This window comes from Notamacropus eugenii, chromosome 6 (genome assembly GCF_028372415.1).
Source record: "Notamacropus eugenii isolate mMacEug1 chromosome 6, mMacEug1.pri_v2, whole genome shotgun sequence".
In the NCBI taxonomy this organism is placed as follows: domain Eukaryota; kingdom Metazoa; phylum Chordata; class Mammalia; order Diprotodontia; family Macropodidae; genus Notamacropus; species Notamacropus eugenii.
In genome coordinates this window covers 98,917,847-98,989,935 of record NC_092877.1, presented here as the reverse complement: position 1 = coordinate 98,989,935, position 72,089 = coordinate 98,917,847, and positions in this window count along the sequence as shown.

The window sequence follows — 72,089 nt, the reverse complement described above, 5'->3', positions numbered from 1 at the left end:
CTGGGACATTGAGAAGTCAAGTTACTTTCCCAGAGTCCCCCAGCTAGCATGTGTCAGAGACAGAACCTGAACTCAGGTCCTCCTGGCTTTAAGTTTTGTTCTCATCTCCAAAAATAATAACAAAGTTAGCATTAAGTTACTGCAACTCTTCTGAGTAAATACAGAAAATTTATTCAGATGATAACTGATAGTATAGTAAATAAAACCGATTCTGTAAATAGATTAATCCATATGGGAAAAAAGCAATTATATACACAAATATCTAAAGGTTAGATAAACTTGAACTTAAGATTCCTCCATGAGTTGAATTTCTGGGAACCAAGATGGTGAAGTAAACTGTAAATCTTCCTTCCTGATTAACCTTGAAAAAATCAGAGAATATTTTCCTAGGAAAAATCCTGGAATAGTAGAGTCAGCAGAAGTCTTTTAGCTCCAGAGGCTAGGGAGACAACCATAAAGTCCCTGTTGTTGTGTCTGAAGGGGATCAGCGCAGGACCAGAAGCATCCAAGCAAGCACCACCTGACTAGACCAGCAGGGGATCCTGATCCCAAGTGGGGGGTGGGGGGTGGAGTCAGAAAGTGCCAATATCAGGACCCCAGGTGTGCCTTACCACACTTAGGGAAATTGGACAGACACTAACTCAGATGGGATTAGTTCAGCACTAGGGGAGGAGGAGAGCTCCAGTGATCAAACTACCCCTCCCCCACATCTCACACTGTGAGTTTCTGTGGAACCCCAGGGAAACTCAGACTTCACTTGGACTCAGGCTTGGCACGTACCAGCCAGTTCAATACCAGATAAGCTGCAACATTATGTAGCTTCTAATTGAAAGAACCAGAGACCAAAGAACAGAAAACCAGTAAACAAGACCCTAGCATACAACACAAGAAATATGGGACAGAGTCCCCTATGCCCCAGAAGCAGAGATCCACTTTAAAAATCAGGAAAAAGGCAATCACCATGAGCAAGAAGCAAATTAAAAAACCAAAGACTATAGACAGGGAAGAACAAAATACAAATTCAGAAGAGGACATCATTGACTGTACTCATATCTGAAACCTCACAAAGGAATATGAACTGGTCTCAAGCCTAAAGAGCTTTCTTGGAAAAGCTCAAGAAGGATTTTAAAAACCATATTAAAGAGGTAGAAGAAAAATTGACCAATTATTTTGAAAATACTTTCACTTTTCATTCATTGTTACTTTCATTCATGCAATACATTATTCATTGCAGACAGCCCTCCCTCACTCAAAACAAAGTCAAGTATAAGTCATGTCATCATTTCTCTGATGACATGGTCTTCTTTGGCAATGAAGAACAAAAAACACATTATTCATTTAAAAACATACAAAAATATATTAAAAAGTAAAATTGGCCAAATGAATAAGGAGATATAAAACCTAAATGGAGAAAATAACTCTTAAAAAGGAGGTATAAAAGCTAACTGAAAAAACAATTTGTTAAAAATTAGAATTGGGAAAGTAGAAACTAATGACTCTATAAGACACGAAGAATTGGTGAAACAAATTCTAAACAATGAAAACATAGAATAAAATGTAAAATACCTCATTGGAAAAACAACTGACCTGAAAAACTGATCCAGGAGAGAAAATCTAACAATTGTTGGTCTACTAGAAATTCATGATGAAAAAAAGAGCCTAGACAGTATCTTCCAAGAAATCTTTCAGGAAAACTGCCCTGAAGTCCTAGATCCAGAGGGCAAAATAGTCTTCAAAAGAATCCACCCATCACCACCTGAAATAGATCCCTAATTGAAAATGCCAAGGAATACTGTTGCAAAATTCCAGAAGTATAAGGTCAAGGAGAAAATGCTGCAAGTAGCCAGAAAGAAACAATTCAAATATGGAGGCACTCCAGTGAGAATAACACTGGACCTTGCATCTTCTACATTAAAAGATTGGAGGGATTGGGATATGATACTCTGTAGGGCAAAGGAGCTTGGACTACAACCAAGAATCAGCTACCCAGCAAAATTGAGCATAATCTTTCAGGCAAGGACATTAAATGAAATAAGGAATTTTCAGACCTTCCTGATGAAAAGGCCAGAGCTCAATAGAAAATTTTATCTTCAAATTTTATGCCTCAAGAGAGGCATAAAAAGGTAAAGGGTGAAAAAAAGGAAAAAAACACTTGATATTCAATATGGGCAAACTGTTTACGTCACTAAATGAGAGTATGATACTTGTTAATCTTGAGACTTGTATATTTATTACAACATTTTGAAGAGATATACACATATAGAAGGTGTGGGTATAAATTAACTGATGTGATAAAAAAACTAATTGAGGGGTGTGAAGGGAGAAAAGAAAAGGAGAAAGCAGAAAAGAGTTAATTACATTACATGAAGAGGCACAAAAACATAGTAGAGGGAAACAAGAAAGGGAGATGAGCACTGTTTGAGCTTTACTCTCATTTGATTTGGTTCAAGGAGGGAATAGCATTCTCAGTTAAGTACAGAAATCTAACTTGCACTACAGACAGTAGGGTAGGAAAGGAAAGGGGAAAGGAAAGGAGGTGCGGTGGTTAGAAGGAAAGAAAGAAGTATGAAGGGAAAAGGGAAAGAAAAGGGAGGGGGCTGATAGCAAGGAGGAAAGACTGAGGGAAGCAGCAGTCAAAAGTAATAATACTCTTTGGAGGAGGGGAAGGGAGAATGGAAAAATAAAACCATAAACAGGGGAAAAATAGAATGGTGAGAAATATACAGCTCTCCCCTAAAAAGGAAGTGGATAGCAGAATGGAATAAAAAATATAACCCTACAATATGCTGTTTACAAGAAACACATTTGAAACAGGATGATGCACACATGATAAAGGTAAACGACTGGAGCAGAATATATTATGCTTCAGTCAAAGTCAAAAAACAGGGGTAGCAAGTCTAATCTCAGACAAAGCAAAAACAAAATCAGATCTAATCAAAACAGAGAAGAAAGGAAACAATATACTGCTAAAGGTACTATATACAATGACATAATTTCATTACTAAACATATATGCACCAAGTGGCATAGGATCCAAATTCTTAAAGAAGAAGTTATGGTAGTTACAGGAAGAAACAGAGTGCAAAACTATACAAGTGGAGGACCTCAACCTTCCTCACTCTGAACTTAATAAATCTAACCTCAAAATAAATAAGAAAGAAGTTAAGAAGGTGAATAGAATTCTGGAAAAGGTAAATATGACAGAATTCTGGAGAAAACTGAATGGGAACAGAAGGAAATACAATTTTATCTTAGCAGTACATGGCCCAAACACAAAAACTGATCATATACTAGGGCATAAAAAACTCACAATCCAGTGCAGAAAAGCAAAAATACTCAGTGCATCCTTTTCAAATCATGATGCAATGAAAAGTATATGTAACAAAGTGTCATGAAAAGATAGAACAAAAATCAATTAGAAACTAAATAATCTAATCCTAAGGAATCAGTGGGTCAAACAGCAAATCATAGAAACAATAAAAAACTTCAAGAGAATGATAATTATGAGACAATATACCAATATTTGTGTGATGCAAAAAAGATAACTCTTGGGTAAAGTTTTATATCTCTGAATGTTTACATGAATAAAATAGAGAAAGAGGAAATCAATGAATTGGGCATGCAACTGAAAAAGCTAGAAAAAGAATAAACTGTAAATCCACAACTGAATACCAAAATAGAAATATTGAAAACCAAAGAAGAGATGAATAAAATTGAATTGATTTTGAAAACTATTGAACTAATAAATAAAACTAAGAGCTGGTTTTATGAAAAAACAGTAAAATTCATAAACCTTTGGTCAATTTGATTTAAAAAAAAAGAAAGTAAACCAAATCACCAGTATCAAAAATGAAATGTGTGAATTCACCTTCAACGAAGAGGAAATTAAAACAATAATTACAATTATTTTGCCCAGTTGTATGCCCATAAAATTGACAATCTTAGTGAAATGGATGAATACTTACAAATATATTAATTGCCCAGATTAACAGAAGAGGAAATAAAATACTTAAATAACCCCTTCTCAGGAAAAGAAATTGAGCCATCAATTAACTCCCTAGGAAACAATCTCCAGAGCCAGATAGATTTTCCAGGGACTTCTATCAATTATTCAAAGACCAGTTAATTCCTATATTATATAGATTATTTGGGAAAATTGGTAAAGGAGGAATTCTACCAAATTCTTTTTATGATACAAATTTGGTGCTGATACCTAACCCAGGAAGAGCCAAAACAGAGAAAGAAAATTATAGACCAATTTCCCTAATGAATATAGATGCAAAAATTTTAAATAATAAATTTGCAAAAATATTATAGCAATTTATCGCGAGAATAAAACACTTTGATCAGGTAGGATTTATGCTAGGAATGCAGGCCTGGTTCAATATTAGGAAAACTATCAGCATTATCGATCATATCAACAACAAAACTAACAGAAAACATATGATTATCCCAATAGATGCAGAAGAAGCTTCTGACAAAACATAATAGCCAATCTTATTGAAAACACTGTAGTGTATAGGAATAAATAGAACCTTCCTTAAAATAATAAGTAGCATCTACCTAAAACCATCAGCAAGCATTATATGCAATCACGATAAGCTCGATGCATTTCCAATAAGATCAGAGGTGAAACAAGGATTTCCAGTATCACCACTGTTATTCAATATGGTATTAGAAATGTTAGCTTTAGCAATAAGAGAAGAAAAAGAAATTGAAGGAATTAAAATAGGCAAGGAAGAAACTAAGTTATCACTCTTTGCAGATGATATGATGATATACTTAGAGAATCAAATAAAAAAACTACTTAAATAATAAACAACTTTGGCAAAGTAGCAGGATGCAAAATAAACCCACATAAATCATCTGTATGTATTTCTATATATTACTAATAAAGCCCAACCGCAAGAGGTAGAAAGAGAAATCCCATTTAAAATTACTGTAGAAACTGTAAAATATTTGAAAGTCCACCTATGAAAACAAACCCATGGACTATATGAACATAATTACAAAACACTTTTTGACAAATAAAGTCAGAACCGAATAATTGGAAAAACATCAGTTGCTTGTGGGTAGGCTGAGCTAATATAATAAAAATGACAATTCTACCTAAATTAATTTACCTATTCAATGCTATACCAATCAAACTATGAAAAAACTATTTTATATATCTAGAAAAAATAATATCAAAATTCATCTGGAAGAACAAAAGGTCCAGAATATCAAAGGAATTAATGAAAAGAAATGCTAGGGAAGGTGACCTAGCCATATCAGATATTAAATTGAATTATAAATTAGCAATCATCAAAACTACCTGGTACTGGCTAATAGAGAGGTTATGTAAGTGGCAAGCTGTGGTATAGAAATGAAAGGGAATAATATTTTGCTATAAGAAAAGACAAACAGGCAGATTTCAGAAATGCCTGGATGGACTTACATGAACTGACCCTAAATAAAGTGAGCAGAACTAGGAGAACATTATACACAGTAAGAGCCACAGTGTGTGAGGCCTGTTTTTGACAGACTTAGTCATCCACAGCAAGGCAAGGAATTAAAACGTTTCCAAAGGACTCATGATGCAAAATACCATCCACATCCAGAGAAAGGGCTATGGAGTAGGAATACAGTAGACTATTTTCTTTTTTGTTATGCTTGGTTTTGTTTAGTTTTACTCATGCTTTCTCCCATTTATTTTAATTCTTCTATGCAGCATGACTAATGTGAAAATGTGTTTAATAAAAATGTATGAGTATAGCCCACATAAGATTGCATGCTGTGCAGTGATGTGCTGTGAGGGAGGAAAGAAGAAGGGGAAGAAAATTTAAAATTTATGGAAGTGAATGTTTAAAATTGAAAACAAATAAATTAATTAAACAAAGATTCCTCCTTGATGATGAGAATAAAGTGAGATCAAAATATCTTAAGGAACATCCTTAAATGAAGCCAGGATCTGAGGCTCTGTTTCAAAGAACCACGTTCTAATGGCTGTTCCTGGTCTGTCTTTCCTTGACAGTTCTGGGGATGCTTTATGGAGGCTTTTGCTTAGACTTGCAATACCTGCTTCTAACGGAATATAAGTTCCCCAAGAACAGGAAATGTTTGGTTTATGGTTTTCATCCCTAGTTCTTAACACAATTCATTCAATCAGCCAATAACTAAGTATTTATCAGGTGCCTACTATGTGCCAGGGACTGTGTTAGCTACTGGACACCAAAGTTCAAAGTATAAAATAATTCATTAAATAATACAGATTCTTAAATTATTGTTGAGTGCAGAAAGAAAAAAAAAAGAGCTTCCCTTACTAGTCCATGAAGAAATGTTTTTAGTGGACATAAGGAGGAAAATTCTGCAATAAAAGGAAAACTGAGAAAGGTAAGTCTTCAGTTAGCTACCCAATGTGTGGTCTTAAGCTGTGGAATAGGACCTCTTTCCTATCCCAAGTTCCCTTTCATCTGAGTTTTAGTATTGGTTCATCTTAGGAAATAGCTTTAGTGACTAGAAAGAATGATTTCTCTTCCCTTTCTCTGGAGGCATAAAACAAAATAGATACAGACATAAACATAACTAGGGCAAGATGATCAGGGCTTTCAACCAGGGCAAAAAATTTAGAGATCCTTGATAGAACCATGTCACGGTATGCTTTCTCGCCCCAGTGGCCACCTCCTGCCTCTCCAGCATGATCTAATCTTTTAGCACCCTAGAAATCTCATGTGTTACCAGGTATGTATGCTTTCTTCTCCTGTCAGCCATATCCTAAGTAAGTTTCTCCCATCTCCCAAACACCTACTCTTCCCACCTCCACCCCCACCTCTATTTCCTTTACTTCTTTCTTTGCCTCGGTGCAAAAATTACTAGTTACAGTTTTAATGATGAAAAGGCCCCAGGCAGAATTTAATAATACACATCTGATCAGTCTCTGCTGAGGTACTCTTTGCCACAGTTACTACAGAATAATGATGAAGTATTATCTGATAGAATATTTTCACAAATATAATTCAGATTCACTTCTTCTTCTTTCCTCAGTTTTTCCCACCCCTATTCTTCCAAGATGAACATATCTTTCACCAGACATTTTGGGAAGTATTTTTTTTATTATAGAGCATGAATTACATGGCTACAGAAGGAGGTCTGCTATGCTTAAAGATATTATATTTTTTAAATAGTTCACTAAATTATTTTTATAAAAGTCCTTCACTTTCACTATTAGTAGACCTTTTTACTAATTCTGAAGATATTTCTATAACATTTGTTCACCCAATTCTCCAGCACACTCATGATGCCTGTTTCATCTTCTGTGTTTATTGGGAGGATAACAAATATTTTACCACTGTATTCAGCACCCTTATGAATGTCCAATAATAAGTTCATCTTGCACAATGAAAAGTGAGCATGCCCTTGTTACTGCAGCTATGAAAAATTAGCTCATTTATTAAAATGTTTATGAGGTACATAAAGAAGTCTAGATTTCTTAATTGCAAACAGAGTTAACATGACACGGTGTTAATTGCATGAAATGGTCATTTTACTTGTAATTGCTACACACATTCTTACAAATGACATCTGAGTTAGCTTTTGTGCCCAGAATAACAGAACAAATGTAAGGATTTCTTCATCAAGTGGCAGGAAATTTTAGACATATTAAGGAAAAAAAATATCCTACTGAGTCTTGTGAGCCTTTCAGGGGTATTGAGAAGAAATTGCAAAAACAAAGTGATGATCTTAAAATTGTGGATTGAGTAGTCATTTGTAGATGTTAAAGTTAGAAAGTCAAAGGAAGAGCGTTTTCAATCGAATGTTATATTTCCATATATAATATATCAGTCAGCCACCCATTTGTGTACTGATATCAGACTGAAAGCATCCTTCATTGGAAGAAATTTTGCTGTGGATACTCTAAAAGGAAGTCTCTCATGATCAACAGTAATTTTCCTCCAAAACTGATTAGGGAAAGAAGATAAATGTATTATTCACTTGAAAGCATATAATATTTTAAAAGAAAATTACTTCAAAAAGAATAAGATTTTTGGAAAATGTGTGTGTCTGATTTTTGCAGAAGTGTAAAGGGAATCAGTAAAGGTGATGATGGAAAGTGTAGTTTTTTCACCTACCTGGAAAGAACTAAATAAAACCCCAGAGCTCCACAGTTTCATATCTTCCACTATCCTTTGAAATTCAACTTCCTATCATTCTTCAGTCACTTCTTCCAGTTGAAAAAACCACACTTCCCACCAATCCCCCTCAACGATAATGGACTACAGTAGTATTCAGCATCAACTGCAAAATGAAAATTCCTAAAATATATTTATATATGGTGACCTTATAGGTCACTCTATATTTTCCATTCCTCTTACCTGTTTGATAATGATGTACTGTATGGTACGTATAAAATAAAAGTCTATTCAAATATATTTGTTTCTGAAGCTTATTCCCTTTCCAAGATTTTTAATCAAGGATGCTCTTCAAATAAAAACCTAGCTCATCATCTGTCCCCTTGATATGGGATCCCAGAATGATTTAACCAATGTGTGATTATAAGCTGTGTCTTACTCAGTTATATGTTTTTCCTATGAGGAATTCAAGGATATAAATGCCAAGCACTGCTGCAAATTAAGTTAAAGAAGGGTTTGTTTTTCTTTATGAGAAAGAAACATATTTTTATAAAAGGCTTATGTGGTTGATAATACACCGCATATTTCCCATTTTCCGAAGTTGTCATCCTGTGTTCTCCAAGTAGATACAAGGTAACCTTGAGGTGGGAGGCAGTAGCAACTTGGTGAGTTAGGTCTCATGTATGAGACACACATTTGTAGGACATTAAATTTGAGTTGATCATTATAATACTGACAGTATTCACACTGGAGAGGAATGGAAGCTGGTCTCGCAAAAACTATTTAGATGAGAGAGTATGTGATGACATTTGGGTTATCCATAACTCTAATACAATTTGTTTTTCATTGACAACATCCTAAAGGATCTGTCGGATCTATTTGTTGTAGATTACCTGAAAGACACATTGAATTTTTTTAAGCCTTAAAGAGGAATGTGTCTCCCACATAAAGAAAGTGAAAACCTCATTGTTTTCAAACCAGGATTTGTACTGCAGAACTAGAAAATATGTGTTCTAAAACCCAATTAATTTTTGGAAAATTTATTTTAGTGCTAAGATGCCTAAACAAATGTATGGAATATATAAAGGTCAATGGGAATTGTCTAGTATCCTAGAATCAATGTGCTTTCAGGATTCCTAGGAACTACCAACATCTCCAGGAAATTTCTACCATTTAATTTCTCCCATTTAAGAAGCAATACAACTTCTAGAAAAGGAATCTAGAACAAGAAGGGGTCTTCTAGATCTTGAAAATAACCTTGATGGTGATACCATTGTCAGGGCATCCCAACCACAAGAGTCTATGTGAAGATGGATTTATCAGATGTGTCTCTAAGTATATTCCTCTTACAATGAATTGCAAAGAGAAACCCAGATTCTTTGTGACTAAATTTATTTTATTATAGACAGCTATCTTCCTCTGGCTGTGGACAGGGAGTTGTTGTCACTATTATGCTTTCCTTCAAGGCTCAGTGCAAGTGCTTCCTCCTCCATGAAGCCTTCCCTAGTTTCCCTCTAACTTGTTAATATTGCCTTCCATCCCAATTTTCTTTCTATTATACTTATTTAGGGAGTTGGTATATCTTCCCATAAGAACATAAGCTATTTGGTGGTAGGTACTATTTTGATTTTATCTGTATATCCCTGTGACCTCATACAGTTCCTTGAACAAGGTCGACACTTAATAAGCATTTGTTTAGATGAATGCAATTTGGAACACCCGCCCCACAAGGCTCTATGTTAGGCACTGGGCCAGTTCCATAAAGATAAGTTTGGTTACAGAAGTGAGGTTAATGAGTCTTCAATTACTGTTAGACAATCTCTCCTGCTGATAAAGCTTATCTGGCGATCAAAATGAGAAACAGCAATAAAGCAAAGCGCTCAACTAAGTTGTTGAAACAATGAAGTAAGAAACAGAAAATCCATTTCATCAATACATAATTGAAATATCTGACATCGCATTGACAAGTCCAGGATTTGGCTACATGTGTTCCCTCCTGGGTAGCAAAGATGAAACATTACAACTAGCTTCCTCTATCCTCGCAGGATTATGTCAGTTGGGAAAAAATGCCCTGGTTGATCTGCAGGAATCCTGTACTTCTGTGCAGCTCCTTCTTTATCGTTCAGTGGATACCCTGTACCTGGAGTGTTTTCTACCTCAATGCACACACACAGACACAGATACACACACATACATGCACACACACACACATGCACACACGCACGCACACACATGCACATGCACAGGTCTTCCATATCACATTGATCCCCTAAGGCAAATATTTTCCTTCTCATCCTAAGCCATGGTGCTGTGTAACTCTATCACTCCAGTAGCATAGTACTGTATATAGTATAATCAAAATAATGTGACAACTTCCTTCTGGAATAAAAATGTGCTCTCCCTATAAATGGCATCTTTCATGGGCAGATAACTCATGTTGACAGCTTGCAAATGGCTTGAATTCCTCAGGCATTTTCTCTGCTGGACTCCTCCTCCACATCCAGTTGAAGATACAGGCCAAGGGAGGATTCTGCCAAGTTAATCATGCAATTTGATCAGCCTTGGAAAGGTGGCGAGATGGGAGGGGGCCAGTCAGGGAGGTTTTCTAACATCTTTCTAAACTTCAGTGGCAATGATACAACTTAATTTGGAATGTATAATGGCACATGACCCCAGGCATTAGCACTCAGCATTGATCTTTGGGGACTAGAAAGTCTGTGTCAAAGACTAATATTGCCTGTGATCCAGAAGTGACCTCTCCTTCCTCTGAATGCCCTCGGTAGATCTTTGTACTTTTCTAATGAATGAATGAATGAATGCAAACGCATTTAAAAATAGAAAAAGAATAAATGGATGAATGAAAACACATTGAGCAACTTACTATGAACAAAGCACTAAGCACTGAGAATGCAAATAGAAAAGCAAGATAATTGTGGCTACAAAAAGTGCACATGCTAATAGAGGGAAACAACACAGCTTAGAGAGTTGAGCTATAGACAAAATGGACCTGTGGTCCAAACAGGGAGCAATCCGGTTTGGGTGGAGCACTGAAGAGAGATAAGCTTGATGTACCAACATATCTTATTTAGTAGCATTTTGATTGATAAAATATTATACAGTTCTGACATGTAATAATTTCATGGTGTCAAGAACTTTGATGTCCAAAATTTTCTTACCTGTATCTTCAGTAGCTGTAACTGCTAAAGAGGTGGAAAGTGGCAGCTTGGGAGGAGGCAGTTGTCCAGTGGAGTCCCTTCAGAGACTGATCCCCTTGACAATGGCAAAAGAATCCAGCAAGAAGCAGAGGCAGTGATGCAAGGAGTGTCACTACCCAAATGTCTTTTCAATGTACAGTCCTGACTTGCATCTACAGATATTCAAGAAGGAGAAGAACAGTGGTGTGATGTTGTGAGTTTCTTCCATTGTGCCCTCCCCCATCACATTCTGGGATGCCTTGATGGTTGGGCTAAGCTTGATGCCTGCTTCTTGTGCTCTGTTGATTATTGGCACTGGTAGCAGGGTAATGACAGGATAGGCACACCGCCACAATGGCATATATAGAGTGTTTTATGTTTTACAACTCTGAAAGACTTTAGAATTCTGCTCAGTGCAATGACAAACTGTACTTCTGAAGAACTGAAGATCAAACATGCTATCTACTTCTTGCCAGAAAGGTAATAGATTTAAAATGAAAAATGAAGGTTCGTTTTTTTCCAGACAAGACCATTTTGAGAATTTCTTTTGCTGGACTATGTATATTTGTTAGGAGGGTTTTATGTTTCTTTCTTTTGGTTCAGTGGGGGCAAGTAGGAATGAAAGAAAACAAATGCTTGTAAAAAAATTAAAACTATTTTTTTCAAATTAAAATCTCTGTTTTATACTTTAGTTATTAATATTTTATATCTTATCCACCCCCTCAGTTGTAGGAAGCTGTGTGATGGCAGATACCAGATATTATTGATCTTTTATTTCCCACAGAATCCAGCATGTTAACTTGTAGATAGGAATTCAATACATTTTCAATTGAATGAATGCAAGCATGAAATTCTAATAAGGCAACAAAGAGTAAACCATCCAGATTTGAGAGAAATATATACATATATATATATATATATATACACACACATCATATATAAATATGTGTTATATATACTATATATATGTATGTATACACAGATAGTCATTTCACACTCTCTGACTCTAGTGGCATCAGAGGATAAATCGAGATTTTTAAATTTCTTTCCTCAGAAATCATGCATTTTCCCTTTTCTTGAACATGATTTAAGAGAAGCAGTTTAAGAGGAGCCTATTTGTACACTGACAACCCCTTTAATCTGCCTACTTAATAAAATGTAACAAATATCAGAAACAATCAGCCTTGCAGTTAATTGCTAATTGTGGCAATTCAGAGTACTTCTCAGGGACAGATCTCCTGGGGAGCTTTGAAAAAGTTGCCCTTTGAAAAGTTCCAGGCTAGGAGAGTCTAAATTGTTTCTCAATCATCTGAATAAAAGTGATGATGCACTTTCCAAAAATAACATACTTCTGAACAACTATACAATTTTGCAACCTACACAAATCTGCCTTTTTAAAAAAGTGACTTCCTAACTCTCCCTCTGGTGAAAGTAAAAAAGTGTTTAGCACAGTACTTGGCACATAGGTTCTTAATAATTTTTTATTAATTAATTAAAAGCAAAACAAAACCCACTCTCAGGTTTTAATGACAGGACACAAGACCTCATCTAGTTCAGAGGAATTCATCCTTGCACAAGATGTGTGTAGAAGAAGAAAACCATGATTCTCCAACAATTTGGTTCTGTGCTAAATAAGTAAAAACAGCAATGAAAAGGTAAAAGGTGTTAATTAAAAGGATACCACTTTTGCTTTAATTGTCGCTTTTTATATTCTAACACTTGCAGTTCACTCCTTTTATAGAAAGAGACATATTTAGAAGATACAGGAGAGTTTGGTTGGGGGCCAAATGCCTTCAACTGTATTTGGATATAATGTAATGCTCTAATATAACTATTAAGGGGGAAAAAGCCAGGCTAATTTTTGAAACAAGGAAACAGCACACATATCAAATGCACACATACCAAAAATTTGCTATAAATTACATCAGTTATCAAATCAACAAGCATAATGGAATTATAACTAAGTGGAAAGATAACGAGCAGTGTGTCCTCTCAAAATCAAATAAAGTAGTTATTAGACGTGGCTTCACTTGTGCCCAGAGGTAGCAAGAAAAATCACTTCATGGAATATTTGATTATCTCAACTTGGAGTAAGGAAGGAAAGGGGAAGAAAATACGCATTTATATAGCACTTACTACATGTTAGACACTATGCTAAGTACCTTTTACCAATATTATGTCATTTGATCTTCACAACAACACTAGGAGGTTGTGTTGATCTCCATTTTACAATTGAGGAAACTGAGGCAAAGAGAGATCAAGAGACTTTCCCAGAGTGACACAGCTAGTGAAGCTTCTGAGGTCAGAGTTAAACCCAGATCTTTGTAACTCCAATCCCAGGGCTCTACCCACTGCACTACCAGTTTCCATGGTGAGCAAAAACAAAGAAAGACAGAACCAGCGATGACATTCTTGATCTACTCTGCTCTGATCAGAACATAATCCAGAATATTATGTTCAATTCTTAGATCCATGTTTTAGGAAAGATACTGGAAAATTAGAGGGCCTTCATGAAAGGCAGCCTGGTGTAGTGGATAGAGTACTGGACTTTTAGTCTGGAAGACCTGAGTTGAAATCCTGCCACAGATGAGTTGTGTGACTATGAGCAAGTCATTTAGTTTTCTCAGTTCCAGTGTCCTTCTCTGTAAAATAACACCTACCTCATAGGGATGTTTTAAGGATCAAATAGGATAATGCATGTAAAATACTTTGCAAACCATAAAGGATTATGAAAACCTCTGTTATTATTATTTTCTCATCCTTACTTGCTCAATGTCATCTAGATAGAAATGGTCCTAGGAAGAATCAATATTCTGTTGTTATCTTTTTATATTTAGTGTCCTATGGACTACTACTGCACAGGTAGCTAAAATAAATGTTTTTCACAGTTGAATAAAAGTATTCAAATATAAGCTCTTCCTCTGAGGATTCACTGAAAATAGACTTGGTACTGTCTGTAATGGTAATTTAAATGGAGAGATCGTTCCCATTCATTAATAGGCCCATGTGACCTGCTTAAATCACAAGGTGGCCTATGTCACATGTGGTGGGAGGAGCTTGCTGAATGAGTGGAGCAGGAAGGGTGGAAAAGAAAGAGGTGGAGTAATATCAGAGATGAGAGGAAATTGGTCAGAGCAGTCAGAACTGAAGGATGCAGGCAAGCAGGTAGCAAGTAGGGTGAGTGGGAGAGCTTGTTTGTGATTTTGTTTAATGGAGCTGGTTTATGGGAAGCCTAGCAGGGGGAAAGGCTTGGGGATGGTGTTGTTCTCTGCATTGTTATTATGTATAAATTATCGTGGATTTGGCTTTCTGGTGTCTGAACAAATATTTTGGTTCTGTCTTCCATGTGGAGAGTCTGTTGTATTTCATGATTCAGAATTGTGCTGTAGGCACTGTGAATATCCAATTCATGACAGAAGCAAACAGGAAAAGAGGATTTTGATTTTTTTTCCTGTTAATTATCTATACTTTAAAAATTTTCTGGGGGTGGAGCCAAGATGGCAGAGTAGAAAGACGCACATACACATAGCTCCAAACCCACAACCCATAGAACGGCTACAGGGAAGTAACTCAAGGCGAATTCTGCACCCAGAGGCCACAGAACATTGGAGCGAGGGAGATTTCTGTTCTGGAGAGACCTGCAAACCTCTCGCGGGGGGTCCTTCGCGCTGCGGACTGGGTGCCGGGACTGAGAGCTGAGTGCAGTCCTGCTGCGGCCGCGGCACCGAGAGGAAAAGATCCGAGTGGGCTTCAGGGACGGGATCTCCAGCGGCCACACGGGTCCCTCCACCCACAGAGGGACCTGCAAACCTCTCGCAAAAGGTCTGTCACACTGCAGACGCGGAGCCCAGCCCAGACCTGCCCCGGCCGCGGTACCAAGAGATACTGATCTGAGCAGGCTTCAGGGACGGGATCTCCAGCGGCTGCACAAGTCCCTCCACCCACAGGTGACAGGGGTCGGTGAGAGAGTCTCTTTGGCGGGTTGAGAGGGAAGTGGGGTTCCCCCATAACTCAGGCCCTTCCCCGGGAGGTAGAAGCTGAGAGGCGGCTGCAGACCGAGGCTCCCCAAGGGGGCAGGAGCCTGAATCCATTGTGGAAGGTCTGTGCATAAACCTCCTGAGGGAACTGAGCCTGAGAAGCAGCCCTGCCCCAACCTGACCACCTGAACTTAATCTCACACTAAATAGCAGCCCTGCCCCTGCCAAAAGCCCTAAGGCAGGAAGCAGCATTTGAATCTCAGACCCCAAATGCTGGCTGGGAGGATCAGGAGGTGAGGTGGGTGTGAGGAGAATATTCAGAGGTCAAGTCACTGGCTGGGAAAATGCCCAGAAAAGGGAAAAGAAATAAGACTATAGAAGGTTACTTCCCTGGTGAACAGGCATTTCCTCCCTTCCTTTCTGATGAGGAAGAACAATGCTTACCATCAGGCAAAGACACAGAAATCAAGGCTTCTATGCCCTAGACCACCCAATGGGCTCAGGCCATGGAAGAGCTCAAAAAGAATTTTGAAAATCAAGTTAGAGAGGTAGAGGAAAAGCTGGGAAGAGAAATGAGAGAGATGAAAGAAAAGCATGAAAAGCAGATCAGCTCCCTGCTAAAGGAGAACCAAAAAAATGTTGAAGAAATTAACACCTTGAAAACTAGCCTAACTCAATTGGCAAAAGAGGTTCAAAAAGCCAATGAGGAGAAGAATGCTTTCAAAAGCAGAATTAGCCAAATGGAAAAGGAGATTCAAGAGCTCACTGAAGAAAATAGTTCTTTCAAAATTAGAATGGCACAGATGGAGGCTAAGGACTTTATGCAAAATCAAGAAATCACAGAACAAAGAGAGAAGAATGGAAAAATGGAAGATAATGTGAAATATCTCATTGGAAAAACAACAGACCTGGAAAATAGATCCAGGAGAGACAATTTAAAAATTATGGGACTACCTGAAAGCCATGATCAAAAGGAGAGCCTAGACATCATCTTTCATGAAATTATCAAGGAAAACTGCCCTGAGATTCTAGAACCAGAGGGCAAAATAAATATTCAAGGAATCCACAGAACACCGCCTGAAAGAGATCCAAAAAGAGAAACTCCTAGGAACATTGTGGCCAAATTCCAGAGTTCCCAGGTCAAGGAGAAAATATTGCAAGCAGCTAGAAAGAAACAATTCAAGTATTGTGGAAATACAATCAGGATAACACAAGATCTAGCAGCCTCTACATTAAGGGATCGAAGGGCATGGAATAGGATATTCCAGAAGTCAAAGGAACTAGGACTAAAACCAAGAATCACCTACCCAGCAAAACTGAGTATAATACTTCAGGGGAAAAATTGGTCTTTCAATGAAATAGAGGATTTTCAAGTATTCTTGATGAAAAGACCAGAGCTGAAAAGAAAATTTGACTTTCAAACACAAGAATGAAGAGAACCATGAAAAGGTGAACAGCAAAGAGAAGTCATAAGGGACTTACTAAAGTTGAACTGTTTACATTCCTACATGGAAAGACAATATTTGTAACTCTTGAAACATTTCAGTATCTGGGTACTGGGTGGGATTACACACACACACACATGCACACACACACACATACATAGAGACAGAGTGCACAGAGTGAATTGAAGAGGATGGGATCATATCTTAAAAAAAATGAAATCAAGCAGTGAGAGAGAAATATATGGGGAGGAGAAAGGGAGAAATTGAATGGGGCAAATTATCTCTCATAAAAGAGGCAAGCAAAAAACTCATTAGTGGAGGGATAAAGAGGGGATGTGAGAGAAAAACATGAAGTCTACTCTCATCACATTCCACTAAAGGAAAGAATAAAATGCACACTCATTTTGGTAGGAAAACCTATCTCACAATACAGAAAAGTGGGGCATAAGGGGACAAGCAGGGTGGGGGGGGGATGATAGAAGGGAGGGCATGGGGAGGAGAGTGCAATTCGAGGTCGACACTCATGGGGAGGGATAGGATCAAAAGAGAATAGAAGTAATGGGGGACAGGATAGGATGGAGGGAAATATAGCTAGTCCTATACAACACAACTATTATGGAAGTCATTTGCAAAACTACACAGATTTGGCCTATATTGAATTGCTTGCTTTCCAAAGGGAAGGGGTGGAGAGGGAGGGAGGTAAGGAAGTTGGAACTCAAAGTGTTAGGATCAACTGTCGAGTAATGTTCTTGCCACTAGGAAATAAGAAATACAGGTAAAGGGGTATAGAAAGCTATCTGGCCCTACAGGACAAAAGAGAAGACGGAGACAAGGGCAGACAGGGATGATAGAAGAGAGAGCAGATTGGTCATAGGGGCAATTAGAATGCTTGGTGTTTGGGGGGGGGAGGGGAGAAAAGGGGAGAAAATTTGTAACCCAAAATTTTGTGAAAATGAATGTTAAAAGTTAAATAAATAAATTTAATTAAAAAAATAAAAAAAAATTTTCCATCCCACGTAATTAGAGAAAGAAGGAAGAAAGGAGGAGGAGGAGGAAGGAAGAGATGAACAGGAACAAAAATAACAAAAACCAAGATAGTGAAAGAAGACTAGAGATTATTCCACAAGGATCAACAGAAAGTACTAAGATTGTGTAATCTCTGAAGTTAGGGTAGAGAAACATGATAGTTGTTTTTAAACACTTTATGGCCCATTGCTTGGGAAAAGAATTAGGCTTCTTCACCTTGGCCTAAAGGACATCACTAGAAGCGTGAGTAGATTTTGCAGAGGCTGTTTTAAGCTTAATGTAAAGAAACTCTTACTAACAATTAGAGATATCCAAAATTATGGTTGTATGAATTACTGTGGAGATTTTAGAAGAGCTTTCTGGTCTATATGAATTAGACTCAGTCAGCATTAAGGTCCCTTCCAACTCTGAATTTCTTAAATTCAATGAGATTCCTTTGAATATAACTGAAGCCATGTACCAACATGTTGCTGAAGATGAAGAAGACTACTTTGATTGAGAACTTGACAGCATCTTTCAGACTAAGCCCACGTATTATTGGATGTTCAGTGACTTTACTTGCAGAAGTAGGATCACTTTAAAAAAATATCTTAGCAAGTATATCATGACTTGTAACAGTTTTGACTCTCTGGACTATAAGTCAATCTAACCCCTATAAAGATGCTCTCCTTTCTCACATCCAACCCCTATTTTCTGCTTTCCTTTATGCATTATCTGCCCACATTTGAATATATGCTCCTTGAGGATTATCTGTTTTTTGGCCTTACATATTTATTTATTTTAAGAATTTCTTTATTTTTCAGTTCTTAACATTCACTTCCTCAAGAATTTGAATTCGACATTTTCCCCCTATTTCCCCAACCCCCACCTCAGGACAGCATGCACCTCATCCACCCCTTCCTCCAGTCTGTCTTCCCTTCTATTACCCACTCTTCTTCCATCCCCTTTCCCCTCTATTTTCCTGTAGAGCAAAATAGATTTTTATACTCCATTGCCTGTATAACATAATTTCTAGTTGCATGCTAAAAGAATTTTTAACATTCTTTCTTAATGCTTTGAGTTCTATATTCTCCCCCTCCCTCCCCAACCACACTCATTGAGAAAACAAGCAATTCAATATAGTTTATACATGTGTAACAATGCAAAGCACTTCCATAAGAGTTATGTTGTAAAAGATTAACCAGATTTCCCTCTTTCCTATCCTGCCCTTCATTTATTCCATTCTCTCCCTTGACATGTCCTCCCACAATAGTGTTTGCTTCTGATTATCCCTTTCCCCAATTTGCTGTCCTTTCTATTATCTTCCCTCTCCTATTCTCTTCCCTCTTGCCTTCCTTCAGGATAAAATAGATTTCCATATCCAATTGATGGTGTATTACTCTCTCCTTAAGCCAAATCTCATGAGAGTAAGGCTCAGTTATTTCCTTTCATCTCCCCTCTCTCCCCCTCCATTGTAAAATCTCTTTTTCCCCCTTTTATATGAGATGATTTACTGCATTCTACCTCTCCCTTTCTCTTACTCCTACTTAAATTCCATTCAACAGTAAATTTCGATTTTGTTAGGTATTGTCCCTTCATATTCAGCTCACTCTGTGCCCTCTGTCTATGTACATATATATATATATATATATATATATATATATACACACACCTATCTATACACACACCCATACAACCATGTATGTATATACCTACACATATATAATATACACATGCATACATACCCATACACACCTACATATATATATATATACATATATACACACACCCAAAAAACTATGTACATGTACATACCTACACATATATAATATACACATGAGTACATGCCCATATACCTCTCTCTCTCTCTCTCTCTCTCTCTCTCCTTATACATATACATATATATATATATATATATTTCCTTTACTTTCATGAGTTACATGGTCTCATGTAGTTACATGGAGGTCTCGTGAGTTACAAATAACATCTTTCCATGTAGGAATGCAAAAAGTTCAACTTCAAGGAGTTCTTTAAGGCTTCTTTTTCCAGTTTACCATTTCATGTTTGTCTTGATTCTTGTATTTGAAAGTCAAGTTTTCTATTCAGCTCTGGTCTTGTCAACAAGAAGGCTTAAAAGTCCTCTATTTCATTGAAATTCTATTTTTCCCCTGAATTATTATACTTAGTTTTGTTGGGTAGGTAATTCTTGGTTTTAATCCTAGCTCCCTTTGACCTCTGGAATATTGTATTTCAAACCCTCTGATCCCTTAGTGTAGAAGCTTGCTAAATTCTGTGTTATCCTGATTGTAATTCCACAGTTCTTGAATTGTTTCTTTCTGGCTGCTTGTAATATTTTCTCCTTGACCTGGGAACTCTGGAATTTGGCTACAATATTTCTAGGAATTTTCCTTTTGGGATCTCTTTCAGGAGGGTATCAGTGGATTCTTTCTATTTCAATTTTCCCCCTGGATCTAGAATATCAGGGCAACTTTCCTTGATAATTTCTTGAAATATGATGCCTAGGCTCTTTTTTTTTTTTTATCATGGCTTTCAGGTAGTTCAATAATTTTTAAATTATCTCTCCTAGATCCATTTTCCAGGTCAGTTGTTTTTTCCAGTGAGATACTTCACATTGTCTTCTTTTTTTATTGTTTTGGTTTTGTTTTAAAATTTCTTGATTCCTTATAAAGTCATTAGTTTCCATTTGCTCCATTCTAATCTTTAAGAAATTATTTTCTTCAGTAGCTTTTGGACCTCCTTTTCCATCTGGCCAACTCTGCTTTGTAAGGCTTTCTTCTCCTCATTGGCTTTTTGGACCTTTTTGCCATTTGGGTCAGTCCAATTTTAAAGCTCTTATTTTCTTCAGCATTTTTGGTGTTTCCTTCAGAAAGCTGTTGATTTATTTTTCATGGTTTTCTTGCATCACTCTCATTTCTCTTCCCAATTTTTCCTCTACTTCTCTTACTTGATTTTCAAAATCCTTTTTGAACTCTTCCATGGTCTGAGACCAATTCATATCTTTCTTAGAGGCTTTGTATGCAGGAGATTTGACTTTGTTGTATTCTGGCTGTATCTTTTGATCTTCCTTGTCATCAACGATATAAGAAAATACCTCTTCACTGAGAAAGTAAGGCTATATAGTCTGTTTCTTTTTTTCCTGTTTACTCCTTTTCCAAACTAATTGATTGATTTTTAAGTTTGATTGGAGGGCTCCAGAATAAACCTCTACTTCAGCAGTGGCTGCAGCTGCCTTAGAGCTGGGTTTGGGGTTGGACCTGTGACTGGGCCTGGGGTCAGGACTAGACCACACTGCCCTCTCAACCAGGTGAGAGACCCTTCTCACTGACCTTTGAAGCTGTCTTCATCATTTGTGGGTTGAGAAGTCAGGAATCCACAGCAGCTGTCAGTGATTCAGTTTCACTCATCCACTCATCCACTCAGTCCATGCCAGCATGGCCAAACTGCATTGCACTCCCAGGATGTTGTCATAGACTCTTCCTGCCAACTTTCCCGATTGTCTTGAGCTGGAAATTTTCTTCAGTCTGTTATTTTGTGGTTTCTGCTGCTCTAGAATTTGTTTAGAGTTATTTTTTACAGATTTATTGAGGGGTTTGGTGGTAGAGCTGTAGCCGGTCTCTGCTTCTACTCTGTCATCTTGGCTCCAATTATCCAATTAGATTTCTTATAAATCAATCTCTTTCTCTCTAGAACCACCCCCCCAACAACCCTCCCATATTTCTTTTAAAGTATTATTCAAAGTCAATAACACTACACAATCATTTAATCAGAATATTCACAAAAAAGAAATATGTCAAATATGTGGAAATATTCATTAAGAGAGAAAGGTAAAATATGAAAGGTAGATTATAACAAAAACAACCTGGTGGATGAGAAAGAGTACTGGACTTCAGTTCAAATCCCACTTTGGATACTTGCTTGCTGCCTAAGCTCACTAGTTAGGTAAGTCACTGAGCTTCCATGGGGCTCAGTGTCCTCAATTATAAAACAAGGGGGTTGAACTACATGGCCTCTGAGGACCCTTTCTACTTTAGGTCTACGATCCTATGAAATAGGAAGTGAACAAAGTACTCTAGAAAAATTTGAAGAAGACAAAATGCCTTCACCAAGGAAAATAGGAAAGGTTCTACAAAGGAAGTGGCATCTGAGATGACACTTAGAGGCTTCTGAAAGTCTGAGGTAAGGAGGCAGTGAATCATCATAATCCTCATCATCGTCATAATAGCCACATTTATATAGCACTTCAAGGTATGCAAAGCATTTTATGTAAGTTATCTCATTACATAATACTCCACTTTGGCAGGACTACTATGGATTTTTGTATCCCTATTACCTAGCCTGACATCTTAAACATTCCAAGAACTCAGGAAGTAGCATGTTCCCATCAGTGTGACATTGACACAGCCAATGGCTCAGATAGTTTAATTGAATCATTTTCACTTTTAGGACCTTTTCCAGAAATATAAATACAAGGTCTGCCTGTACTTTCTGAGGGAGTCAAAGTCTATCCAGCATGACCATAAACCAGACCTGCACAACTTGTAATATTCTGGCAACTGATAGGTTAAACTATAGAAAGAGTAACAATGATTTGTTGTTGCAAGTCACGTGACAAACAGTAGAATGTACAGTGGCAACCCTACATAGGTCACTAGAAATCCTTTGGCTAATTGCTTGTAGATTGGAGCCATATGTTGTGTAGGCCTGCCATAAACAGATTGGGAAGTGGAGGGAATGGTGGGGCAGGAAGAAGTAAAGAGAATGAGGTGTGGAGAGCAGAAAACTCAGAATAAAGTAGAAAGTGGAAAACATTCAGGGAAGATAATTATAACATCAACTCCCAGAATCTCAGAGTAAGAAATGACTCCAAAGACCTGCTAGATCACTTTGTATTATGTTATGTTTCACAGAAGGGTTGTTGACATAAGTTCCCTCACGTCATCCCTAGGGAAAGGGGGTCCATCCAATTTGTGTTCTAAGGTAGTATTTGGAAAAATACTATGGAACACTGGATAGAGGGCTGACCTTAGAACCAGGAAAAACAGAGACAGTTAGCTCCTCCTCAGACAAATACTAGTCATGTAATCTTGAGCAAATCATTTGCCATCTCAGTATCTTATATCTCAGTATCCTGGGCAACTCTTTACTACTATTCATTGCAAATGCTAACCTGCTTTGGTGGGTGTAGCTTCACCATCAGGAATTCAGTATGCCAAAGAAATAACAGGTTCTGGATCTGATTCCAAAAAACAAAAACCAAAATAAAAAAAATTACCATAATTGCCATCAGATGGGAACATACTGTTTCCTGAAGTAGCCCATTCTGCTGTGGCACAACAGTAATTGTGCAGATATTTTTTTTTCTTAACAAGCTGAAATCCACCTCTCTACAACATCTACACACTGATATTTTGGTATGCCTTCTGACCTCCAATAAAACCAGCCTAATCCCTATTCAGCATGGCAGTCCTTCAAATACTCAGGGATAAGATTGCCCCTAAATGCTCTCCTCTTCAAATGAAACATATTTCATTTTTCCAATAGACTCTCTTATGATATGGTCTCCAGTCCCTTCACCATTTTGATTGCTCTCAATTGGTCACACTCTAGCTTGTCAATTGTCTTCCTAAAATACACTACCTAGAATGGAACAGTGTTCCCTCCAAATGATACAAGGTAAGAACAACTCTCACCAAAGTCTAAGATTTTGGTAGCATTTTTGACTAACACATTGGCTATGTGACAGTGGGGCAAGTCCCTTAACTTCACAGTCCCCTATACAATTAAGACTAGTAGCTACAGAGAAGATGCCAAACTATACTTGTAGAGTTAATTTCCTCTTTTGTAAGTTATCTGTATCAGTACAATTACAGGTCCAGTTCTTATCCTTATTTTTTGACTGTCATGTGACACTTAATTCGTATTAAAATTATCATCCATTAGATCCTCTGACCTTTTTCAAACAATTGTTGCCTCAGTACATATCATCCATCCAATATTTGTGCTATTGGTTTTTTAAAACCCAAGTGTAGGGCTCAGTTAAATTTTATATTACATTTAGTCCAACAGTCCAACTTATTGAGGCTTGAGTACAGGAATCTTGACTCCAGGTTCCAATGTATTAGCTATTCCTCATGATTTTTCATCTCCAAAGTGTGACATTTATACTTTCATGCAAGTCATTAATAAAACATTGAACAGCACAAGGATGAGGATAAGTACCTAGAATATTTCATTAGAGCAGGAGTTCTTAATTTTGTTTCATGGTTACCTCTGACAATCTGGTGAAGTCTTTGAAACCCTTCTAGGAATGAGTTTAAGTATAAAAAAAAAATAATCCTGTAAAATTTTATAAGAAACCAATTATATCAAAATGCACTCTTGCATTAAAAAATGTATGGACCCAAATTTAAGCAAACTTACAAGTAAGATTTTCCTGTGAGTTGATATTAAAATATTAATGAATATTCTTAAGATATGGTCATTCATCCAATTCTAAATCAAGTTAGCAAGAATTTATCAAAATTTTTTGGTTACATTTTAGTTCCAGGCTTTCCCTCTTTCCCCCTCAATCCCACACTAGAGAAGGACAACATTTGACACAGACATATATTATATACATATGTATATGCATATATAGTATTTGTATGTATATATATGCATATGTATATGTATGTATATGTGCATATATATGTATATATATGTACACACATGTGTTTGTGAAACTATACAATACATCATTTCATACATGAGTTCTTTCTCTGGAGGTGGATAGCTTCTTCCTTCATAGGTTCTTTGTAGTTGTTTAGAAATATTCACATAATTCAGAATAACTTAGTCATTCTCATTTACTCTTTGCATAACATTATTATTGTGTGTTCATCCTTTGTTGCTAAAGAAGACCATGCCATCATAGAAATGGTGACATGACTTGCACTTGACTTTGTTCTGAGTGAGGGAGGGCTGTGCAGGTCACCAGCCTCATTTCTCCTCCAGAGCCATCTAAATTTAGTGACCAGATATTCATCAGAGTGACTGGAGATGACCCAAGATGAGGCAATGGGGGTTAAGTGACTTGCCCAAGGTCACACAGCTAGTGAGTGTCAAGTGTCTGAGGTGAGATTTGAACTCAGGTCCTCCTGACTCCTGCACTGGTGCTCTATCTACTGCACCACCTAGCTGCCCCAAAGGTTTCATGTACCATTAAGAAAAAGGTATACCCCAATCAGTTCTCTCCAGTTCTCTATCATATCTAGCTTATCTAAGATTACATTACTCTCCTTGACTTCTTTCTTATTTATTTTTTGGTTAGGTTTATCTCATTCTAAGAGGAAAAGGTTGAAATTCCCCCCCCCCATTATAGATCTGCTATTTCTTAATTAATTAATTTAGTCTTTCCTTTACAATTTAAATGTTATAGCATTTGGTGCATATGTATATATATATTTAGTATTGACATTATCTCATTATCTATGATAACTTTTAATATATTGTAGTTTCTCTTCTTATCCCTCTTAATTAAATCTATTTTAGCTTTAACTCTGTCTGAAAATAGGATTGCTACCCCTTTTTTATTTGCATCAGCTGAAGCAAATAAATTCTACTCCAGCCCTTTATTTTTTACAGTATGTGTATTTCTCATTTTTAAATGTGTTTTCTGTAAACAACATATTGTCGGTTTCTAGTTTATGATCCATTCTGCCTGCCATTTCCATCTCATGGGTGAGTTCATCCCATTCACATTCAACATTATACTTAATAATGGTATATTTCTCTGCATTTTTTCCTCATTGTTTATAATTAAATTTTTTTCATTTTTACTCTACCCCTCCTGGAAAATCTAATTTACTTCTGACCACTGCCTCCTGAATCCATATATCATTTTAAAATTCCTTCCTAATCTTATCTGCTTGCCCTCCTATGTATTAATCCACACACCCTTCTAAGCATCCCTCCCTTATCCTATCCCCTTGCCCTCCTATTTCATTATACTTTAAGAAGACTTTTGTATCCTACTAAATGTATATCTTATTCCATCTTTGACCCAGTTCTGATAAGAATAAGGTTCTAGAACTACCTTCCCACCACCCTACATTCCCCACTACTGTAACAGTTTTTCCATTTATATTTCTCATTAAGGGAGACAGGAAGGGCTTTTTGTAAAAGAGGAAGGAAGGGAAGTTAGGAAGTAAAGATGAGGAGTGAAATAAATTTCCCCATTGGCATGGGGGACAGACAGTGGAAACGTAGTCAGGTGATGGAGGGTCTTGTTTAAGGAACAACAAGGAGGTCAGCATCACTAGAACAGAGTATGTGGAGGAGAATAAGATGCAAAAAGACAAGGAAAAAAGGAATGGGCTAATGTTATGAAAGGCTTTAAAAACCAAACAGAGGATTTTATTTTTGATCTTGAAATTAATATAGAGCCACTGAAGTTTATTGAATGGGATCAGAGATAGTGGGAAGAGTGACATGGTCAGACTTGTGCTTTAGGAAGATCAATTTGATGGCTAAGTGGAGGATAAAAATGGAATGGGGAGATAATTGAGGCAGAGAAACCAATAAGTAAAGTTTTGTAATAGTCTAGGCATGAGATGATGAGGGCCTTAACCAGGATGGTGGCATTATCAGAGGAGGGAAGAGGGTGAATACAAGAAGGATAACAAAGGTAGAAAGAATAAGATTTTATTCACCTGATGGATATGGAGATTGAGAGTGTGTTGAGGATAACATCTAAGTTGTAGAACTGTGTGACTAGAAAGTACACTAGGAGAAAACTTAGGAAGAGGGGAGGGCTTGGAGGAAAATATAATGAGTTCAAGTTTAAGATGTCTACATGACATCTAGTTCAAGATGTCCAATAGGAAGATGGAGATGCAAGACTGGAGATCAGTAAGGAGGTTAGGACTCAATAAATACATGTGAGAATCATTAGCACATTAGATAATCAATATGAGAATCATCAGCACAGAGATGATAAATGAATCTATGAGAGGTGATGACATCACCAATGGATATTGTATAAAAGGGGAGAGAAGGTGAGAGTAAGGCTGAGGGTTGGCAAAATAAGACCAGGATAATGTGGCTAAAGGACTTTAAAGAACAGGACTAGTGAGCTGATTCATCAAGGGGAGGGAGAATAATGTACCCAGCGCAGAAGGGGATATTTAACTGTACTATTAAATAGTATTGTGGCCTAAATAGCCTAGATGGCTCAGTAGATAGAGTTCTGGAATCAGGAAAACCTACCTGAGTTCAAATCCAGCCTCAGGCCCTTAATAGCTATGATCGTAGAGAAGTCACTTAACTTCTCTTTGCCTCAATTTTCTGAATTGTAAAATGTTGATATGCTTCTGGTTACTCCCTTGCTTTCCTTTTCTTCTGTTGTGCTTTTGTTTTTAGTCATGCACAACTGTTTCAAATTCTGACCATACTGACCACACATCCCTTAACCTTTTGCTTGTTTACCAAGAGTGGTGCTACAAAAACCTACATTATTCAAGAATTCAACCCCTTTTGTCCTCTCTGTCCCATACCCTTCATCTTGAGATCAAATCAAGTTTTGTATTGTGTGAGCTGTATGCTAGTTGTATGGAGAGTACAATGACCTGTAGGCCACTAAGAAATCAGGACTACAATTTGTGGTGGTATTCCCTTATTTTCTGCAATTGCAAGTTGATTAAAATCCCCTATATTGTGCAAGGGGATAGCATATACTTTGAAAAAATGTTTGGGAATTTAATTATATAACAAAATGCAACTATGAATCCTTGTTTTTCTTTTAAAATGGTACCTCTGCTATTTTTCAGAGGCTTTAAAAACTAGATATAAAACCAAAGGGGAAGAACCTCTGCACATTTGACTTGTAAAAGTTTTAATTTGCCAGATAAATTGGTTTCACAATGATTCATCTTTCTTCTAGTACATTCAGAGGAATCAAAATCCCATCTCTAAAAATGAAAGAATGACCCTGCATATTTTATATTTTTTTCCAGGAGAATGTGCTCTGATTTTATGTTTCTGATTCCAGGCTTTGTTAAAACACATGCTGCCACCATGAGGAAAATATGTCCAATTGAAGGGGCTAAGTATGATGATACACTCATTCTTATCATTGCAAAACTGGTCTTGAGTTCATTTTTAATATCAATCTGTACAAAATATCTATGGAGCAAATACTATGTGCCGTGCAATGTAATAGGGTTTTTAAAGAACCCCAAACATGCAGTCAGGCACTGTGATTTCTCAATGAATTCAGTAATTACGATTGCTGCTAAGATTAAGTTCAAAACATAAATTTAAAATAGAGGTAGGGGGGCAGATGGGTGGGTTTTGGAGAGAAATAAGTCTTTCTTCAAAACTCAAATGTGTTATTCCCATGAATACTTCACTGTCAACATTAACAAATATTTATTAATAACCCATTTTTCATGTCATGTTTGGCCTTGCTCTCTCTCAAGAGAAGGGGAAGTAACTTTAAAATAACTGTGTACAGAAAATGAAATATGCTCATGTCTCATTGCTATGTTATACTAAGGCACTTTAGAATCTAAAACCAAAGTCCTTTTGAAAGATTTATAATTGAATAGTATAACATGGAGAAAAGAGTGGTGCTTTTGAGATTTGCAGACCATTAACAATAATATAGAAGAATGTTCCAAATCAGATTGCATGCCATCTTGGGGAGGAGGAAGGGAAGGGAGGTGGAGAAAATTTAACACTTATGGAAGTGAATGTTGAAAATTAAAAATAAATTAATTAAAAGTGTCAAAAAAAGAGATACCTAATAATGGCAGAAATGTGAATCAAAATAACCTTGAGGCTTCACCTCACATCCAGTAAATTGACAAAAATGACAAGAGATAACAACAGTGAATCTTAGAGGAATTATAGAGATACAGGCAAAATAATGCATTGTTGGTGGAATAAGAATTGGGATAGCCATTCTGGAAAGCAGCCTGGAATTATACAAGGAAATGGACTAAATACTGTTTGACCCAGAGATATCATTACTAGGCATATACCCCAATGAACCAAAAGATAAATAGAAAGGCCCCATAGATACCAAAATATTTATAGCAGCACTTTTTTTGGATGCAAAGAATTAGAAACAAAAGAGATGCCCGTCAATAGAGGGATGGCAAGCAAACTGTGATATATAAAATTATAATGAAATATTACCATGCTGTAAGAAATAGCAAAGATGATCAATACAGAGAATCATGGAAAGGCATACAAATTGATGCAAAAGGAAGTAAGCAGAGCCAAGAAAACAATATACACAATGACTGCAACAATGTAAATGGGAAGAATATCAAAATAAAACAATAAAAAGTGAATGCTATAAAATTATAATGACCAAGCTTGGCCCCAAAGAGGAGATATAAGGTGTCACTTGCTCTGTTCCTTTGCAGAAATGGGCAGCAATGGATGTGGGATACTGCATATAACATCAATTTTTTGGACAGTTTTGTGGAATGTTTTTTCTTTCTTCTTTTCTTCTTTCTCTATTATAATACATCTCTATATGCAGCATATATCTCTCTGGGAGGGAGAGAAGGAAGAAGTGAGGGAGTAAGAGGAGGAATAGAGTGGCAAATACAAGATACATAAAAACAAAAGATATCAATAAAACGTATTTTTATGGCAAGCTGGAAAGCAAGATGGAAAACATTTTAATACTGCCCCTAAGACTTACTAGTTGGGTAACCATGGTTAAGTCACTCGAACTCGTTACCCTTAGGTTGTATATTAAAATTAAAAATAACAATATAAATTGAATAAATAAGTTGAAAAGAATACCTATAGAATCGTTATGAGGTTCAAATGAAATTACATGTGTGCAATGCTTTCTGACCTTTAAATCCCTTTTTAAGGGGCAGTGTTAATTATAGAGTCCAAGACAGACCTTCCATATGATGAATTCTACTCTACAATATCCAGTTATAGAAGAAGCCCAAATGTGCCTCATTTAACTTTATGTGACATTCTGTGAAGAAATAACCCTTCTCATGCTATTGATGTGAATTTCCTGTTATTATGAGTGTGTATATCAGGGATTTAGGCTAGATTCATTATTTCATTAATGCAAGGAACTCTCAGATGAGGAAATCCTCTTATCAATGCAGATCATCACTTTCTCTACTAATTGTAGTTGTCTATGGCACTGAGAGCTTAAGTAACTTTCCCAGGGACACACAGTCAGTATGTGTTAGACTTGACCCAGGTCTTCTTAGTTTTATATCAGCTCTTTATCTACCATGCCATGCTACCTCTGTATGGATAGTACATTTTAGAACATATTAGATAATAAATGATGGTTAATTGAATACAAAATGTCATGGCTCTTTGGATTCAAGATAAGGAAATATAATTTCAATCCAAGGATTCTGGGACTCTGGCTCCTACTCTAGCTCCACATGACAGTTTTCTCATGTAACGAAATAGTTAACAATTTGAAGATTTTTTGCTCATCTGAGGTACTGCTGTAGAAGAAGAATCAAGGGCAGCCCTTAGTTGCTCCTGTACTTTTTCACTTCCATATTCTGATATTCTGTCATTCTTATGATAGCAACAGGTATTAAAACTGAAATCAGAATTTAGAAAAAAGGGCAGTCCTTCACTCTGTCCATGAGGCTAAATTCTACTTTAAAAGAAATAACACAGAGGGAGCAGAGCCAAGATGGCAGAGTTACAGCATGGACTTGCTAGCACTCCTCCCCCAAATCCAGCCAAATACCTGTTAAAAAAAATGACTCTAAACAAATTCTGGAGCTGCAGAAACCACAAAATGATGTAATGAAGCAAATCTCCAGTCCAAGAGAGCCTAGAAGGTTGTGGGAACGGAGCAAGTTCAGTGTGGTCCATGACAGCACAGATGGCACCTGACCAGTTGGGGGGACTAAATCTCAAACACCTGTTGTGGTTTCCAGACTTCACAACCCCAAAATGCTGAGGGTAAGTTGGAAGGTCAGTAGAAAAAAAAACAGTGGGACCTGTGTGAGAGAGGAGAGTGGTCAGGTCCCAGCCCCAAGATGGTGGAGAGAGTAGAGGAGTCCACAGAGGAGGAGCCTGCAGCAGCAGTCCCAGGGATTTGGGAAGCAGCAGCAGCAGCAGTGACTGTCTGTGAAACTCTAGGCCTACTGAGTGTTGGGGGAATCCAGCAGCTGACAGTACATGCCCCACCCCAACTAGAAGCAGAAAACTACTTTGACAAAGACTTCAGAATGCAATTAAATAGTTGGAAAAATGAGTAAAAACCAGAAAAAGAGTCAGACTATAGAAAATTACTTTGGTGACAAGGAAGACCTAACAGAAGACAGCAAAGTCAAAACTCCAACATACAAAGCCACCAAGAAAAGTATGAATTGGTCTCAGACCATGGAAGAGCTAAAAAAGGATTTTGAAAATTAAGAGAAGCAAAAATTGGGAAGAGAAATGAGAGTGGTGCAAGAAAATCATGAAAACCAAATCAACTGCTTGCTAAAAGAGACACAAAAAATGCTGAAGAAAACAACACATTAAAAAATAGACTAGCCCAAATGGCAAAAGAGATCCAAAAAGCCAATGAGAAGAAGAATTCCCTAAAAAGCAGAATAGGCCAGATGGAAAAGTAGGTCCAAAAGCTCACTGAAGAAAATAATTCCTTAAAGATTAGAATGGAGAAGATGGAAGCTAATGATTTTATGAAAAATCAAAAAAGTGAAAGGAATAAAAAAATGAAAAAAAAATAGCAGACAATATGAAATACCTTAGTGGAAAAACAACTGAAGTGGAAAATAGATCCAGGATAGATTTAAAAGTTATGGGACTACCTGAAAGATATGATAATAAAAAAAGCCTAGACATCATCTTTCAAGAAATAATCAAGGAAAACTGCACTGATATTCTAGAACCAGAGGGTAAAATAGATATTAAAAGAAACTGTTGATCATCTCCTGAAAGAGATCCCAAAAGGAAAAACCCTACGAATATTGAAGCCGAATTCCAGAGTTCCCAGGTCAAGGAGAAAATATTCCAAACAGCCAGAAAGAAGCAATTTGAGTATTGTGGAAACACAATCAGGATAACACAAGATCTAGCAGCTTCTACATTTAGGGATCAGAGGGCCTTGGAATATGAAATTCCAGAGGTCAAAGGAGCTAGGATTAAAGGCAAGAATCACCTATCCATCAAAACTGAGTATAATACTTCAGGGGAAAAAGTAATCATTCAATGGAATAAAGGACTTTCAAGCATTCTTGCTGAAATGATCAGAGCTAAATAGAAAATTTGACTTTCAAACACAAGAATCAAGAGAAGCATGAAAAGGTAAACAGGAAAGAGAAATCACAAGGGACTTTCTAAAATTGAACTGTTTACATTCCTACATGGAAAGATAATATTTGCAACTCTTGAGACTTTTCTCAACATTAGGGTAGTTTGAGGGATTATATACCTATAGACAGAAGGCACAGCTCCACACAAGTTGAATAGGTAGGGATGATATCCAAAAACGTAAAAATTCAGAGATGAGAGAGGAATATACTGGGAGAAGAAAGGGAGAAATAGAATACAGCAAATTATCTCACATAAAAGAGGGAAGACAAAGCTTTTTCAATGGAGGGGAAGAGGAGGGACATGAGAGGGAAAGAGTGAACCTTATTCTCATCGCATTTGGCTTCAGGAGGGAATAACATGTACACTCAATTTGGCATGAAAATTTATCTTACACTACAGGAATGTAGGGGTGAAAGGGATAAGTGGGGGCAGAGGGATTGTAGAAGGGAGAATAAATGGAAGGAGGGGGTAATTAGAAGTAAACAGTTTTGAGGAGGGCTAGGGTCAAAAGAGAAAACAGAAAAAAATGGGGTCAGGATAGGATGGAGGAAAATATAGTTAGTCTTTCACAATATGTTTGTTATGAAAGTGTATTGCAAATCTATATTGAATTGCTTGCCTTCTCAGTGGGAATGGGTGGGGAGAAGAAGGGAGAGAAAATGGAACACAAAGTTTTAAAAGCAAATGTTAAAAATTGTTTTTACATGTAACTGGGAAATAAGATATACATCCAATGGGGTATAGAAATTTATCTTGCCCTACAAGAAAATAGAGGGAATGGGGGTAAGGGAAGGCAGGGATGAGATAGAAGGGAGGACAGATTGGGGGAAGAAGTAATCAAAATGCATGCTGTCTTGAGGTGGGCAGACAGGAGAGATGTGCAGAAAATTTGGAACTCAAAATCTTGTAGAAGTGTCTGTTGAAAACTAAAAATAAATAAATTTTTAAAAAAATAAATAATTCAGCATTATTGCATCTGGAGCTGTCAGAGTTTAGGTATATACTAAATGTACGTGATAAATTAACTTTAAAAAGCATTTAAATATATTTCATTTAATGATCTTTGAGTCACTTTAAAAATAATAGCACCATAAAAATGGGGCACTGGATGTAAAAAAATGTAAATGGTAAATAGTTTCATGCAGTCCTTTTTGATGTATAATTTGAAGATATTTCATGATATAAATTTTAATTCTCTAATTATGCATACACATATATGATAATAAAATTGTTATTTTCCATGTCCCAACTTTCGTTGTTTCAGTTTGACAAGGGTACAATAAATAAGGTGGGGTTGTTTTTAAGTTTTATATTTTAAATTTGGAAATCCAGATGTTACAAACTATCACATTACTTGTCTGGACTATATGCAGTCTTAAATATTAAAAAAAAAACAACCTGAGTTTAAATTGTGAGTTCTATTATTGGTCTGTCATGAATAATTAAAGCAAAACAAATAATAGTGCCTAGATAGTCAAAGTCTTGTTGAATTTTAAGTTACTGAATTTCAGAGCCAGTGGGGAGCTCACAGCAATTTAATCCTACTTATACCAGAAAAAAATAAATTCCTCACTTTTATATCAATAAATGGTCATCCATTTTTTCCTTGAAGAACTCCAAGGCAAAGAAGCCCATCCTATTCATGTGCTTAGGGCAAGGAACAGAGTGTTAGAACTGAAGTCAGAAAGATGAGCTTATCCAATCTCAGACACGCTGAGTAGCTATGTGACCTTGGGAAGTAATTTATGGCTGCCTCATCTATGAGCTTCTTCCATCTATAAAATGAGGATAATAATGGCACTTAACCTCCCAAGATAATTGTGAAAATAAAGTGAGATAGCATTTTTAAATGCTTTGCAAATCTTAAAGTGCTATATAAATTCTTGTAGCTGTTGCTGTTCATGTTGTTGTTGTTATAGTAAGAGGATTTTGGAACTGAGAAACTAGAGAACCCCTGAGTCCTTCACTCTGAGATCCCTTGACCTTTTGATGAAAGAATAAATGTATGCTAACAAGTAGTTTAGTCATCAGAAATTAAGACAGTCATAAGTAGTTTTTGACACTAATAAAGCCCCCAACACATCTCATTTTATTGCTTAGAATAGCCAAGTTATTCACAGTTGACAGTCTTACAATATTGCTATTGTTCTCCTGGTTCTACTCATTTCATTTCCCATCAGTTCATGTAAGTCTCTCCTGGCTTTTCTGAGAACATTTGGCTCATTGTTTCTTTTATCACATTAGTATTCCATCATAATCATATACCACAAATTGTCCAACCATTCCCCAACTAATGAGTGTCCTCTCAATTTCCAATTCTTTTTTAAATTAATTTGTTTTCAGTTTTCAACAATCACAGAAATTTTAAATTTTCTCCCCGTCCCTCTCCAAGACAGCATGCAGTCTTACATGGATTCCACAAAAACATTCTTGTTAAACACATTTTCATATTAGTCATGTTGCATAGAAGAATTAAAATGAATGGGAGACATTATGAGAAAAACCAAATAAAAACATAACAAAACAGAAAATAGTCGGCTTCTTTTTGCATTTCAAATCTATATTTCTTTCTCTGGATTTGGACGACATTTTGGATCAAGAGTCTTTTGGAAATGTTTTAGGTCCTAGCATTGCTGTGAAGGGCTAAGTCTATTAGGAGCAGTCCTCGCACACTGTGACTGTTACTGTATATAATGTTCTCCTGGTTCTACTTATTTCACTCTGCATCAGTTCATATAAGTCTTTCCAGATTTTTCAGAAGTCTACCTGTTCATTATTTCTAATAGCACAACAGTATTACATTACATTCATATACCACAACGTGTTCAGTCATTCCCCAATTGATGGGCATCCCCTCGATTTCAAGTTCTTGGCCACCACAAAAACAGCTGCTCTAAATATTTTTGTACATTTGGGTCCTTCTCTCATTTTTGTGATCTCTTTGAGATACAGCCCTAAAAGTGATATGGCTGGCTCAAAGGGTATGCACATTTTTAGAACCCTTGGGCATAGTTCCAAATTGCTCTCCAGAATAATTGGATTAGCTCACAGATCCACCAATAATGAAATAATGTTCCAACTCTCCCACCTCTTCTCCAACATTCATCATCTTCTTGTTTTGTCATGTTAGCCAATCTGTTAGGTGTGATGTGGTACTTCAGAGTTATTTTGATTTGCATCTCTCTAATCAAAAGTGATTTAGAAATTTTTTTTCATATGACTATATATAGCTTTAATTTCTTCCTCTAAAAACTGCCTGTTCATATGCTTCGACCATTTATCAATTGGGGAATGACTTGTGTTATTGTAAATTTGTCTCAGTTCTCTACATGTTTTAGAAATGAGGTCTTTATTACAGGCACTACTTGCAAAAATTCTTTCCCAGTTTTCTGCTTTCCTTTCAAATCTTGGTTGCATTGGCTTTGTTTGTGCAAAAGCTTTTCAATTTAATGTAATCAAAATTATCCATTTTGCATTTCATAATGTTCTCTATCTCATTTGGTCAAAAATTTCTCTGTTCTACATAAATCTGACTAACTAGTCCTTGTTCCTCTAATTTGTTTATAGTATTAGCCTTTATGCCTGGATCAGTATACAGTGTCAGGCATTTGTCTATCCAGTTTCTGCCACACTGTTTTCCAGTTTTCCCAGGAGTTTTTGTCAAGCAGTGAATTCTTATCCCAGAAATTCAAGTCCCTGGGTTTCTCAAACAGTAGACTGTTATAATATTTGACTACTGTGTTTTGTGTACTAACCTATTCCACTGATCTACCCATCTATTTCTCAGCCAGTACCAACTGGTTTTGATGATTGTTGTTTTATAACACAATTTAAGATCTGATATGGCTACGCCACCTTCCCTAGAATTTCTTTTTCTTAATTCGCTTGATGTTCTGGACCTTTTATTCTTTTAGCTAAATTTTGATATTATTATAGATCTATAAAATAGTCTTTTGGTCGTTTGATTAGTATGGCACTGAATAAGTAAATTAATTTAGGTAAAATTATATTTTTATTATATTAGCTTAGCCTGCCCAGGAGCAACTAATGTTTTTCCAATTATTTGGATCCGACTTTATTTGTGTAAAAAGTGTTTTGTCATTGTGTTCATATAGTCCTCAGGTTTGTTTTGGCAGGTAGATTTCCAAATATTGTGTAGTGTCTACTGTAACTTTAAATGGAATTTCTCTTTCTATCACTTGCTATTGGGCTTTATTAGTAATATATAGATATACAGATGATTTATGTGGGTTTATTTTATATCCTGCTACTTTGCTAAGGGGCAGCTAGGTGCAGTGGATAGAGCACCAGTGCAGGAGTCAGGAGGACCTGAGTTCAAATCTCACCTCAGACACTTGACACTCACTAGCTGTGTGACCTTAGGCAAGTCACTTAACCCCAATTGTCTCATCCTGGGTCATCTCCAGCCATCCTGATGAATATCTGGTCACTGGATTCAGATGGCTCTGGAAGAGAAGTGAGGCTGGTGACCTGCACAGCCCTCCCTCACTCAAAACAAAGTCAAGTGCAAGTCATGTCATTATTTCTCCGATGGCATGGTCCTCTTTGGCAATGAAGGACAAGCACACACACACTTTGCCAAGGATGGTTATTATTTCAAGTATTTTTTTTACTTTATTCTCTAAGTATGTTATCGTATTGTCTCCAAAGTATGATCAGTTTCTTCTTTGCCTCTTTTAATTCCTTCAGTTTCTTTTTCTTCTCTTCTTGCTAAAGCTAACATTTCTAGCACCATATTGAACAACAGTGGTGATAATGGACATTCTTGTTTCACCTCTCCCTCCCCCCCATCTTATTGATAACTTGTTCAATTTCTTTTTCTGAGATGGGGTTACTTAACTATTTTACTTCCTTTTATGTTAATCTGGGCAATTTATATTTTTGTAAATATTCATCCATTTCATTTAGATTGTCTCATTTATGGGCATTCAGTTGGGTAAAGTAATTTCTAACTATTGTTTTAATTTCCTCTTCATTGGAGGTGAATTTACCCTTTTTCATTTTTAATACTGGTAATTTGGTTTTCTTCTTTCTTTTTTTTAATGAAATTGACCAAATATTTTATCAGTTTTACTGTTTTTTTCCATAAAACCAGCTCTTAGTTTTATTTATTAGTTCAATAGTTTTCTTTATATCAGTTTTATTAATCTCATCTTTGATTTTCATTATTTCTAATTTGGTATTCAATTGGGGATTTTCAATTTGTTCTTTCTCTAGCTCTTTTCAGTTGCATGCCCAATTCATTCATCTCCTCTTTCTCTATTTTATTCATGTAAGCATTCAAAGATATAACACTTCCCTTAAGAATTACTTTTGCTGCATCCCATAAGTTTTGGTAGATTGTCTCATTATTGTCATTCTCTTGAATGAAGTTATTGATTGTTTCTATGATTTGCTGTTTGATTCACTCATTCTTTAGGAATCAATTATTAATTTCCAATTAATTTTTGGTCTATCTATCCATGACCTTTTCTTATATATAATTTTTATTGGATCATGATCTGAAAGTATGTGTTGACTATCCTTGCCTTTCTGTACTAGATTATAAGGTTTTTATGACTTAGTATACATATATGTGCCATTTTTGTGTATGTGCCATGTAGCACCGAGAAAAAAGGAATACTCCTTTCTATCCCAATTCAGTTTTCTCCAGAGGTCTGTTATTATATATCTTATCAATAATTCTATTCACCTCCTTAATTTATTTCTTGTTTATTTAGAGGTTAGATTTCTCAAGTTCAGAGAGGGGGAAGTTGAGGCCCCCACTAGTATAGTTTTGCTGTCTGTTTCTTCCTGTTACTCCCTTAACTTCTCCTCTAAGAATTTGGGTATATACCACTTGGTGCATATATGATTAGTGATGATATTATTTCATTGTGTATGGTACCTTTTAGCAGGATATAGTCTCCTTCCTTATTCCTTTTGACTAGATCTATTTTTTGTTTTGCTTTGTCTGTGATTAGGATTGGAACCTCTGCTCTTTTTTATACCAGCTGAAGCATAACATATTCTGCTCCAACCTTTTACATTTACCCTGTGTGTATCCCCATGTTTCAAATGTGTTTCTTGTAAACAACTTATTGTAGGATTAGGATTTTTAATTCATTCTGCTATCCACCTCCATTTTATGGGAGTTCATCCCATTCACATTCACAATTATGATAAGTATCTGTGTCTTTCTCTCCAAACTATTCCCCCCATTTATGCTTTTATTTCTCCTTTCTCCCTTCCTCTCCTCAAAAGAGTTTTACTTTTGACTACTGCCTCCCTCAGTATCCTCTTCCTTCTATCAGTCCCTCTGTCTTCTTTCCCTTTTTTTAATTACTTCTTCCCTCCCTTCTAACCACCCCCATGCTTTTCTTTCCCTTTTCCTCTCCTAATGATTGCAGGGCAAGTTAGATTTCTATACTTAACTAAGTATGTTGTTCCTTCATTGAACCAAATTCAGTAAGAGTAAAGCTCAAACAATGCTCATGTTCCTCCCTTCTTGCTATAATAAGTTTTTGTGCCTCTTCCTGTGGTGTAATTTACCTTTTTCTGCCTCCTCCTTTCCTCTTCTCCCATTAAAATTCCTCTACACGCTAATTTAGATTTTTGTCATCACATCAGTTAATTTATACCCACTCCCTCTATGTATATCCCTTTTAAATGTCATAATAAATATACAATTCGCAAGGTTAACAAGTATCATCCTCTCATATACAGATGCAAACAGTTTGCCCACGGTGAATAGTAAGTTTCTTTTTTTTTTCCATTTACCTCTTTATGCATCTCTTGAGTCTTGTATTTGAAGACCAAATTTTTTATTGAGCTCTGATATTTTCATCAGGAAGGTATGGAAAACCCTTATATCATTAAATGTTCATCTCCCTGCCTAAAAGATTATGCTCAGTTTTGCTGGGTAATTGATTCTTGGTTGTAGTCCAAGCTCTTTAGCCCTACAGAATATCATATTTTAATCCCTCCATTCTTTTAATGTATAAGCTTCAAGGTCCTGTGTGATCCTAACTGGAGTTCCTCTATATTTGAATTGTTTCTTTCAGGCTGTTTGCAGTATTTTCTACTTGACCTAATAATTCTGGAATTTGGCAACAATATTTCTTGACATTTTCAATTTGGTATCTCTTTCTAGAGATGATTGGTGGATTGTTTCAATGACTATTTTGCCCTCTGGATCTAGGAACTTAGGGCAGTTTTCTTGAATGATTTCTTGGAAGATAGTGTCTAGGCTCTTTTTTTCATCATGGCTTTCTAGTAGACAAATAATTCTTAGATTTTCTCTCCTGGATCCATTTTCCAGGTCCAATATGTTGTTTGCAAGAAACACATTAGATTTTTCTCTCCTGGATCCATTTCCCAGGTCCCAATGTGATGTTTTATGTTTTCTTCTGTTTTTTCATTCTTTAGATTTTGTTTGACTTATTCTTGATATCTCATAGAGTCATTAGCTTCTACTTGTCCAATTCTAATTTTTCACAAATTGTTTTCTTCAGTTAGCTTTTGTGCATTCTTTTCCATCTGTCCAATTTTTCCACTTAGGTTTTGTACCTCCTTATTCATTTGGCAAGTTTTACCTTTTAAGGAGCTATTCTCTTCAGTGAATTCTTTTTTTTATCTTGTCAATTTAATTTTTAAAATCATTGGTCAATTTTTCTTCTACCTCTTTAATTTGGCTTTTAAAATCCCTCTTGTTCTCTTCCAAACATGCTTTTGGAATTGAGATCAGTTTATATTCCCTCTTGAGGTTTCAGATGTGGGTATATTGTCAGTGCTATCCTCTTCTGAAATTGTATTTTGAATTTTCCTTTCCTCATAATAAGATTCTGTGTTCTTTGCTTTTCTGATTTGTTTCTTGCTCATGGTGATTGCCTTTTTCCTTGTTTTTAAAGTGGATCTTTGCTTCTGGGGTACATGAGGACTCTGTCCCACATTTCTTGTGCTGGGAGTTTGAGGTCCATTTACTGGATTTGTGTGTTGTGGCCTTTGGTTCTTTCAACTAGAAGCTATATAATGCTTCAGCTTGCCTGGTGCTTAGCTGTCTGGTGTGTGACAAGGCTTTGTGATGTCTTTCTGAGTTTTTCTGGTTTCCACTGAAGCTCATGGTGTGAGGTGTGGGGGAAGGGGTGGTCTAGCCACAGTGGGTCTCCTCCTCTCCTCAGCCTAAACCAGAGCACAGGCAGGCTCAGCAGCTGATGAACCCCTTTCTAGAATATCAGGAGAGTTTTCTGTGATAATTACTTGAAAGATGATACCTAGAATCTTATTTCGATCCTGGCTTTCCAGAATTCTAATTATTTTTTAATTATCTTTCCTAGATCTGTTTTCCAGGTCAGTTTTTTAAATAAGATATTTCACATTGTTTTCTATTTTTTTCATTCTTTTGGTGTTGTTTTCTTATTTCTTGATTTCTCATAGAGTCATTAGACGTTCCACTTGCTCAACTCTAATTCTTAAGAAACAATTTTCCTCAGTGACATTTTATACCTCCTTTTTCATTTGGCCAATTTTATTTTTAATGAGTTCTTTTCTTCAGGGAATGTTTGTATCTCTTTTTCTATTTGGCCAACTCTGCTTTTCAATGCATTCATCTCTTCATTTCATTTGTGTACCTCTTTTACCATTTGGCCTATTCTAGTCTTTAATGTGTTATTTTCTTCTGTATATTTTTTTCCTTCTTTACCAAGCTGTTGATTCTTTTTTTTCATGATTTTCTTGCATTACTCTCATTTCTATTCCCAATCTTTCCTCTATCTCTCTTACTTGATTTTTACAATCCTTTTTGAGCTCTTTCATGGCCTGAGATCAATTCATTTTTTTCTTGGAGGCTTTGGATGTAGGAATTCTGACTTTGCTCTCTTCTTCTGAATGTGTGTTTTGATCTTCCTTATCACCACAATAACTTTCCATGATCAGAATTTTTATTCTGTTCTTTGTTTGTTTTCCCTGCCTATTTCTTCATTTTTAGCTCCTTGCTAAAATAGGATTCTGCTTCTAAGGTGGAGGGTGCACTGTCCCAAATTTCAGAGGTTTAGTGTATCTGTTTTCAGAGACACTTCTAAGGACTGTAAGATTTCAGTTGTTCCAAGGTGGTATGACCTAAGGAAAGGTGTATTTGCTACTCTCCAGGACTGTGCTCTGCTCTGTAAATGACAACAAGTACTCTTTTCTGCCCTGAAACTGTAATGAGGATCCCTACTCCACTGTGGCCACAAACTCTGATGTGTTAAGGCTCCTCTTTGCCCTAGGTTTGCTACCCAGGACTGCAACCTGGATCTGTGTATGGGCAAAGCAACAGAGACCTGCCCCCAGTGCCAGCAAAGAGACTCTTGTAATCTCCTTCTGACCAGTTGTATGACACCTTTACCACAAGTGGGCTGAGAACTCCAGAAGCAGCCACTGCCTCTGCTGACTCATTCACTCCCAAAGCCTGCTCTTCGTTCACTGGGGCCTGGCCTGTATTGGTGTAGCCTGCATTAGGCTGTGCTTCACTCTCCCCTAGGTACAATAGGCATTTCCTGAGAAACTTCTAAATTGTCTTGGGTTGGAAATTTATTTCATCCCATCCTTTTTTAGGTTGTGTCAATCCAGAATTTGCATTAGGGCATTATTTTTAATAATGCTCTATATTTAATAATAACCCCTTTGGAGGGGTTGGGGGGAGAGCTCAGGTTAGTCTCTGAATTGTCTCTGCCATCTTGTCTCTACCCTATACGTGTCTCTTATCTATGCATTAGACTCCAAGCACCTACAGGATGAGAATCACCTTCTTCATCTTTGTATCCCCCTTCACTGTCCAACCTTAGAGTAGGCATTTAAGTTCTTCTGAAATTAATGCATCAGTAAAAAGTATGTGCAAAAACACAAATGCAATATTTTTGCTGCCACAGATATTTTAATTATTTTATACACAGTATTTATAAATATTGAAATACACTGTAGAATATATCCTTAGATGCTTTTTTGAGAAATTGATGTACACTGCCTGGCCCCTAGTCAACCACTGTTGGCTAACCTAATTGTTAGGTTGAGTTATACTGAAGAAAGAATTTCTAGAATCTTCTAACTTCCACAGACAAAAGTTTCAACTCTAAGTTCATGTTTTCATTAGATAGAAAATTCAAAAAGGCTGAAGAAAAGTAGAAGCAAGGTCTATTTAAAGATACTAAATTTAACTTATCTGAAAGGAGGCTAAAAGGCTTAGGAAAGCTATCAATGTTCCAGATATTAAAAAGAAACTCTATTCCCCTAAATTAGAATGCTTAAAAGTATGAAGAGTTTAACTGGAAATCATTTCACCTATCAATCAAAGCATGTCTTTTAGCAAGCAGCATTCAAATCTATATGTAACAGATAGTGAGATATTTCTCCTTTCCCCCTCCCTCATTGAGAGAATTAGAAGAATTAATGGAACCTATAGAAGAATGATGAAGAGTGTTGGCTGAAGACTTGCAGAAAATAAATGGAGAGGAAAAAAACAAAGGAGCCAAAGAGAAGAAGATATATGTAGGATAGGTCTTCATCTTGCATAGGGGAGATGGCAGTAACAGATTAAAAACTACTAGAAACTTGTCCTCACTTTAAATTAGAAATTACACAAATTACATGGCCAGGACAAGCTGGAGGAATGGCAGAGATAGAGACAGACACAAAAAGGCAGAGAGATACAGAAAGAAAATATAATATTTTATATTTATTTAAATTTATAATTTATGTAAATTTAAATTTATAATATAAAGACAGAGACAGAAAGAGACTGAGAGACAGAAACAAACTATCACATATTTCCATCTTGATCATTAAGTTGTCACAAAGCAAAGACAAAGCAAGATGTGTTGGAAGCTACCACCAACAGAACCATGTAACTATCATGGGGCTAGCAGGACTTCAGTGGCACAAATGACTACCCCATGTTGGTGGTAGTCCTGTGGAGAGGCTGTCCACAATCCTATCACCCTGGTACTAAAACTCGCAAAAGCTGCCTCCTCTTCCAATACCAATTAGCAACTCTTCTTAACAAATAGTCATTCAACCAATTAGGAATCTACTGAAATGAATTAATATCTAGTCTATATATATATATATATATATATATATATATATATACATGTATGTATGTATGTATGTATGTACATATATATGTCCAACTTATCCATATGTGACATATTTTGCTATACTCATAAGTATATGGTTTATGTGTGTTGCCTGTGTGGGTTATGTGCATCCACATGGCTATGCCTAAATATGGCTCACAGGAAGGTGTCAATAGATATTTCTACGGTATTGTCCCACCTCTCTGCAAGAGAGCTTTAATTCCTTCCAGAAGGGATGCAGGAGATTGACCCCACAAGGTTGACCACTGTTTTTCTCAGAGGGTACAAGACTTGAATTGTATCTAATACTAAGTTGGATACAATATCCTCTTCAAATATTGTTTGTCTAAGGAAAATGATTTTAGGTTCAAAATATTCTCCTGATTGCTATTTCATAACAGGGTTCTCCAAGCTAAATATTCAAAAGCTTAACTCCCTTCCCACAAAATTTCAACTACAGAAAGACACATATAATAGACACATATAGATACATATATATGTGTATGTGAATATTTTATTCAATCAAATAACAAAAAGAAATCAGAGATGTTAAACAGAGACTAGACATACAAGACAACACAAAGTGAAAGTGAATAAGTGAGATAGCTCAAACCAGAGAGACACAGAGAGAAATAGACAGAGGGAGAGACAAGCAGAGGGAAAGAATGAAAGAGACAAAGAAATTCTCTGATTTCTCTAGTATGGTGAGTGTGTGATACGGGCATCATATGGCCATAATTGAGCCATCAGCTCTTCTACATGTCATCTTACCTGTTTTTCTCTCCCTTCAAGTATTTCTCCCTAAAGACAATCTGGAACTATGTAAACTCACTGGAAGCTGGAAGTCAAAAGAACAAAGATCTTTCACCTCTCCTAAGCTCTTTTAAGGAGGAAAATTCTATGCAAATGAGTTTGAGCCCTGATTTACATAAATATATTATGCTACTGCGTTTCCTTCATGTATCAGTAATTTTATGTCATTATAAACAGAAATGTGGTTAATCTGGCACAGTATTTTCTAGATGAAGTTAATATGACTTTTAGTGGTCACTGCTTCCCTTTCTAAATCCTGAAAAACTATTCACTTAATAATTTATTCTAAAATTTTGTCATGAATTAAAGTCAAGTTCTCTGGTCTGCAGTTTTCAGACTCTACCCTCATTTCTTTAAAAAAAAATTCTCTTTTTGCTCTTTCCAGTCATGAGATGTCTTTCCTTTTCCCCAAGATTTTTCCAAGATGACTGACACAGCTTAGTAAGTACATCTACTAGTGCTCCTAGGATTCTAAGATGTAGTACTTCAGGGCCAGATGCCATGAACTGACGTGAGAGCAGGTAACTAGAGACATCTATTTGTATGACCCACCAGCATCTCAAATTCAACATATCCATAACTGAACTCGTAACTTTTTCTCCAAAACTCAAGGCCAACTCAATGATTGTTGAGTTCTTGCCTGGGATATCATGTGGAGCTCCAGCCACATTATAAATAATCACCATCATGTCTGCTTCACCTGCACACCAGTACCGTCCTTCCCCCACTGCCCACACTCACTATCCATATCTTTTTCAGGTATTGTCTTCTTCCTTCTTAATATAAGCTCCTTGAGAGTAAACCTGAGAATTTAGAATAAGGCCTAACCTATAGCAATATGCTTAAGGTTTTATTGATTAAAATGAATCCATTCTCCTAACTTTTCCATTTCTGCTTATATAACTTACTCTTCGAATCAGCCAAACCTGAAAGCTCACTCATTCTTAACTTTTCATTTCTAAGCTGTGGGCCTTTTCCTTGTCTATCCCCTACACCTCCTCATCTATGCCTACTGACTTCCTTTAAGTCCCATCCAAAATTCCATCTTCTACTTACTGGATGCCTTCCCCAATCCCTTTTAATACTCATGTCTTTCTTCTGCTATTTCCTATTTATCCTGTATATAGATACCTTTGTATATATTTGTTTACATGTTGTTTTCTGCTTTAAATTGTAAGTTCCTTGAGGATAAGGAACTTTTGCTCTTTTTGTGTTCATAGCATTTAGCACAGTGCCTAGTATATAATAAACTCTTTATAAATGTTTTTGATTGATTGATTTCTCCACTTAGATATAATCAGTTGCCAAGGCCTGTTAATTCTATCTCCAAACACCTCATTTGTTACTCTCCCTTTCTGCTTCCTCTATTATTATACCTGCTTCAGGCTTTTATCACCCTTCCTTAAGCATATTGTCATTGATTGCTTACTACTTTCTCCACCTCCTGTCTCTATCATCCAAAACTTGCATCTGTTGGCCATTAATCCTTTATTTCTGCTAAAGGAAGCTAAGTGACACACTAGATAGAATATTGGATCTGGAGTCAGGAGGACCTGAATTCAAATACAGCCTCAGAAATTTACTAGCTATGAGATCCCAGACAAGTCATTTAATGTCTGCCTAAATTTTTCCATGCCTAGAACCTTGTATTACACACACAAACACACACATGCATGCACACACACATATTTACTTAAAAGGGTACATATTTTCTACCTCAATAAAAAGTTATTGTACTAAAATATTTATATCACCTCTCCTAGTGGTGCCAAGAACTGGAAATCAAGGGGATGTCCAACAATTGGGGGAATGGCTGAACAAGTTATGGCATATGATTGAAATGGAATACTGTTGTGCCATAAGAAATTATGAACAGGAAGACTTCAGAGAGGCCTGGAAGGACTTATATGAACTGATGCTGAGTGAAAGGAGCAGAACCAGGAGAACATTGTACACAGCAACAACCACAGTGTGTGAGGAATTTTTCTGGTAGACTTAGACTTTCACAGGAATGCAAGGACGTAAAACATTCCCAAAGGACTCTTGAGGCAAAATGTCTTCAACATTCAGAGAAAGAACTATGGAACTGGAATGCAGAATGAAGCAGAATGTTTTCTCTTGTATTATATTTGGTTTTGGTTTTGGTTTTTCTCATGATGTCTCCCATTCATTTTAATTCTTCTATGCAATATGACTAATGTGGAAATGTGTTTAATAAGAATGTATGTGTAAAACCCATAAAAGATAGCATGCTGTCTCTGGGAAGGAGGGGGAGAAAATTTAAGACTTATAGAAGTGATTGTAGAAAACTGAAAACAAAAAAAATAATAACTTTTTAAAGAAAGAAAGAAAGAAAGAAAGAAAGTTGCTTATGTGCCAAAACTATTCTGTGGTTGTCTCATTATCCCTAGCAACTAGCCTAGCACATAGTAAGTGATTAATAAATGTTAGATGAACTTAACCAAATGCATCAATTAGATAGCAGTGTGCCAGCTCTACCAATACTCTCAAACCACAGGTGGCAATTTTTTAGGCAAAAAAAGGCCACTGAGAGAAGCCACCTTTGTGGTATAGTGGCATGACCATTGGATTTGCAATCAGTGTCTTGGTTCAAAGCCAGGTTCTTGAAATCTATTCCCTATGTGACCTTGGATAAGATATTTTACTATTCTGGGACTCTTTCCTCATGTTTAAAATGAGAGGTTTGGATTAGTTAACCCCCAAGGTCTTTCTTATCTCAATTCTGTTACTTCCCCTTTTCTCTAAAAGAAACTTACCCAGGAAACAAAAATATTTATCTAAATTTTGAACCTCTCAGAGCCCAATTTTATTATCAAGCACCCTAGCACACCCAGCATGGCCTACTAGCACAGGTTCTTTTATCTGTTTTATAAAGGAAAGACAGCATCAAAAGGGTTAACAATCCTTCTTTAATTAAATTCCCTAATTCAGGGGAAAGGTTAACACCCTGAACATGGGAAAAATACAAACAGAGAAAATATAAGCAGAGAAAGTAGCACAATGATCAACAGTCAGGGCTCCAACTGTATGAACAAAGTAATACAGCCACTTACATAGATCACCAGATGAGGGACCAACAAAAACATCTGAGTAGGAGTAGCTCTTAACAAACAGATGCTCAGAGTCCTGTCTAAGGAATCAAAAGCTCCTTCTCCTAAGCAAAAGCCCAAAGCAAAATACTAGACTCAGAATATATATAACTTTCAGAGCCAGAACATATCACAACCCTCGTGACTCAGTAGCTAATTAGCTTAGTACCAAAAGGTGTGAAAGCCTTCCCACAAGCAAGCCTCAACCTAAACAAGCTCCTCCTTAGGCAAGTTTCTCCTCCAATGGGCTCTATGTGACTCAGGATGTATCACATCCTGGATCAGAGTTTAAAGTAATAAGACATCCATGATTGAACAAGTGTGGTCACATAGGCCTATTAATGGGTGGGGAAGACCTTCCTATTCCCTTAGCATTACACCAAGTGAAAAGTAATTATTAATAATAATAAATAATAGCTAGCACTTATATAGCACTTTATGGTTTTCAAAGCATTTTTAAATATTATCTCATTTGATCCTCACAACAATCCTGGAAGGTAGGTGCTATTATTATCCCCATTTTACATTTGAGAAAACTGAGGTAAACAGGGTAAGTGACTTGCCTGAAGTCACATAGCTAATAACAATCATTAAGATATGATATAACAGGATCCTACCATCTCTTGGTTATCCAGAGGTCCTTAACTGGGTGTTTGTGAATTTGGTTAGATAGATAGATAGATAGATAGATAGATAGATAGATAGATAGATAGATAGATAGATAGATAGATAGATAGATAGATAGATAGATGATAGATAGATATTGATACATATATATATAAATAGATGCACATAGGTTTATTTTTATAATGTTAACAATATAATTGGTTTTCTTTGTAATCACATATTTTATTTTGTGCATTTAAAAACGTTTGTTCTGAGGAAGGATCTATATGCTTCACCAGTCTGACAAAGCTATCCATAACACAAGAAAGGTTATGAACTCTGATTACGGGCTAAGAAAAGAGAAACTGACAAAATGGCCAAAAACAAAGAACAAATGGAGAGAAAGTCTAAAGAGAAGGAAGAGCCTAAAGAGAAAGAAAGCACATATGACACTGGCATTACTCCCTCCTATCCATCCCCTCTCCACTCGTTACCAAAAGTCGGCAACTTCACTTTCTGCCACCCACCTCTTCTCCCCAAAACATTGAACAAAATTCAAGAAGCAAGAAAGAGATACAGTGAGTACTCACTTCAGAAGAAATATTCATTTGAATTTGGCAAGTAGAGAGAGATTTGCAGGTGGTCTTTTGCCTTGCCAGAGTAGCCTGTAGGAAGAAATATTTAGTTTAGAGTTTCCAGGAGGGAATTTGGACTTGAAATTATTTATTGCCACTGTAATTTGGGGAGGCATCCTTCAGGATACTGAGAACAGTTGCTACTCAGTGGGGATTAGATTTCAGTTGGATAAATTCTACTTACTTTTGACCTTGATGTCTGGGAAGACATCTTTTATTTGTCTAGTCTGACCCCATTTGAGTCAATGAAAATATCTCCTCTCAGATTTATATGGTGACATTTTCAGTGTAATTTGGTTTTTACTGTCATTTTGATTCGATGTACTGTGTAAATCCATGAAATCCTGTATGATTCCAAATACGTGGGTTTAAAAAAAAAAGTTTCTGTGGCATTTGAAAAAGATAAGTCTCATTTTGTCATGTGGTTTTCCTGAAGCAACTCTTGGCTTTGGGTTGCTCTCCTGAATGTGTTCTTGGCTTAGAGACTGAGATTTGATTTATCAGTGCTGTCTTAGCTATGATTTGTTATTTTAATGGTTCCAGCCTGAATGATGTGTGGGCCATGATGTACCAGGTAATGTCATCAGCTTTAGCAATGGCTGACACTTGCTCAACAGGATGCTGGGACAAAGGAGCTGGGGCAGGGAGGGGAGGGAGGAAGAACCTAGTACTGTCAGTTTCAAAACGTTGGCAGGACACAAGAAGCCTGCAATCACTTGGCTCTATTTATAATCTCTGCAACCAGCAGTAGATTGCAAGGTCACGGACAGCAAAGAGCCAGGAGGTTTAGTTATTATCTCTGTCATAAAACTGCTATAGTATTGTGTGACATTTTCATCAGAATTCATTTTCTTTTCTTCAAGTAGGTCCAATGGAAAGCAGGTTTATATATGAGTTTGCAAGATTATTAAATATCTTCTCGTTAATTTTTGTACCAGTTACCAAAGTTGTTTTGGTCATTTGCATCTTTTTGCTCTCCTCAATTCATCACTCCTTGAAATGAGCCATTTTTAGTTGAATGGAGTTTAGTTTCTTTACTCTCTAAATCATCAGTAGGGGCTAAGCAGTACTGTGCCCACTTTGGATGCTGGCAATCCATGCTCATTACCGTTGCCTGACTAGAAGTTTTGAAAGGCACAGTGATTGTGTTTGGTCCACTGATTAATTTATGTCTTGGTTTTTCAAGAGCTTAATGCAGCATTTAAGGTTGTGTGATCTAAGAAGTTCAGCGATCTCCTAAGGTTTCTCCATGATGGTATGGCATTCCTTGCCTTAATCATTGTGTGGGGTGAATTTTCTATTGCCAATGAAATGAAGCACATTGTGTAACTGTTCTGTCCTTTTCATACCTATTTTACAGAGCCATGTTTGATGGCACCACAAAACATGAGGAAAAAAAGTTGAGAATGCAATCATAGATCTATATTCCAGTGGCTCAGAAAATTCACAGATTCCCAGGGTTGATAATTTCTTCTGGGAAAGCACCCCAGGAGCCTAAGACAATCTCAAGGGTCTAGAAACCTCCTATCACCCCAGTTAGCCCACTTGTAAACTAGCCATTGTCCCTGCCTAGATATAGTAAGAGTGATTGATGCTGCATAACCCAATGCCAAAAATTCACCAGAACTGGTAATTCTTCACTTTCAAAGATTGTGGATATGTTTGTTGAGACAATCTTTGACTCTTAAACAAGCCTGAAGGAAATTATGCTCAGGTGCTTAATTTTTTACCATCAACAGTCATCTGAGTCATGAGGACAATTTTGTTCATGGTTATATAAATTATTACTACAGACGTAAGGAAATATAGTCAGGAATAATATCACTGACTTCCCTCACATAAAGGTAACCTAACACTTTTGGTTAATCTAACAAAAAATGAGCCCTTATTGATGTCTGTTACTGGGATCTAAAGTTGAAGAAGAATTAGTTGAGCCAGTATATGCTGAAAGCAATAATTCCTTTATTTGGTGTATTTAAAGGAAGGTCATATGGCTTAACTGAAGCCATATCAGGGTTGAGAATGTAGAGGGAGAGGTTAAAGGCAAGGGAAGAATACTAATAATACTAAGGTATTATTATGTATATTATATATATTACATAATAATACAACTCCCCCCCAAAACAACGGAGAAAACAGTTGACACCTCAAAATAGAGCAGCACCCATTCTCCAAAAAGAGTGAAAAAGGTGATCACTACCAAGCATGATAGGAAATGACAGGGAAGGGATTTTACAAGGGATACTCTCAGAGAGCCTGAAGGATGATGGTCTTAAAGCCAAGGCCAGAGAAAAGAAAACAGAGTGGTCTTAGGAGAGTTTATTTCAGGACTTGGAGTATTGCTTGCACCAATGGATGGGATTCCTTCATCTTCACTCCATATCTCAGAGGAGCTCAGAGATCCTTAAGTTGAATGGGAAACTTTTTAGGGAAAAGCAAAGTCTTACTAATATCATGTCTGTATCAGTAGGGAGGCACCAATTATCTAGGAATATGGAAGTTTTGAACTTGGAAAAGTCTGGTAATAGAGATTTTAGATAAAGAGATCCACAGAAAAGGAGAAGGACAAGATTGCTCCAACAAGAAAGGCTCTTCTGAATTAGAATAGCCTCCAGCAATCTGTTACATATCACGTGCTGGGATATTTTCCCTTACCTTTCTAATTTTCTATATTTCCTTTCTATATTTCCTTGCCCCTTTTCTTTCAGTAACATAGAGTTTGTTTGGCTATCAGAAGTTCTGCATGGACATGACTAGGACTCACAACTGTTAGAGACTGAATACATTTTTAAAAAGTAGTTTTGTCATAAAGAGGGCATTGGTGATAGTTGGAGAGAGGAAGGGAGGAAGATGACTTGTTGGTGTTTTTTCCCGTGACCTCTCATAGAAGAGATGTCACTTTGAAGACATACGTGGGGCGGCAATCTGGTATAGTGAATACATCACTGGATCTAGAATTAGATACTTATATTTAAATCCGGGCTTTACCACTTACTACCTCTATGCCTTTGGGCATGTCACTTTACCTCTCTTTGTCTCAGAGGTGGTTGGATTTGATGAGTTTTGAAGTCTCAGGTTTTATCTATTTCTAAATATATGATCCTAGGATCATATGATCCTTCACCTGAATGAAACAGGTAGCCCAGGTCACTGTGCCTTATATGGAACTGAGAGCACCATGTGGCAAGAAGATAAAGGAAGACACATAAAAGCTGCCTTTTTCAATTTCGTTTTTTGATTAGCAGGGGTCGGTGAACGAAGAGAGGACTTTGGGAAACACAGAGTCCAGAGTTCCCCCCCACCCCGAAATGATTGTGGAGATTTCCATACATATTTTACTCTTACAATTCCTCACTCACAGATTTCTTAGGAGGAGTGTGGAGTAATGGAAAGCTGAACTTGGGGATGGTGAGACTTGACTTTGAATCCTGCTTCATATACTTACTAATTGTGTGACTGTGGGCATATCACTGAGCTGCTCCCTAATATCTTAGTCCATAAAAGTAGAATTATACTAATAGTCCCTACTTCATACGGTTCTTGTGAAAACCAAATGAAATAGTGTATGCGCAAAGCATTTTGCAAACCTAAAAGTGTTGTTTCAATACCATTGTAACGGAGAACTAGTCACTGAGGGCATAGTGTGCACAGTCTATCCTTGTGGAGACTGGATGAGTCTACTTCCAGAAATATTATAAAGAGACCCATTCCTTCAGGTTACTGCATAATGACGAAATGCCACTTATGAGTCAGAACTGAGTATACAAAAACCTCAAATTCACTATTCCCGGGTGATAAGGCAAGTAGTACTATAAACCTCTGGGTAGGGGGGGCAGGGAGAAGTGAGAAGAAAGAGAAGGGGAGGGGGAAAGGGAGAGGAACAGAGAAGGGGAAAGGAAGTAGAGAAGGAAAGAGAAGTAGAAAAGGAGGGGGAAGAAGAAAGGGAAATGGGGAGGGGAGAGGAGGGACAGAGAGGATGAGGGAGAAGAAGGATAGAGAAAAGTGTTAATCTGTCCAAGAATCTTTTGTAAGAATACTCAGTTTAGGTCAGCAACCAATTAAAAAGTGTTTTGTCACTGCACATGACACAGAGGGTACTTGTGCATTCTCTGAAGTGGAATGGGAAAGGGCTCCTCTATCATGAATTTCTAGAAGCAGATTCACCAAGCCTGCACATGGATATTGCTTATATTCTAAAGTCTGGGTTCCCCTGTTATAATCATATATAGTCAAAATCACCTTGGAAAATCCTATAAATTATCTTGGCCTTGAATTCTTCCTCTTTGGGTGGTTGTCCTTCTTTGAAGGCAGGTTTAATAAGTTAACATTGAGGCCTATTTTTACCATTCCTGTTTTCTAAACCTAAGTTCAGTCAATGCTTTTTCAGTGTTGACTAATGTTGACTTCACCGCTTAAAATTAGCTACAGATGCCATTGCTTTCTTATTTGGATAGAATCTACCTTTACAATACAACTGAAGAAAGAAGCAAGGATTTAATTTGCACTTCCTATCCAATACTGATGTTCAAAATGAATAGCCATCTCTAGCTTTAGGGTCTCTGCTTGGAGGAAGGAAGTAGCAGATCAGTTGTTTACACATGACAAGCACTTGGTTCACCAGATCCCAGGTGGGCATTTCTCCCACCACAAAGGCTTCAGCTGGGGTTGCAGAAATAGAAATGATCTCAGTTTCCTTTTACCTGCAAGGCAAACTCCTATGCTCCTCCCCAGTAGTACCATCAACTAACTATGCAAGCATTCTTGGAGATCAGGATCAAGGGAGAAGGCCTTTTAAAAAAAATTAAGGAAAAGAACAGGAGCATAAAAGATCCCAAGAATTTTCACAGACTGAGTTTCAGGGTACAATCTCCTGAATCCCAACTTGCTCAACTCAACTGGGCTCAGTTGCAAGTACAGCTGTGAGGACTTAACAGACCATTTGTCCAAGGGAGTCATAAACAGGTGTGTCCAAAACTGAATTCCAATGGAAATGGAAGTGTAATGTAATAGCATGGTATATGCATGATTATTTGAGAAGGGAGAATGCACCAGTACTGTACAAGGTTTTGTGAAAGATATCCCATGGGAGATGGCAATGAATTCTGAGAAACAGGTAAAGAAGGGCATTTCAGGCCCAGTAAAGAACCTAAGCAAAGGTACAGAGGGGTGAGGAAATGTCAAGTTAGGGTCTATTAAGCACTGGAAGAAGAGTCACATAAAGAGTTAAACTGGAACCAGACTGCAAAAGACTTAAAACCTGGTGTTCCCACATTATTATCCAGACCATGTGTAGCAGTTTCACCATCATTCCCACACAACTCAGAATTTTTTAGGCAATGTATACATCTCCCCTTCCTCCCTGAAAATCAGCTGGCTGGCCTCATCCAACTCTCAATTTGCTTCAGAATACCTTCATGAAGGGCTCCACATTATAGCTCCTTCAAAAGACTTGGGGAAAAGTATAATCTGCACATTGATCTGAGTCGGTTTCTCCATTGCTCTCATAGAGAAGGAAAATCCAGGAAAATTGCCAAGAGACGTTTGAAAATGTTTCAAAGATAATGGGAGAAAAAAAGTTAAATGGAAAAGAAGAAGAGATATAGGTCAAGATGACAAGTGAAAAAAGCAGAGATAAGAGAATGGAGTAAAAGATTGGTGTTTAGCTAAATCCTCCTCTAGCCTGTACAATTCAGCTCATTTTCATCTGTCCTTTGATGATGATGTATTCCTAGAAATTTTTCTGGAAAAGCACTCAAGAAAAAAAATCATAAGACAGTATGGGCAGAGGAGTCATAATTATAGAAAAATGAAATGAGAAATACTGAGTTTGGTACATTTCATGTGTCATTCAAGTGTTTGCCCCCATTTGTGACTGTTTCTTTCTGATATGAATTTTAATAGTGCCTCCTAAAGCACCACTAAGATTGACTAAAAACTCCCCCCACCCTACAGAACAAAAAAGCCTTGGTTTGAAAAAAGTCATAGGAGAAATTTTGATACTTTTTAAAAATTATCTAGTCTAATAATCATTACCTCACCTCAAATCCCTTTCCCCCTTTTATTTTTCAATTTCTTTTTATATTATAAACAGAATAATCAATGTCTCTTCCTATTGCATCATTATCTTCTATCAATCACCAGGCTAACATGAGCAATCTTTTTTGCTCTGATTTCATTATTGTAGCCCTAAGAACAAGTAGCCTAAGAGCAAATAAAAAATGCCCTCTCTTAGAAGATTATAAATAGAATGCAGCTCTTGTAGAAATGGAATAGAATTACATCAAAATGGTTCCCATTTATTTTTCTACTGATTTGTCCCAAAGCTTTCTTGAGTAACTTTGAAGAAGAACTTTAAATGATCACTTGTGGAATTCTTGTAATAAAACATCTTAGTTATTTAATTTTTTCTCATTGCTAAACTAGTTCAGGGTTTGGCAGGTTATAAGGTTAGAGGAAGAGAATTCTAAGTACCTTGTAAATTTCCCTATCTTTTAACACCTATGCAAATTATTAGTCAAAGTCAACAAGCTTTTTAAGTGCCTGGTATGTGCCATGCACTGTGCTAAACACTGAGAATTCAGAGAAAAGAAGAAGACAAGCCCTGCTTTCATGAGGATCACAGTCTAATGAGAGCGATATCACCAAAACAACTATGTACAAACAGGATATAGGCAAGATAAATTGGTGATAACCACAGAAGGAAGGTACTAGAGTTAAGGTAGATCAGGAAGGACTTTTACAGAAAGCAGATTTTAGCTGGGACTTGAAGGGAGTGAGGAAAGCTAGGGTGTGGAAATGAGAAGAGATAGTATTCTTGGCGTGGAGTACAAATTATATGGATTTAGGACATGGAGTGTCAAATGTGAGGAACAGAAACGAGATCAGTGTCACAGGATTCCAGAATATGTGGTGGACATGGTGGTAAGTAACGTATAAAATGACTAGAAAGATAGAAGGGAGTGATGTTATGGAGGGCTTTGAATGCCAAATAGAGGATTGTATATTTGATCTTGGGAGTAATATGGAGCCACTGGAATTTATTGCATATAAAGATGTCATGGTAATACTGATTTTTAGGAGGATCAATTTGACAGCTGAATGGACTGAAGTAGGCAAAGACTTGAAAGAGGGAGACAAACTAGAAAGCTGGATATATTGGTTGAAAGAATGAGGAGTCAGGATAACATCAGATTGCAAGGACTATAACACTCTAGATAGGGATGTTCAGAAGAGGGGAAACTTTATGGTGGATTGGGACTGGGAGTGGAATAATGAATTCAGTTTGAGACATGTTGACTTTAAGATATATATAGGACATTGAGTTTGAGAAGTCCAATAGAAAGTTGGAGCTACAAACATAGTGGTCAAGAGAGGTTACAGTTACACAAACAGATGTGAGAATGGCCAGTATAGAGATGATAGTTGAATCCATGGGAGCTAATGAGATCTCCAAATGAAATAGTAAAGAGGTACTAGGACAGAGCCTTTAGGGAAGCTCTAGTATAGAAAACACAATCTGGATGAAGATCCAGCAAAGGAAACTGAGAAGAAGCAGTCAGATAGGAGGAAAACTGGGATTGGAAGGAAGATAAAACACAGAAGAGGTGGGTCATCAGCATCAAAGGCTGCAGAGAGGTCAAAAAGAATGAAGATTAGGTAAAAGCCATTGGTGAATCCAAGGTTGCAAATCTGAGTAAGTGGCAGTTATTATGCTTTTAATAGAAACAGGGAAATCAAGTTGTGAAGTAGATTAGAAGGTGAAGTTAGCAAAATAGGAGATCTAAAGACATCTTACTTTTGAGGTGAACAAGAGATTTCTTAAGCAGAGGCCACTCACAATGCAGAAACAGTTGCCTTTGCAACTCTGAGAATTGTGAAAAAAGCTGGGGGGGAAGTGATGTTTTTACAATTCAACAAGAGCACTTAAGGGTGCTAACTAGCATCAGGCAATCTTTCAGTTAGAAAATCTGGTCCATAGGGCAAGTCTACCCACCCCAAAAGTAGATCCATTAAGTTATAGGATTCTGCCCTGGTTTTGAGTTGTCCTGATTGGTGGATGACTGAAAACTCACCTCAGACCACTACAGCTATTTTGTTTCAGACCATGTTTCACATGCCATGGAGCCATTTATCAGAATCTTAGCACCTACATAGCACAGACATCTTACCATCTGCCTGCCATCTGGCATGGACCTTCCCATACCTCCTTTTTCCACTTCTTATTCTTGCTCTGGATATAATAATAACCCCAATACTCCCATTGAGGCTAGAAAAAGCAAGATAACATACTGCCCTAAGGCTCCACTCACAATTCCTATGACTGCCTATAACAAAAACTTTCCTTTTCTGATTACTATTAACTTATATGTGTCTTTCCTAACCAATTTCCTGGGAAAGTGGGAGGGAGCATTAGCCTCCCCAGGGGCAGTGTGGACTTGTATTCCAGATGCCACTTTGCATATTTTAATTGATCAGATAAAGGGAGCTTTTGTGCTTAGGAAACCAGGTAGGTAAGTTTGGAATTGGCTATATTATATTGGGTAATTGTTCAACTGAGAAGGGACATTCATCAATAAGGGAATTTTGGTGTTTGCAGTGGATTTCCATATACTATTTGATTAGGTACATGAGGTGCTTTAAGCTTGATCCCAAGAATTAGGCAGGGTAAGAAAATTTGTGCAAATAAATTTCATTAGTTAAGAGTTATTTGAAGCTGAGAGGAAGGAAACATGAAGATCCTTAGTAAGATTTTTATTAAAAAGTTTCAAGACCAATTACCTGGATGCCCCACTTCAGGTAATCTGGCAGGAACACAGGATATACTTCTCTATCATTTTCTTTTGCCCTAGCCCCTTATATTAGACCCACAATCAGATTTCCCATTTCTCATTCCTATGCCAAACTCTCTGTTACTATCAATACTATCTGTCTTTACTACCCTCTTTAAAACATTTTTCCTGTTATCTACTGTCTCCCTGAATTCATCTCCTCCCTTTTGGATGACCACAGTATCTAGGCTCCATTCTTCTTGTGGCACGCAAACTAATCGGGCCAAAAAGAAATGAGTCATGGATAGGTCAAAAGGTACTGTGGGAGCCCTTGAGACCTCCAGAAGTGCAAGGAACCCAATGAAAAGGGCTCCAGTGGAACATGACCTGAAGCCCAGGGAGCAATCTTTGGGGTCAGATTGGATGACTTTTTCTCATCAAGGGTTAGAGTAGCCCTCCTAATGATCTAGAACCATGAGAATCCTCAGAAATGCTAAAGAAGGGGCCCTCAAGTTCAGCTCAGTACAGCCTGAAACCCATGAGACAATCTGTCACCTGACAATGAGACACCCTGTCTTGAAAGGGTCCCAAAAATCAGATAAAAAAGCAGGTTATAAAAGGGCTTGAGAATTCTTTGAGACCCAAATATGCCTTAGGCTAGGAGCAGAAGAGTTTTCTCTATGCTACCCAGGCCAGAACTAGAATCAGAATCATTGAATTGGGAAGCTAAAAAAGACCAACATTCATTCATATTTTCACTGAAAATCAAGGCTCTCTACCCATACAGATTTTGAGAGTCTTGTGAAACTTTGTGTTTTTCCCATTTTGCTTGTTTTAAAGAACTTCTCTGCAGTTCTGATGTATTTCCACAGAGCTTTCCAAAGAGGGCATTTATAGGCAAGCTTCAAGGAGATATCTCAAAGAAATGAGTTTCTGAAGAAAGAAAGGCTGGTCAGCAGGTTGGAGTTCCTGGAACACAGTAAGAACTTAAGAAAAGTTTCTTGAATGAATGAGTGGAGAGAAGGAAGCAATAGAGGGAGGAAATAGCTGCTGATTTAGAACTCATGCCATGTTCCACATAGGTTACTAGGTATTGAGATTTCCTCTCCCTCCCACCATTGTCAGATTGTGGGCTTGAGTCAGGCAGAACCAGAGCAATCCAAGAAGGTTGCACAATTACTGCTAATGTTGGCCTTTGGACTCCATTTGCTTCACCAAGCCTGGTGCCTTTTGGTGATTAGAACTGCACCTGAAGACACCCAAAGACTCTATATTACAAGGTGAGTAACATGGATGCCACATAAACCCTTCCCAAAATCCATTTCTCACTCATTTGATCAGATGCTAGCTTGTTAGAAATAGCATGAAACTGTGCTAAAAAAATCCTCCACAGAAGACAAAAAAGTAATTGCTTTGGAAAACAGAAGTTGAAAGTATTTGCTAATTGTCCCTCTTTTTAAGCATCTAGGTTGTGCAGTGGATAGAGGGTTTAACTTGAAATCATGGAGATATGATTTCAAATCTCTGTCTCGGACATTTACTAGCTGTGTGATCCTGAGCCAGTTCTTTAACCTCCCTGAGTCTCAGTTTCCTTGTATATAAAATGTGGATGACAATAGTACCTACCTCATAGATTTGTTGGAAGGGAAAAATGAGATAATGTATGTAAAGAACTTCACAAATCTTAAAACACTATATAAGTGTCAGTTTTTATTATTTTAACCTACATCTTATTATCCATTTCTTCACTCAATGCACATGATTAATTACTGGCTGGCTGTAGAAAAGAAATTCAGAGTTAATAAGAGATTAATTTGATTAGAGAAGAACTCAAATCTAATTTAGATATACCGAAGCACCAGAAGGGCCCTGTTACATTTTTTAACAATTCATTGATTTTACTTTACTAACAATAAAGTTTTTTTAAAGTTGCATGTTTATTTCAGGGAGAGCAGGATAAAGAGAAACATTATAAACTTTGTCTCCTCTCCTATAGGAGATTCAATTATGAAGGGCCCAGGATAGAAGAAAGGATGGTATAAATGAATAACAAAAAGAAGAGACAGACCAATCTGAAGAACCTTTGTGTAGAAGAAAAAAAAGGTCATGGCAGTCAATCAGGTCACTATTATGGCTGGATCTAAAAAAAACCTAGCAGGTGACTGACCCCCTATGCGGTCATCTCTATGATTTAATTTTATTTTATTGTTTTGCTGCCCAACAAGCCATGCCACAAAATGAATACTCAAGTGAATGCTATTTGTAAACAAAGTGCCCAAATCAATTTTCCCTATTTCTATCTTCCCACACATAATCATACCCCTTCTTTCACCTTAGCTTAGCTTATTCATGTATTTATTTATTCTGAGATTGAGGAAAGATTAGAACACAATGTCTATTTCCATTAACTGTAAAAACTGAACTAATAAGATATACTTCAACTAAGAAAGTATATTTTAGAAGTTGGTGTTAGTGATTTAAAGTAATGAAATGAAAACTAGATCAGTTAAAATTACTTTATAATAGAAAAAATCTTATTTTCAGAAAACTTCTGCACAATAACAGGAATCAAATCCTATAAGCTCATGGAGGAATGTGAAGCTTATTCCTTTATTTAAAGGAAGATCTTCATTTTGCAGCAAGGTGCGATACAGGATTTCTCACCTAGAAAATTTGAACATGAGTAATCCATGGATCTTTCAATTAATAAGTCCCCTGGGGTGATGTCTTTTTATGTAGTTGGCCTGGATGTGGACAGGGTTGAGGATGTTCTGACATCTTTGTCATTGGGCCATATCAGTAGCAAGTGAGAAGACAAAAAATAAAAAAGCTTCACTATAAGGATAATCAACAATCAGGCAAAGAATGAAAACAGGCAAGTAGAAGGCAGCAGAAAACAGAAATGACAGGCATCAGATCAACTGCTGGACTCCCCATGATCCTCCCTCCTCAGGCCTGCTCCAGATACTGCCTTTAATTGGTTCTCTAGAGTTGTGGCCTAGGAGGTCAACAGGGAAATTTTTAGGGTTAAAGTGCAGGTTTTGCCTGTCTGACTGCTTGCTACTCACCCTAGACAACTCATTATCTGACTTTCAGCAGGGTTCTTTCTTTCCCTGTTGTCCTAATATAGGGTTAGCTAACTGTTTTTTCCCTACTCCCTTCCCTCAATAAGCTGTTAATTCTTCCCTGCAGAAAACAATTCTATTTTCCCTGACTTGAGACAATGCTGGGGAACTGGGGTGGAATTGATGTGTCTAATCTTTACAATGTTGGACAGTATAGCACAGCCAGGTAGCCACTTCATTTCTCTTTTCGAGGTTCTGTGAGCTAGATGCAAAAGTCCTGAAGAGACAGAAGATGGTCCCCAGTTTAGTGAGGTGGTAATGAGTTTGAGGCTGTAAAACTTAGTCATTGAGAAAACAGGATGTCATAGTGCAAAGTGAACTGGCTCTGCAGGATGAGAGGACCTGTGTTTAAATCCTGCTATTTACTAAGGTCTTGGGGCTGCCTTTTCCTTATTTATAAAATATGGAGTGAGATCAGCTAAATCCATGATCTGATGACATAACAAAGTTTCTGGAAACTTCTAAAAAAAAGTCAGGCAGGCAATTAGCATTTATTAAGGTGCCTGGTACCTACATACAATTATATGAAAGCACAAGACAGTCCCTCCTCTCTAATGGGAGAGACAAACAAGATATAGACTGGATAAATTGAAAATAATCAACAGAAGGAAGACCCTAAGCATTAAGGGGGCTTGGGAAAGGCTTTATGTAGCAGGTGAGACACTGACTGAGACTTGAAGCAAGGGAACCCAGGAGGTGGAATTGAGGTAAAAGTTTGAGACATGGGTGGCAACCAGAGAAAATGCTCCTACTCAGGGGATGGTGGAATGTCACCAGACTGCAGAGAAACAGGGAAGAAGGGTAGGAAGTAAAGGCAGGTAGTAAGGCAGAGATAAAGTGTAAGAAGACAGGAAAAGTAGAAAGGAATCAGGTTATGGAGAACTTGTAGGTCGAGCAAGAATTTATGCTTGATCCTGGAAGCAATGTAGAACCACTGGAGTTGATTGAATATGGGAGTGGCAAGGTTAGACTTGCACCTTAGAAAAATCTTTTGACAGCTGAGTTGAGAGGAGACACTTATAGCAGGGAAATCAAACAGTGGGTTGTTCCAATAGTCCAGTCATGAGGTGATAAGGGTCTGTGGGAATGTCAGGAAAGAAAAGGGGACTTATAAAGAAGGTATCATGAAGTTAGAAAAGACAAGACTTAGAAATTAATCAGATATGATGGTGGCATAATAGGGGAAAGTCAGGGTTAGAAGGACTGAGGAACAGATGATGATACCTAAGTCAAGATCCCTAGTAACTAGAAGGATGGTGACAGCTTTGACAGTAATAGGCAAATTAGAATGAAGGAGCAGGGTAGGGAAGAGGGGGAGGGAAATAATGAGTTTGCTACAATGAGAGAAAAAATGAACAGAAGACAATATGGGGAAAATTCTGTATATCCTTGATTGATTGAAACAGAAGACAAGTTGACCTTTCAATAAATTCTATGATTATAGAACATGCCAACTTCTTAATAATTCTATTAAGGAAGAAAAAGAGACAGCAGAAAAGAACAATAGTATTTCAGTTATGTGGAATTTACAAACATGAGTGTATTTCAAATAACTCAAGCTCAACAAGTCAGTTTAATTCAATAAACATTTGAAGTTTACAATAAACATGTGAAGACACAAAGTTTAAATAGATCCTATCCCTGATCTGATGAAACTTATAAGGTAGTTTGAAATATGAAACACATACAAGTAACTATAATGCATAATAATACATAGTAAGTGCATTCAAAATAGGTACAAGATGATTTTTGAAGAGAAGGCTCTTAACAGCTAGCATTTTTTAAAAATCACATATTTACTGCATGATGGAGCAATGACTTGATTCTGTCTTCTCAGCTCTAATCCAGTGGTTTTCCACTATGCTGTGCTATCTTCCCATGCTCAATGGAAATGCAAATCAAATATATTTTATGCTTCTCTGCTTCTTTAAACTGAGTATATTGAACACAATTTAATTTTGTGTTGATGAATCTGGTTCATCATTAAAAACATCTGTTGTACTTTAGGTAGGAAATTGACATGCTAGGAAGTGTTCAGAGGAGGGCAACCATGATTGTAAAGGACCTAGAGTTGATGCCTTATGAGTACTGAAAGGAGTGGAGTTGTTTAACCTAGGGAAGGGAATACTGAGAGGGACATGAAAGGTCTTTGCAAGTATTGGAAAGACCATGGTGAGGCCCTCCTATGATGAAGGATTATACCTTTTCTGTCTGCCTCCAGGCAATACTAGGATTAGTGGGCAGAAATTTCAGAGAGAGAATCAGGTTTTATATAAAGAAAAGGTAGAGGATGAAAAATGAAGACTTAATTGCAAAGTTTTGAAAGCTCTATAAAGGAAGGTCTTTGGGAGGCATTTGTTACTATTACCTCCAGGCACCCAAGGAAAAAAAGAAGAAACAAGGAGTAGTTTCATCACATGACCAAAAAGAGAAAATCTATAGGGAAAACCAGACATTTTCTCAGCCACCTCGAACTCCAAAACGATAAAAAGGAAATATATGCTCAAGGTATACAGCTGAATCCATAATACAAGAAAACAAGAATCCCAGCGAAGAATAAGCCAATCCAGAAGACACCTAGCACTCCTCCCTTCCAGCCTTCACCTTGTGATAAGGTGCACAAATCAGCCTATGGGCTATGCCTAGAACTCAAAGCAGGATGTCTCTTTTGCTACAGAGATTTTACTCATGATCTCTTTCAGAGGTATGTATGTTTTTTGATCAATGCAATATTGTGCTCAGCTATTTTTGCTTCTTGTCTAGTCGGTTTTGTTGATCTTTCTGGGTGTGTGTGTGTGTGTGTGTGTGTGTGTGTGTGTGTGTGTGTGTGTTATCAAATGAGCTTCATGACTGCTACTTTATACCATAGCTTGAGGTTTGGAGGCTCTGTTCCCTCTTCATTCCTATTTTCGTCGTTTTGCATAAAATTGTTGAATGTGGATATTTTGGAGAACATAAATAATTCCTTTTTGTTCTATGTTTGCTGTAATATTTCACTTTTTTCCATGTGACACTGAAAGTACTGAAGGTCTCCTTCAGTACCTCTCTTGCCCCATTCACTTAATGGTTACAAAAGAAAATTCATAGACTTTGAATAGTTTCAGAAATTCATCCTCTTTGCTTTATCCTATCTAGTAGGGATCATAATAGGAACTTATCCAACGCTAATTGACTGATAAGATATTTATTTGTATACATATACACACACACACATATACATATATACTTATGACTTAGAGTGTTTATATATATATACTTCTATAGACACATATATAAACATATTTATATATGTGCATATATGCATTTATGTCTATCTTCTGTGGAATTGTGAGACTCACATGTCCATCACCTATTAATGATGTGTGGAAATTTTGAGTTTATAAATAAATAGCAGTTTACCTGTCTGTAAATTGTGCTAGCTTATTTGTACAGTGGCTGGCAAAGATTCTGAAAATTCTTGTAGCAATATTTTAGATATTGCATTTCTCAAACGAATTTTGTAATTATCTTGTCTAGCTCTCTTTAGGATCTTTTTGGTAGTTTGATTGGTATGTAATAAAACTGTAAATTAGCTTTTAATATCATTGTCATTTTTATTATATTGGCTTGGCCCATTTATGACTGAATATTCCTTTAGCTCTTTCAGTTTTTTTTTTTTTTATTAAGGAACATTTTATAATTGAATATATGTAAATACTGAATTTACTTTGATACACTGACTTTCAAATATTTTTTGTATTCTCTAATTATTTTGAGTAAGAATTCCATTTCTATTATTTTCTCCTAGCCAAAATGAAAAATACTCTAGCAGAAATTAGGCTTAGACCAACATGTTATACCATGTTGCATAACAAACTCAAAATAGATTTGTGATCTGAATATTAAAGATTGACCATAAAAATGGAAGAGAAGCAAATAATATACATTCCAAAACTATAGGTATGTGCAGAATTGTGAATGAATCAAGGCAACAATTAGAAAAATAAACATCATTTCAATTACACGAAATTAACATATCTGGTATAACAAGGGAGATGGCTACTGGGGAAACAAATCTTAGTACCAATTATCTCTGACAAAAGCTTGATATCCTATATATTTAGACAACTAACATAAATATATAAGAACAAATACCAAAGTCCAACAGATGAGGGATTAAAGTATATGAACAGTTCTCAACAGAAGATTTGCAAACTATTAACAACTGTATAGACTAAAGGCCCAAATCATTAAAAACAAATCTAAACATGCCTGATATTTTGCCTCCTACCCAATAAACTGGAAAGATGGTAATAGATGATGTTAATCTGTTGGGGGTGTAAGCTCAGTTCCATGTGGACAGTCTCGGGCGGGTAAAGGTGAGAGCTTCTAAACCTTAGAGTTCTCATGAGGCCCCCCAGGAAACAGCAGGGAATTGAGGAGTGAGATCTCGTGCATTTCCGCCTCTTCCCGTGAGAAACGTGATGGGAGAGAGCATCCCCGCCCTCGAGACTGGCCCAGATCTGGGCACACCTATTGTTATCTAACAGGCACGGTATTCAGGTACAAACTACGCGCCCGGAGAGCTTAAGTAGGGTCAGGGAAGCCTGAAGGCGCGCTTAGCGCTGAGGGGCCCGTACAGGACAGAAGGCCCCTTTTTCTCTCTTCACTCTTCCCTCCCCCCTCTCTCCCCACTTCCACTTCTGCTTTCATTCTCTTACTGTAAGATCTTTGCCTCCTTGGGAGATTTCTCTCTCTCTCCTAAGGAAGAGTTCCCCCTGCACATGTAACCAGGACCCTGAATAAAGCCTAACCCTTGTTCGACTCTGGAAAGTCTCTTCTCTCATACGTTTATCCGGTTTGGCCAGCCAAAGACCTATGATAGGTAAGGTAAGACTCGGGTAGCCCTCAGGCCTCTAGGCCTGGCATTAATCAATGTAGCAGTAGTTACAAAATGATCAGCATAACAACACATTGTTAGTGGAGCAGTGAATTAGTAAGGCCATTCTGGAAAGCAATTTGTATTTATGCAAATTAAATGACTAAAATATCTATTCTTTTTGATCCAGAGATTCCACTAGGAGGGATATATCCCAGGAAAGATATTGATAAGAAGGAAGTCCCTATATATAAAGTATATAGTAGCACTTTCATGGTGGCAAAGAACTGGAAACATAGTAGATGCTCATTGATCGACTAATGACTAAACAACTTGTGGTAAATAAATAGAATGGAATATTTCCATGCTATAAAAAAATGTCAAACATGATGATTACAAACAAAACATATAAAACTTATATGAACTAATGCTAAATTAAGTAAGTAGAGCTAGGAAAACAATGAACATAATGACTACAAAAATAACTGGAAGAAAAAATAACCATAAAATCATCAAATTGAATGTTGTAGAATTATAAATACGAAGCTTAGTCCCAAAGAAGAGATATAAGAAGAAGCTCTTCTAAGACCTTCTACTTCGTACATGTTAGGATTGAGGGTGTAGAGCATTGGATATATTTTCACTTTTTTTTTTCAATTTTTGGTTGGTTATACTGCCTTTTCTTCCTCTTTCTTTTAAATCTCCTCATAAAAAAATGACTCACTGAGAAAGAAAGGGATACAGGGGAAAAATGCAGACAATGCAGTAATAAAAGATATCAATAAAAAGCCATGAAAAAAGAATATTTGTAAAGTGAGTCATGAGAGAAAGAATTGCCTGGGGATCACAATCCTCTGCTTTGGCTGAAAAGCATTTGATGTATTTCTTTTTTTAATTTTTATTTAAAGTTTTGAGCTCCAAATTCTATCTCTCCTTCTCTCCTTGCCCTGCTCCCTCCCTGAGATGGTAGACAATCAGATACAGGTTATACATGTACAATTACGTAAAACATTTCCATGTTAGTCATTTTGTGCAAGAAGAATAAAAGAAAAAAATAAGAGAAAAAGGTGAAAATGCATGCTTCATTCTGTATTCAGTCAATATCAGTTCTTTCTCTGCATAGTATGCTTCATCATTAGTCCTTTGAACTCTCTTGGATCATTGTATTGCTGAGAATAGCTAAGTCATTCACAGTTCTTCATCGAACAATATTACTGTATACAATGTTCTCCTGGTTCTGTTCACTTCACTACACGTCCATTCATGTAAGTCTTTCCAGTTTGTTTCAGAAATCATCCTGCTTGTCATTTCTTAAAGCATAATAATATTCCATTACAATCATAAACCACAGCTTGTTTAACTATTCTCCAATTGATAGGAATTCCTTTGATTTCCATTTCTTAGCCAACACAAAAAGAGCTGCTATAAATATTTTTGTATAAAGAGATCATTTCTCTTTATTTGGATATCTTTGGGATATAGCCCTAGTTGTTGCTGAATCAAAGGTTATGCATAGTTTTATAGCTTTTGGTGCATAGTTCCAAATTGCTCTCCAGAATGATCAGTTCAGAACTCCACCAGCAGTGCATTAGTATTACGGTTTTCCCACATCCTCTTGAACATCCAACATTTTCCATTGTTGGTATATTAGCCATTCTTACAGGCATGAGGTGGTACCTCCAAAATTGTTTTCTTTAAATTAAATTATTTTATTTGTTTTCAGTGTTCTACAATCACTTCCATATATCTTAGTTTGTTTCCTCTTCCTCCTCTTAATCCTCCCTCCCTTCCCACTCCCTCCCTGAGATGGCATACAGTTTTATATAGGTTCTACACATAAATTCCTATTAAATACATTTTCACCTTAGTCATGTTGCATAAAAGAATTAAAATGAATGGGAGAAATCACAAAACAAAACAAAACATAATACAAAAGAAAATGGTCTGCTTCATTCTGCAATCTAATCCCATAATTCTTTCTCTGGATGTGGAAGGCATTTTGCCTTGAGTTCATTGGGAATTTTTTAAGTCCTTGCATTGCAATGAAGTACTAAGTCTACCAGAAAAATTCCTCCCACACTGTGGTTGTTGCTGTGTACAAAGTTCTCCTGGTTCTGCTCCTTTCACTCAGCATCAGTTCATATAAGTCTTTCCAGACCTCTCTGAAGTCTTCCTGTTCATCATTTCTTATAGCACAATAGTATTCCATTACATACATATACCACAACTTATTCAGTCCTTTCCCAGTTGAAAAAGTTGTTTGAATTTACATCTCTCATTAATAGTGAGTTAGAAAATTTTTTTCACGACTATAGATAGCTTTGATTTCTTTGCCTGAAAACTGCCTGTTCATATCCTTTGATCATTTATCAATTGGGGAATGACGCATATTTTTATAAATTTGACTCCATTTTCTATATATTTGAGAGATGAGGCCTTTATCAGAAATACTTGTTACAAAGTTTTTTCCCAGTTTTCTTCTTATCACTTTGGCCACATTGGTTTTGTTTCTGCAAAAACTTTTTTAATTTTATATAATCAAAATTATCTATTTTACATTTTGTAATGCTCTTCACATCTTCTTTGATTCTAAATTCTTTCCTTATTCACAAATCTGACAGATGAAATATTCCATGCTCTCTTAATTTGCTTATAGTATCACCCTTTATATATAAAACATATACCCATTTGGACTTTATCTTGATATACAGAGTGAGATGTTGGTCTATTCCGAGTTTCTTCCAGTTTCCCCAGCAGTTTTCATCAAATAATGAGTTTTTGTTGCAAAAGCTTACATCTTTGGGTTTATCATATACTAGGTTATTATGATCATTTACTATGATATAATTTGTACCTAATCTATTCCACTGATCCACCACTCTATTTCTTACCAGATTGTTTTGATAATTACCACATTATAATACAGTTTGAGATCTGGTATGGCTACACCACTTTCTTTCCTTTTTTTTTTTTTTATTGCCTTGATGTCTTTGAGTTTTTGTTCTTACAAACTAATTCTGTTATTATTTTTTCTAGCTCTATAAAATAATTTTTTAGCACTGCAAAATAGTTTTATAGTTTGATTGGCATTGAATAAATAGATTAATTTAAGTAGGATTGTCATTTTTATTATATTGGCTTGTCCTACCCATGAGCAAGTAATATTTTTTCCAATTGTTTAGATCTGACTTTATTTGTGCGAAGTGTTTTGTAGTTATTTTTATGTAGTTCCTGGGTTTGTCTTGGCAGGTAAACTCCCAAGTAATTTATATTGTCTATGGTTATTTTAAATGGAATTTATCTTTCTATCTCTTGCTGTTGGACTTTGTTGGTGATGTATAGAAATGCTGATGATTTATGTGAGTTTATTTTGTATCCTGCAACTTTGCTAAAGTTGTTAATAATTTCAAGTAGATTTTTAGTTAATTCTCTATGATTTTCTAAATATAACATCATATCATTTGCAAACATTAATAGTTTCTGTTTCCTCACTGACTAATTGTAATAATTCCTTTAATTTCTTGTTCTCTTATTGCTATAGCAAAATTTCAAGAACAGTATTAACTAATAAAGGTGAAGATGGGCCTCCTTGTCTCATTCCTAATTGTATTGAGAAGGCTTCTAACTTATCCCCATTATAAGTAATGCTTGCTGATGGTTTTAGATAAATATTACTTATCACTTTAAGATAAGCTCCATTTATTTCTGTGTTCTCTAATGTTTTTAATAGGAATGGGTGCTGTATTTTATTAGAGTATTTTTTCTGTATTTGTTGAAATAATCATATGATTTCTGTTGGTATTATTATTGATATGGTCAATTATGCTGATAGCTTTCCCAATATTAAACCAGCCCTGTAGGCTTGGTATAAATTCCACATAGTCATAGTGCATAATCCTTGTGACATATTGCTATAATCTCTTTGCTAGTATTTGATGCAAAATGTGTGCATCAATATTCATTTCGGGAAATTATTTTATAATTTTCTTTCTCTGTTTTGACTTTTTCCACTTTGGATATCAGTTCCACATTTGTACCATAAAATCTCTGGTAGAACTCCTTTTTTGTCTGTTTTTCCAAATAGTTTATATAGTACTGGAATTAATTGTTCTTTATGTGTTTGGTAGAATTTACTTTTGAATCCATCATATTTTTCTTAGGAATTTCATTGATGACTTGTTCAGTTTCTTTTTTCTACGGTTAGGTTATTTAAGTATTTAATTTCTTATGTTAATCTGGGTAATTTATATTTTTGTAGATATTCATCCATTCCATTCAGATTGTCAAATTTATTGGCATATACTTGGACAACATAGCTCCCAACAATTGTCTTAATTTTCTCTTCACTGGTGGTAAATTCATCCTTTTCATTTTTGATTCTAGTAATTGGATTTTCTTCTTTCCTTTCTTTAATCAAATTAACCAATGGTTTATTGTTTTTATAAAAACTAGCTTCTAGTATTATTTATTAGTTCAATGATTTTCTTAGTTTTAATTTATTCATTCCTCTTTTGATTTTGAAGATTTCTAATTTGGTGTTTTATTGATGATTTTTTACTTTTTTCTTTTTCTAGGTTTTTTTAGCTACATGCCGAGGCCATTGATCTGATTTTTTCTCTATTTTATTAATGTAAAAATTAGAGATATAAATTTCCCCCTGAGAACCACTTTGGAAGCATTCCATACATTTGGGCATATTGTCTCATTGTTGTCATTTTCTTTAATGAAATGATTGTTTCTCTGAGTCGTTCTTTGACTTACTTGGGGTTTTTTTTAGGATTAGATTATTAAATTTCCAATTAGTTTTGAATCTCACTTTTCACTGCTGATTATGGAATATAATTTTTATTGTGTATTAACCTGAAAAGAATGCATTTACTACTTCTGCATCTCTGCATTTGGTTGTGAGGTTTTTATGTCCTGATACATGGTCAACTTTTCTGTAGGTGAACTGCTGAGAAAAAGGTATATTCCTTTCTGTTCCCATTCAATTTTCTCCAGAAATCTATCATATCTATCTTTATTTACCCCATTCAATTTCCTCACTCCTTCTTCTTCTGGTGTAATTTTCCTTTTCACCCCTTTATTTCATTGGGAGGTTATCTTCCCATCAGTCACCTTGTATCCACCCCTTCTGTCTACATATACTCCTAATTGTTCTTACAGTAATAAACTGGTTAAGAGTTAAAAATATTATATTGCCATATAGAAATATAAAAGTTTAACCTTATTGAATTTTTCATGTCTTCTCTTTCCTGTTTATTTTCTACCTTTTTATGTTTTCCTTGAGTCTTGTATTTGGAGGTCAATTTTTTTATTCAGCTCTGGTGTTTCAACTAGAAATGCTTGGAAGTCTTCGATTTCATTAAATATCCATTTCCCCCCTGAAAGATTATATTCTGTTTTGCTGGGTAGATGATTCTTGGCTGTAACCCTAATGACTTTGCCTTCTAGTGTATCATATTTCAAGTCCTCTGGGTTCTTTAAGGTGGAAGCTACAAAATCCTGTGTAATCCTGACTATACCTCCATTATATTTGAATTATTTCTTTTTGGTTGCTTATACTATGTTCTCCTTGATCTTTGAGCTCTAGAATTTGGCTATAACGATTCTGGGAGTTTTCATTTTGGGATCACATTCAAATGGTGAACAGTGGATTCTTTCCATTTGTGTTTTGGGCCCTTGTTCTAATATATCAGGGCAGTTTTCTTTGATAATTTCTTTCTTTTTTGCTTGCTTTTTTTAATTATAGCTTTCAGGTAGTCCATAATTCTTATATTATCTCTCCTGGATATATTTTTAGTTGTTTTTCCAATGAGAAATTTCACATTTTCTTCTATTTTTTTTTTCTTTTCTGACTTTGTCTTTACCATATTGTGATATCTTATAGAATCATTAGCTTCCCATTGCTCAATTCTAATTTTTAAAGAATTATTTTCTTCAATGAGTTTTTGAACTTCCTTTTCCATTTGGCCAATTCAATTTTTTAGAGAGTTATTTTCCTTAGGATTTTTTTTTGTATATCTTCTCCCATACTACTGATTCTTTTTTCATGATTCTCTTGCTTTCTCCTTTCTTTTGCCCATTTTTCTTCTGTTTCTCTAATTTGCTTTTTTAAATTCTTTTTAAGCTTTTCCAGGAATTCCTTTTGGGCCTGAGACCAATTTTTTTCTTTGAGGCTTCACATGTAGCCATTTTGATACTATTGTCCTTTCCTAAGTTTATGCCTTGATCCCCCCTACTACCATTGTAACTTTCTGTAGTCAAGCTGGCTTTTTTTGCTTTTTGTTTATTTTTCTGCCTTTTTTGTGAGTTGGTGTTTTTATGTGAGAATTGGGCTGTCATCTTGTATTGTCTCAAGTTATTTGTGCTGGGGCTCTGTGTCTTACTTTTGGCTTTCACTGACCTTCAGGGATTAGCTGCTTGCTTTCTTTGGAGGGTAGGCTTCCCTTCTGGCTTGTTTGGGCATGGGAGAGGTGTCCTTGTGGGTCTCCCCTGGGTGTGGGATTGAGCTGCTGGACTACTCCAGGGATAAGACCTTGCTGTTGGATTGTTATAGGAACAGAGTCTTTATTGTATCTGGTCCTGGAAGAGGAATCTTGTTACTCATCTACTCCAGAGATGGGGTCCTGTTGCTAAGTTGCTATGGAAGCAGCATCTCTTTGCTGGTAAGCCCCAGGGCTGGGGTCTTGCTGTGGGCCTGTCCCTGGGCAGGGCTTCGCTACTTGTCAGCAGTGAAGTCATATCTTTGATCATGGTTTGTGCTGGGGATGGCGTTGCTGGGATGGGGCCTTGCTGGTGGATTTCCCCAGGTTTGGAGCCCTCTGCTGTGAGACTGGCTGTTACTGCTGGTCTTGGACCTAGCTCCCTTCCCATTCCAGTGAGACAGATCTTTTCTGACTGGCTGATAAGCTACTTCCCTGATCCTAAAACAACTCTGTGATGATTTTCTAGTTATTTGTAGGGGAATTTTGGAGGGCTTCAGAGAGTTCCTGTAC